General features: G+C 36.4%; 1 protein-coding gene across 4 annotated transcripts; it reads right to left on the bottom strand.

The window, feature by feature from the left end:
* Positions 1 to 27592: 27592 nt before the first annotated feature.
* On the bottom strand, positions 27593 to 59890 carry LOC145061686 (uncharacterized). Of its 4 annotated transcripts, none has more exons than XM_079009223.1 (9): positions 59582 to 59890; positions 58730 to 59117; positions 58047 to 58448; positions 57888 to 57954; positions 57679 to 57795; positions 57500 to 57591; positions 56916 to 57077; positions 56681 to 56832; positions 27593 to 27703 (listed from the first exon to the last, which is right to left on the bottom strand). In XM_079009223.1, exons 1-9 carry the CDS (start codon positions 59707 to 59709, stop codon positions 27634 to 27636), a joined length of 1578 nt encoding a protein of 525 aa, XP_078865349.1. In that variant the 5' UTR covers positions 59710 to 59890; the 3' UTR covers positions 27593 to 27633. The 4 variants fall into 4 exon arrangements, with proteins under 4 accessions (XP_078865349.1, XP_078865350.1, XP_078865348.1 ...); XM_079009224.1 differs by lacking the exon at positions 27593 to 27703 and adding an exon at positions 55408 to 55536 and having other exon boundaries at positions 59582 to 59889; XM_079009222.1 differs by lacking the exon at positions 27593 to 27703 and adding an exon at positions 55949 to 56429 and having other exon boundaries at positions 59582 to 59889.
* Positions 59891 to 72089: the final 12199 nt, after the last annotated feature.

Raw genomic sequence — 72089 nt, 5'->3', positions numbered from 1 at the left:
TGAAGCTCAACTCACCGATCTTTGGCTCTGCCATCTCCGGTGATGTAATTCGCCGGAGAACAGGTCAATGTCCGATGTTGTAGAGAAATTGTTGGATTAGTGTCTTAGTCCATAACTATTTTGGTATGTACTTGACCCGATGGTGCATGGTCCTTTTGGGTTGCCTTCACCAAAGCAACTTGATAGGATGAATTATGGAGAGAAATGATTAATTATGATTTATTAATATATTATGCGAATAATATATTAAAGGAGAAATCATATTGTTTAATTAATATTAGTCAAGAATTAATAAGAATTAAGTTTGTGGCTAAAAGACATTAGTTAAACTAAGGGACTAGAACTGTCAGTTGTATGATAGTTGAATATTGAGCTATTGGACTCCACATTAAAGGGGTGGACGAATTCTATGGGGAAACCCATTAGAAATCGTCCAAAGGCCTTTAAGGAAGGAGCCCATGGGTTGCTTAGGGCTTAAGCATCCAAATTAGGGTTTCCTTGTTAGATAACCCTAATAGCCTCACTATTTAAGGAACCCTTAAGCCCCAAAAACATGGTGAACTAACTAGTTAGGGTTTCCACACGTTTTTGAGAGCCTCCTTCTCTTCTCTTCTTCATCCTCTTGCTCTTGGTGTTTGTGAGTCATTAGAGGAGTGACATTTGTGACTCTAAGTTTTCTAAAGTCATCACAAGAAGGATTTGGGATTGTTATTGCTACATAACAATAAAGGTATGATCTAAACCCTAATTTATATGTTATATTGATTATCATATGCTAGATCTAGGGTTTATAGTCTTGGATAACTTGCATGTACAATAGAGAAACCTAGATCCAAGCATTAGGGTTTGTATGAGCACACAGGATGTTCTTATGGCTAAAACCCATCAGTGGTATCAGAGACTAGATTGGTTTCTATTGTATTGATGCATATTTGATCGAAATCAGCACTGAAAATCGAATTTTTTGGCTTCTGAGTGTTTGACTCGCCGAGTCACTTGGTGCACTCGCCGAGTCAGCTGTACTCGACGAGTCCAGGTCCAGACTCGACGAGTCAAATCGTTTGACAGCTCGTTTTCGCGATTTTCTTCCTATTTTGGCTTTGGATAATTACCATAAATATGTTTTTGTTATAAAATCCGAATTTTATCAATATTTGGTGATTATCCTTACCTAAATAGAAGATAATTGTCAAATTTAGATAATCATTTGTTTTATTAGATAAAGTTTGATTATTTGTAATTTAGATTTGAATTATCTTGTGAAAAAGTTTTAATTCTTCCCCTTTAGGTTTTATAGTTTAAATTTGAACTCAAAAGTTTTTGTTTTGAAATTTAAATAGTTGAAACCCTAATGTTTTGAAAATGTTTCAAAACTTTCCCTCAAGTTTTGGAATTTAAATTTTGATTAAAAGTTTAATTTTGATGTACATTTAAATTCTAAACCCTAATGTTTTGAAATGTTTCAAAACTTGCCCTCAAGTTTTGGAATTTAAAAGTTGATTAAAAGGTTTAATTTAGGAATGTTAAATTCTAAAACACTAGTGATGTTTTGAAAAGTTCATATCACACCCTTATGGTTTTATTAATTAATTAAGGTGTATAATTAAAAGAGGTTTAATAAATCCATAAAAGTTTTGGTTTACAAATTAATTGAATTAAAAGTATAATTGTTAAATTTGACCACCTAGTATTTTAAAAGTGTAAAATACACCCTATACAATATATAACATTAAAAGTCTAACATTATATATATGTATGAGTAAAAGTCAGTCTTACCGTTAGTAGGTCTCATTCACGAAGCTCGTCTATAAGGGGTGTTTAAGGAAATTGCCTATAAAATGGCGATTGAATGGGTATCCACTCTTACCCACCGTACTCTTGACTAGTGGAGGGTCGTTAGCCGAACGGGTAGGATAGAACGAAACCTTCCATTATAAGTGTAATGAAGTATAAAAGTAACTAAATGTTTTACAAATTCCCAATCTTAGTTACTTAGGCAAAAGTGAATTGATGCAATTCCATGAAATTACACTTTGTGCCCTTGCGAACACATTAGTGGAGCGTGTGTGGTTTACCGGCACACTAAATGGTTCTAAGCAAAGGTAGCAAAGGGTGACTCAATGTTTGTCATAGTTCGGTGGAGCGTGTGTGGTTTACCGGCACATCGAATAGGTGACTGTAGCATGTGAGGGCACCATGTAAGTTTTCATGGTTATTCACACCCGCTTTGTGATCCTCGGTATCCCAGTCACAAACTAGAGGGGCATATCGAGATTTAAACATGCCATTGAAAAGTTCAATGAATCTCAAAGGGTCTAGGAGTTTTCATAGATTTTAAAACTTAAATTTCTTTTTCGTTTTTCGTTGGTGGAAATTAGTGAATCGTCATTCACTTACCTTCAAATATTCTGCAACTGGATTACGGCATCCCTTTTCTAGGTTGTAGCGTATTGTGTTGGGTCCTAGCCTTAATATCTCATTTGGGTGATTTATTAATGACTCAATAAATCAACTAACTTGAATTTTTTTTCTCCCGTTTTGTAGATGTCAAAGTACGACAACTATGGTCTTCCCAAATCCCGTGGAACAAGCTTTCCACATGAAGATGATATTCCACGATTCGATCGAGGAACAAGAAATCATACTTCACTTCCTCCTCCTCCCGTTGTTCTCCCTAACCCACAAGATCGAAGAATTGAAAGGTTTAATGTCACTAAAGCCCTATTAGAAATGAAACATGAAGAGGGTAAACCCGTGTGTGCCCACATTCTAGGAATGAAAGCACACATCGATAGGTTGATAATGTTGGGTGCGTCATTCCCTGATAAGTTGGCTGTGAACTGGGTTCTGCAGTCACTTCCTGAATCATATAATGAGTTCAAAAGAAAGTATTATATGATGGATCATGACGATAACCTCATTGACCTAACTTACATACTCATTGTTGCTGAATCAGAAATGATTTGGCAAAGCAATGGAGCGTATTTGTTGGGAAAATCAACCAACCATGCTTCCGAGGACATTCTAGGAGAACCGGTCTGCGTTTGCTTCCAAGAGAAAGGGCGTTGGATACAAGTCTGCCCTAAGAGCCTGAATAGCCCAGAAGATGGGAGAGTCAAAGAGTATGGCTGTGCTTCAGGTAAAATCCACTATCTAACTCCATTAAGTTCCTATTCGTTGATTCTTAATACATGATGTGATAAGATTGCATTTGAATGTTTTGCAGGATCACTGAAAAGAAAGGAAGCTTGATGAAAGAGCAAGATAAGTCTAATCACGAAGAAATGGATCTCGATCGCATGGATTTGAAGATTAGATTTTGAGCTTAGAAAGTTATGATAGAGTTGTTAGGAATTTTTCTTTTTGGCTACATAGTTTTTCAGTTGATTTTGCATTGTAAGGACAAATGTTTTCCGCTGCTTTTATGAATAAAATAAATTTTGATTTGACTCAATTGTTTATTTATTTATTTCCTTGCAATGAAATCGTTATGAAAAATTGATGTTCGTATAATTCTAAAACAAATGGATGTGATTCTTAATTATGGAAATGTCAAGAATTTACCAAATAGGGAAAGTTTCTCATCGCCCAAGTTTCAATTGGACAGAAACTTGGAATCATGCAACTTGATTGCACGATGAATGAGAAATTTCATATTTGGAAATTAGACTAATTCGTTGACAAAGTGTCAAGTGAAGGACTAGGAGATCGAGTACACAAAGTTATGTGTTGATCAAGTCCTCCACAAGAGTAACAAAGATATTCGTCATGATTTACTAAAGGTTTAGTAAATATGATTATACTTATAAGATTAAGTGTAATTCTGAATTGATTGAAAAAGGTTTAAATCAATAGCAGAACGAATAAGAAGAATCAAGTAGGCAGAAAGATAAAAGTTTCTCTATTCTAAGAAGAAGGGAGAGTACCTTTTATTATGTTTTAGGATTAGTCTTAATGATTAAGAACCATATCTCAATTGATCCTCTAAATGAATCTTTGTGCAATTGTATGTCTAAGAAAGAGGAACCGGGAATTGAAGAAATGGTTAAATCAAGAAGTCAATCATACTTCGTTCCAAAACCAAATCTTAGAGTTAAGATTGTGACATTGAGTGACAAGTCTCAAGAAGGTTTATAACATTCATCAAATGTAGAATTTGGAAAAAGGTTTTCTTATTCTTGCACATTTGAAGTTGGAAAGTTATGATGTCTTGGATAAGACAAAGACCAACTTGGACCAATTTATGAAGTGTTTTATCTTGATAAAAACTACACTAACTCTTGAATATTTGTTTGTCAAGAAATGCTTATTGACAAGAGAATCTTATATGTCAAGGATTCAGTGGGAGTCTTAATGGTCTTGAAAGGTTTCAAGAACAAATCAAGAATAAACCTTATCGATCATCACTAGCACACGAGTAGAGGTTTACAACCTATCGTGTTGACATTACCTTGTTTATGTGCCGTTCCAATCGAGTTAATTATGCATGTGAGTTCTATGAGTTCTCATTTGAACGCATAAAAGGCAAGGACCTTGATCAATGGAAAGTACATTGATAGGAAAGGGTGAGCTGCTTAACTACTTGGAAGACATGGTGGGCAGCCGTGTTACCATAAGGCAAGAAATCAAGATTAAGAAAGTTCGGTCCATATGAGTTTGAATTTGTCGTAAACTTTGGTTTTGACAAATTCACATGGATAGGAACACATACACCATTAAAATATAAGTGTCATAAGATTCCCTCCTTCATGAAAATGACTGTGAGGAAATGTTTTCGCTAAGGAAGATTTTAAAGAAGATAGTGATTGTGAAAATTGCATTCTTAAATTCGATTATGGTTACGGTATCCCTTTCCATGATTCGAATTATGAGATTTGGCAATTAGTCTGAATTGTTTAAGACACACATATGAGCTATCTAAGGCAAAGGTGTATAAGTTTAAGAAGCATTGATAAAAGATTATCAAAGCATTGGGTATTAGAAATATGAACTTAAAGAAATTCAATAGGCATTGTTTTTTCTGAAAGTTAAGTTGTTTCTGAATACATGTCAAAGCTAGTAGGAGCATAAGTGTTATGTTTCTAATAATCATCGTGATAGTGGGAGCATAAATGTTATGATTGCATGATTATTAAGGCAAGTATTCCAAGTTAGCAATATTAATTATAGAAAACAAGAGTTATACTTTGCAAAGTCGCAATGGTTGTAAAGTTGTTTTGCTATAATTAAGGGAGAGAATATTATGCTTCATTTCAAATCTAAAGGCTTAGGTTATGGAACGTTAATAAATTAAGTCAATGAAACATAGTGCGTTCTTAAAAAATTCGATTATGATTACGGCATTCCTCTTCATATTTCGAATTGAGAGAAAGTAGCACATAAAATATTATGGCAGAAGATTGATAAAGTATCGAATCTTTATGTAAGACATTATGCATCGTGTCGCATACCCTTCAGGTATAGGATCGATGGCAAATGCTATAATATTTGACCATTTTAAAATTTTCCAAATGACTAGCGCATTAAGAGGGAAAAAGGACAAGAATCGGTTTTGACTAAGATAATTAGACAACTATCAAAGGACAATCCAAAGTTCGCCGAGGATTGGTCGCTTGTGAGTAGTTGGAAGTATAGTATTGGATGGACCATGTCGACATTATTATGAATAGAAAGGATTCTATTAAGAATGAGTTGTCATATGAAAACTATGGAAATGTTTCCATATTGGGAGTTGGATATTGAGAGTCTATGTCTAGATTAGAAATTTTATGCAAAAGGATGTTCAAAGAATGTACTTTGAGTGAGAGACATCACATCTATGGAATTGTCTTGTAACAATCTCCGATAGAGGACTTTGTAATTTCATTGGCAATAGTCATTGCAACTTTAGTGCAGTGACATTACGAAAGGATCATTGCATAAAATGTTAGAATCTAACATATTCTATAAGTGGCAAGAATTTGATATTCTTTCACTTGTGGAAAGGATTAGGAATTGTGAAATGAGTATGATTGGAAATGTATTCATTTGATCTATTTCACAAAGTAAGAACCGTAGGTAAACATTGTGTGCATGCTAAGAGCATGGGACAAGTGCTGTAATTCAAGTAAGAAGTTGATTACCCGAAACAACAAATAATTAGTAATCGATATGGTGATAAATAAAAGGTGTTTTATTTATACTCAAAGGATTGAGGCCATATGGGATTAGTATTATTCTTGTGTTTCACTTGGCATGTTTTGACTTCCTGAATAATTTAATTGGTTGAGAACAGTCAAATTATTCAAACGGGCCACAGTCGTTCATATGTTGGAAGTAGATATGAATGAAGACTGTCGTGAATTGGTGTGTGGATTGTCTAAAGAGTATTAGACATAAGCAAATGTTTGTTGCAACGTTCATGAGTGCTTATAAATATGATTTGAGCATTGGATTAAACCCATGCTCACTTGGATCACTTCATGGATTTTATCACGAGTGATTGGTGAGACGATAATATCTTATATTCTTGAAACTGAGATGTGTGAGTTGTATCTTGCGAGTCAGTTGCACATTGATAATATGTAAACACACCAGTAACTTGGTGTTATAAAACATATTGTTGTGTGTGATTCGGTAAGTAAGTGCAAGTGAGCATTGAGTCAAAGTTTATCCGTTCCTTTTATCCAAAGTAGGATAAAAGCCATATATGTGGGCCCCTCGATGATTTAGTGATGGCACCTAAGCGCTTGGCCAAGCCGAGACTAAATTGATGTGTTCAATTGTAGTCTGTTGTCAGTCATCATAAATCTAAATTCGGGAAACTACACATACACAGAGAGAATGATTTAGATCCGTGTCTCAGTCTATACGATATCCAGAATGGAGGAATATATGATCCCTTATCTAAAGGACACGCGTATCTGATCAGAGTTGACAGCGGCTTTGGAAAGCTACGATTGCAGATCAGGATCTGAAGTCATACGCAGATAAGTTATTAGACTTATCCAAGTGGGAGACTATTGGATTAGTGTCTAAGTCCATAACTATTTTGGTATGTACTTGACCCGATGGTGCATGGTCCTTTTGGGTTGCCTTCACCAAAGCAACTTGATAGGATGAATTATGGAGAGAAAGGATTAATTATGATTTATTAATATATTATGTGAATAATATATTAAAGGAGAAATCATATTGTTTAATTAATATTAGTCAAGAATTAATAAGAATTAAGTTTGTGGCTAAAAGACATTAGTTAAACTAAGGGACTAGAACTGTCAGTTGTATGATAGTTGAATATTGAGCTATTGGACTCCACATTAAAGGGGTGGACGAATTCTATGGGGAAACCTATTAGAAATCGTCCAAAGGCCTTTAAGGAAGGAGCCCATGGGTTGCTTAGGGCTTAAGCATCCAAATTAGGGTTTCCTTGTTAGATAACCCTAATAGCCTCACTATTTAAGGAACCCTTAAGCCCCAAAAACGTGGTGAACTAATTAGTTAGGGTTTCCACACGTTTTTGAGAGCCTCCTTATCTTCTCTTCTTCATCCTCTTGCTCTTGGTGTTTGTGAGCCATTAGAGGAGTGACATTTGTGACTCTAAGTTTTCTAAAGTCATCACAAGAAGGATTTGGGATTGTTATTGCTAGATAACAATCAAGGTATGATCTAAACCCTAATTTATATGTTATATTGATTATCATATGCTAGATCTAGGGTTTATAGTCTTGGATAACTTGCATGTACAATAGAGAAACCTAGATCCAAGCATTAGGGTTTGTATGAGCACATAGGATGTTCTTATGGCTAAAACCCATCAGAAATAACATTATCAAAACCCGATGTTATAGAGAAATACAGATGAAAGTGTGAAGGTGGTTTCAAAACCCAATTTCATAGAGAAGTACAGATCGGAGTGTGAAGGTGGTGTGTGTCTGTATTTCTTCAAACCAGAGAGGGAAAGAGAAAGAGATGAGAATATCTATGGAGGTGAAAGCGATAGTTGGTGGTGTCGTTGGCTTCAATTTGTTGAAACCCTTGCACATGAAGCCATAATAAGCAAAAATTAGAGTCTGAATAAAAAGTGATTCAAAACAAACATTAGACGTATTCCAAGAAGGCAAGAACAAATAGGTATAAGAGAGAAACCTGGATGGGCCGAGATTCTGTGGTTTATAGCTAAGATTTAGATCTGGGGTTTCTTGGGTTTCTTAGAGAGAATGGAGTGGTGTATAGAGTTGACTGGAACAGATAAAGATAAGTGAAAGAAAGAAGGTGAGCAAAAACTAATGTGAAATCTTGTCTGGAGGGTGGCTACCAGAACAGATGGAACTGATGAAGGTGTCGTCTTCATCGGAGTACTGAAAAAACAGTTAAAACACATAGATGAAATCAATGAAATCGATGAGCGTGGTCGTCATGGTGAAGGAGGTGTATGTGGTGATTGTGGTAATGGGGTACCGGTAAGTGAAGAAAGAAGGAGATGAGTGCTTCTGGTTGTGGAGATGGTATTTAGGGTTTCCAGGTCTCCAGAGAGAAAATTTGAGTATTCAAATTTTGAAATGAAAATGGTGAACGAAGGAAAAGGTATTCGAGATGGTCGATCCGTGTGAGTGTCCGGGAAAACCATTTCTCATTGGTTGAAACTGTGACAACCCGAAATTTCCATTCAGAACAAACCATTTGAAGCCAATAGAAGTAGAACAGTTACAGTGAAAACTCAGATTTCGAGTATAAGATTGGCAGTTTTCAAGATTTTACACTTAAGGAGATATTAGGAGAGTGGATGCACTAGGGTTTTGTGCAACACTGTTATTCCAATACTCTAGGATATTAGAGTTCATTCTGAGAATAGAAATATTTTCTGCCAAAAATCCCAGGACTATATATAGAAAACTGAACCAAATAGTTCATTAGTTGAATTCCAATTAGAGAAAAGCCAAAATTCTCTCTCACGGATCTTCGGGTTTTTATCCCAAATTGTGAGTACTTCGATCTAGTTATGTTATATAGCTTAGATTGTGTTTAGAAACACCAATTACATATCAAATCTGTGAGATTCGGGAGTTTACCGCCCAAGAACGTTCTTGGAGAGTAAACTCCGATAAGTGGCTTAAATGCTACCTAGTCCTTTCCCCGCGAATTGTAACTACCTTAGACTTGTATGCTAGTGTGTATATGACTAGAAAACGTCAAAATAGGATTAAAACCCCAAGATTTGGGAGTTTACCGCCCAAGAACACTTGGGGAGTAAACTCCATTTCAAGGTCCTAAAGGGTTCCAATGACCCTCAAAGCTTTAGAACTCGAACTAGAAGCCTCCATTTCATGTTTAGGACACCAAAAGGGATTAAAATCAAGGATGAAAAGTGAGTTCACGGCCAAGGGTGTTCTTGGGCCGTGAACTCCATGTTTAAGTGCCCAAAATGCCCAAAATGCCTTCATTTAGCCAAGAGACTAGCCTAGCACATTACCTTGGTGTGTCTAATACCCAAAACAATCAAAATACCAACACCTAGGGGTGTTCATGGCCGTAAACACATGGCCATTTGGTTCATGGGCCGAAAACTCTAAATAGGGGTGTTTTGATGCCACAAACACTTCCTAAGGCTTAGGCTTAAATTAGGACAAGTACTTTAAAGTGTTTATAGCCTAGAAAACATAAGGAATCACTAGTATTGAGGAGTTTATGGCCAAGACAAGTTCTTGGGCCGTAAACACCTATAAAGGGGTCAAATGACACCCTAACTCCTTCCTTATGCCTAGAAACCAACATAGATCATTACCTTGAAATGTTTGAGACATGAAAACACCATAACCACCCTCCCAAGGGAGTTTACGGCCGTAAACTCCAAGGGAATATGGTCCCAGGGCCGTAAACTCCTCAAAGGAGTTATTAGGAAGCCCAAACACTTGTTTAAGCCTTGAAGCAATTCACCACTTGAGTTGTATTAAATCTAAGCTTCAATTTGAGACCTAGTTGAGAGTTTATGGCCAGGAGTTTACTCCCCTGGGCCGTAAACTCCAAATCATATGGTCATTAGACCTTAAACTCCCATTAAAGGCCTTGCACTCCTTTGTTGCAACCCATTAGCCTCCTAGCACTTGACCAAAAGTGTTTTCCTCGCGTTTAAATGTTTATACTTGTATAATTAGTGTTTTAATCACTAATTATTTATATACATATGTCTTCATATGTAATTAGGATCATTGTGTGTGTCTAAAGTCTTCACTTGACACCGAGCACTTGCCCGATCCTTCGTTACGATAACAGTCTGTTGAATTCCAGTCACTTACTGCAGGTGAGTTCATACCCCTTAACTAATGTTTTAAACTATTTTTAAATGTTTTATGGGAGGGATACAAGTAGAATCATGCTAGTTATTATATCAATCACATGTGATTAATAAGTAGAATTATGCTAGTTATTATGTCAATCACATGTGATTAATATACAACATTCAAATGATTTGGCTACTCATTAGCCGTTTTACCAAACAGTTTCCTTCAAATGATTTTTATAAACATTTTATATGTTTTAAACTCCTTATTACACTGTACATTTTACTCTGTAAATCATATTTCAAACTTATTTACAACTGTGTTTCAAACAAATGTTTCTTTATACTAAACTGTTTTATCAAACCCATGCCTTCAAATTATTTTATAGATTGACATCAAGTCGATCTTTTCTTAAAATAATAATTATGTTTCAAATGTTTTACAAAACTTATTTATGCTTTTATATTATAAATTGCATGCCTCTATATGTATAGTTATATAAGAAATGTTTAAAAGACTTAGGAAGGCTATCCACCATATTTCCTTTTCGCGCTTGAGATGTGGTCTGGTGGGATATCGGGTACTCGTCCGAAGGTCGTTTAAATATTAGTTATATATCATGTGTACATATATAGTCATAAAAGGCCCTTCCAGTTCATCCCATCCCCTTGGGTAGCAAGGGTATACATCCATGTCCATACGTACCAGTTAGATTACTAGTAAACTACCATATGGGTAGTTTAGGGAGATACTAGAACTATTACTAGAACGCAATATCATACAATGAGTCATTTCATTCATGAGTCAACACTTTCTAGAATATTACAGTACATTACTATACTTGCTAGATAGAGAGAACACACATTACAGCTAGCACACGTAGAACATTTCCGTACATTACACTTACATTAATACGTTAATAAAATTGTGATCCACTGTATGGGATCATGCCTTAATTGTCATGACCCGGGTTGTAGCCAGAGTCTCTTGAAGGGAGAGCGTGAGTTTGCGTATAGATCTATACTGGATTGACTATCCTACACCTTGCTGCTAGCTACAGCGGGACCTGCAGGTCTGCGGGTGCCAAACGTCATACCTTATTTTTCGACTATACGTTGTCGATGTTACCATTCTATAGTATGGTGCAACTTATCACATGATGCCTTAATATAAATCCGGTTTAAGGTAATTAGTACAGCAGTAGTTCTTATAGCGCTACGATTTAGTACTACATTAATTTTCCCTGTACACATATTTAGTGATATTTTCACTTAAACTATAAATGTAAAAACTATATTTTGATAATGATAGTTACACTTGGGAAAATTACACACTTTTACAAGAGACGAACATATAGAACAGTTAAGTCTTGGTAGAAGACTACATAGAGATCAGTCAAGTCTTGGTAGAAGACTCCCTGTTATAATAGTAGGAATCATAGGAATTTCTAGGGTTTTTCAAACGTTTACAGTTGCTTTACAAAAATTTTCATACTTACAGTTCATATACATTTTCAATACTTACAAATTCTTACATACAAATTAAGACACTAAAATACTTTATGATCTCACCAGCTTCAAAGATGATACTCGCTTTCAAAATTACTTGTATCCTCAGGTCATCATAGACAGGTACTGATGCAAGGAGAAGGGAAGATGGAGCTTGTTCAAGACTCACCTTTCATTTTGATTTATGCTTTAGTGTTTATCAAAATTTGACAGAACACTTGTATAATAATTATATTATTAATGCAATGGATGATGTTGTTGCTTGTTTACTACTTTTCATTGTTGTGATACTGTACATGACGTCCTCCGCCCCAGAACGTTTCTGCCGTTCTTGGTTTTGGGGTGTGACAGAAACCATTTCACTTGGATTGCCAAAATAACAATCCAAACCGTTCATTTTAGATTCAAAGGTCCAGATTTGCCTTCCTTGTTTTTTTAAGATAACATGCTTAGATGTTTGTACATTAGGCTTTAAAATTTTTACTTAAGACATTATTATGTATGCTTTATAAGATGGTATATATATATATATATATATATATATATATATATATATATATATATATAAAGAGAGAGAGAGAGAGAGAGAGTGTTAGGTTCAAATGTTTTCACTATCTATTGTGTGCATGTATGATTGATTCTGTACCAATCATTTTAGTTATTTTAAGAAAGTAATTAATGCATATTAAATGTTGAAGATGTAATTAATAACAATTATATCTTCTACATATAATATGCATTAATTACTTTATTAAAATAACTAAAATGATTGGTCCAGAATCAATCATACATGTACACAATAAATAGTGAAAACAAAATAACCTAACTATATATATATATATATATATATATATATATATATATATATATATATATATATATATATATATATATAATAAAGGAATAAATTTTAATATTTAATAATAAACAAGGTAAGTTGTTAGTTGTCATGTGAATGTCATATTGATAAAACAAGCAAAATAAGCATTCAAAACGTAAAACCTATTTTAACATATTATAAACGTATATCTTGAACAACAGTAGTAATTTATTACCCTTCCACGCGTTAAACCCTATACTCTAACATCCAAAAGGTCAAAATATAATTGAAGGAATAATATATATTGCCTTATTTTTAAATGTGTCTTAACGGTTTTAATTTCGAACTTATGGGGTTATTCCTCTAACTTCTATATGTTTTCAAAAACCACTTTGATATTTATTCGTTTTTGTGAAAACTGTAATAAAATATTTACATATTGGTCATATAATCGATTTAGTTTTTATATATATTTTTTATTCATTTAAGTCTTAAAAAGCGATAATCATATTCAATTTAACCATTTTACACGTTCAACAGATCATCCAACTTTCAAAAATTATATTTTTGGTCCAGATTTCAAAATTTATTACAAATTTGGTCCAAAATTTACACTTTTGGTCCAGATTTTAAATTTTCTTATAAATTTGGTCCAAAATTTACCATTTTGGCCCAAATTTTAGAATTTTGTGATGAATTCATCCTAACTTTGGTTATTTTTACAACTTTTTTTCTCAAAATTTTGTTTCGAATATGTGTTTTCTTTATAAAATGATATTTATACAAAAAAAAAATATTTTCACATAAAAACTCTTATATTTTCTATATAAAAACTTTTTTTTTGTATACGAACACATATTTTATCGTAAACGTATGTGTATGTGTGTGTGTGTATATATATATATATATATATATATATATATATATACACACACACGTTTACTATAAAATATGTGTTCATATACAAAATATATATATATATATATATATATATATATATATATATATATATATATATATATATATATAGAAAATATAAGAGTTTTTATGTGAAAATATGTTTGTGTGTATGTATTCAAACATATATATCTGGTTTGCATGAATGTGACATGTGGGTGGGGTAAAAATAAAATTGGCATTTTAAAAACATATAACAACTAAGATGTTAGTTTTAACAGCCTAGGAACCAACCATGTCAAAAAATCAAAACTTGGACTAATAGCATGTATCAGGGCAAACCATAGGACCAAAAGTATAATTTACTCTTAAAATTGATTTTGGTATTGTTAGGGAAATGCAATATAGTTTCTTTTGTTGTATATATACTAATAACATTTGTATAGTGATATTAAAATTTATTATATAAAATTTTCAAAAACGCCATGTAGCTTACTGTCAGACAAAGCGAACTTTGTTTGAATTTATACATAAAAAAATCACAGCTTTTTTAAAATGTATAAACAAATAAGATCACTAAACTTTTTTTGATTTTATACATCAAAAAATCGTAGTGTTTTTAAATATTTCGTTGAAAAAAAAAAATTAAAAAACAGAAACTTTTTTTTAGTTTTTGTTTCTAAAAAATTTTCAGTGAAAATTTATAAAAAGTTGCGAATTTTCATAATATAAAATCAAAAAAAAGATTTGTGATGTCTAAGTATTTTTTATGCATTTTTATGATTTTTAGGGTTTTTTTTCCCATAGAACCTAAACCTATATATATATATATATATATATATATATATATATATATATATATATATATATATATATATATATATATATATATATATATATATATATATATTCTTGTTACTACATACCGTCATAGACTAAATAACATTAGTACAAAAATAGTTATATAATTGACATTTTTTATTATCTTTTACAATTTTCAAAAATATAATAAGAAAATGTAACCTTGATAATAAAGAATGATAGTGGTGACATAAAAATCTAGTTATTCAGTTAGGGGTCAATTACTTGTTAACACCAATCAATAGAGTCAATCCCATTTCTTCGCTATATTTCATAGCAATTGATATCATCAAAGCAAATTTTAAGCAACAAAAAAAAAAGCTGAGTAAATTATTATCAAAATAACAAAGGCAAGATGTCATAATTAAACAAATAAGCAAAACTAATTTTTAAAGTTTAAGTATTACCAAATCAAACATAGCTTCCCCTGTATGCTTATTCTTTAGTAAGCTAACAACATATAAAGACTTGAGGATGTACTTTAAAAAGTTTGACAATTTTTAAAGTTTAAGTATATGTACATAGCTTGCTAACAGAATGAAATATTGATTCCTTTTCTTAAACCATAAGCAAATAACAAGGTCATAATGATCTTTAAATAAAACGATTTGAAACCAATAATTAACTCTTCATGCTTCCACATGTGAGAATTTCTCATGTCTTTAGCAAGAGTTAAAGCATTTAGCAACAACCCACAAAGATATTTCTATAAGGGATAATGACTTAAAAGGGTAATATATTTTTCGATTTGTACATATTTGGTCACTGAGTTTTTTTTCCGTCCATATTTACCCCTTCAACTTGTTAAACTGTACACATCCAGTCCTTATGACCGGTTACTTCAGGTTAGCCGGAAAAAATGACTTATTAGGGTAATATATTTCTTATTTTGTACACATTTAGTCATTAATTTTTTTTTTTTTCAAAATAAGTCATTTTTTGTTTTTGTACAAATTCAGTACTTATAAATGATTTATTTAAAGTTTTTCTCACGACATCTAACTTGAGACTATCATTGATGACAAGGACAATTCTATTTGGGTGCCTGCAGTGGCACATACAACCCCTGCTTTTTCTGTACGCAGTGTAAATTTTTCGATATTTTTTGATTTTTTTTCTTTTTTCCACTTACCGGCAACACCTACTACGGACCGGTAACACCTACTACCAAATCCTACGTCCGTCCCTGATTGATGAGGTGTTTGGGGCTGTTGATGTTTATGTTCATCACGGCCTCGACTGCTTGGTTGCATAGGTCTTGTGGTTTGGCTTAGGTTTTGTATTCCGACCGTCGTAACTTCTTCATACGATATCTAATTTTAACGATCTTTATGTCTACGTTAAAATCCGAGATAGTATGAAAAAGTTATGATGTTCAAAACACATGACCTAAACAACCAAGTAGTCAAGATCGCAATGGACATAAGCATCAAAAGTCTAAAACACTTCATTAATCATTGTTCCATGTAAGATGTTGTAAGAAAAACTTAAAGAAAACATTCATAAGTATTGAATGAGTACAAAAACAAAAAAAAATTGCAACATAAAAAAATTAAGGATTAAATGTGTACAAAAATAGTAAGGACTAAATGTGTACAAAATGAGAAATATATTACCCTATTAAGACATTTTTACCGGTTAGCCTGAAATAACCGGTCATAAGGACTGAATGTGTACAGTTTAGCAAGTTGAAGGGGTAAATGTGAACAAAAAATAAACTCAGTGACCAAATGTGTACAAATCGAAGAATATATTACCCGTTTAAGTCATTATCCCTTTCTATAACATAGGGACACTCGTCATAATTTTCATATTTGATTTCTTGAAATGAAGGCAATTACATATATAAACTATTCGGTTTTACCTAGGGTCTAGACCTTTTATGGCAGATTCCAGATCAGATCAAAATTCAACACCACAAATAATCCAACAAATTATACTAACTTGTTGGTAAACATCAGCTTCAACAGCCAAGCTATTAAATTTTAAAAAATGACAAAGCCCAAAATAATGATAATGACATAAGTCATTTTTTATCCTTTTTTTCTGTTTTTTGTCTTTTATATGCAAAAACCATGAATGATAAAGGGACCTTGCATAGGCTCAATAGAAAACTTTGGATCTGAAATGAGAAAACTTTATGATAAATATGCATTATGTTGCAGCCTATCATAAGAACGGAAAAAAGCAGTAGAGAATGGTCCTCAAAGTGTTGTAATTAGCTAAATAATTTCTCATAAGTTACTTATGGCTTGTCGTTCTAGAATTTCATTTGTTTCTGTATATTATGTTTTGTGAATAAAATTTGAAAATAACTAATAAAATAAAAACCACCTTGTTTATGAGAAATGTGACCAGATTTCACAGGTTGAGGGTACAAAGGGATCTTTTAAAACCCAATCTCCATGATTCGGTTCGTGCATATGAAGTTGTTGGTGATTTGTTATCATCAATGTTATTTAAGTGTAATAGGATTACTTTGTTGACTAAAAATGATCTTGATAAATATAAAACAAGTAAGGAAGGTGTGGAGTACACACTTGTTTAAGTTTGATCAAGTATCAAAGTATACTGTCATTTAGGGGCGAAGACCCTGAACGAACGGGGGTCCGGGGGCAGCGCCCATGGCTGGGGTCGATAAAACCAAATTTTTTTGTATTAAAAATGCATCAGAAAATCCAAATTTTGAATATTTGACCCGGTTTTGACTTTGCATTAATCCTTATACAAAACCCGGATTTATAACAGTTTTTACTGTTGAGAAAAATTGTTATATGATAGTTTTGGCAGTTTTTCAGATAAGGAAGGTTTATAACCAATTTTAGTCACTTTTCTGGTACTCACGAAAATTACACCATCTCATTCTCTCTTTCTTTTCTCTCTGATTTTATCTGAGTCTTATCCAATTGAGGATTTGGGAGTACCACCCAAATACTTCGATTTGAAAGTGATTATCACGATTCTCAGATTTCCAAGTGCCACTAAATCATATTTCTAACAAAAATCGAAGTAAACTGTGATCATGGCAAGTGGTGATTCTGTGAAGGAAATGACAAGTAAGTTTGAAAAACTGAACAAGTTTGAAGGGCAAGATTTTCGTAGATGGCAGAAGAAGATGAAGTTTCTCCTTACCACTCTAAAAGTGGTGTATGTTCTGAGTACACCCATGCCAGTCTTAACAGAATCTGTTGAAGATGAACCTTTGGAGGCAACAAGAAGAAGATCAAAGTGGGAAAATGATGATTACATATGTCGTGGTCATATTCTCAATGGTATGTCTAACTCTCTTTTTGATATCTATCAAATTTCGAATCTGCAAAAGAACTGTGGGATTCTCTTGAATCCAAGTACATGGCTGAAGATGCTTCTAGTAAGAAGTTTCTTGTTAGTAACTTTATGAGTTACAAGATGATTGACTCCAGGCCTGTTATGGAACAATTCCATGAAATGTTAAGGATTTTGGGACAGTTTACTCAACACAATCTGAAAATGGATGAAGCCATTTATGGGCTGTGATCATTGACAAACTGCCCCCTTATTGGAAGGAGTTTAAACACAATCTGAAACATAACAAAGAGGAATTGACTTTGACTCAACTTGGAAGCCATTTAAGGATTGAAGAGTCCATAAGGACTCAAGAACTTGATAACAATCCTAAAGGCAAGAACCAAGTTGGTTCCTCTTCTGTGAACATGGTGGAAGGAGAAAGTTCAAAGAATCCCAAGAAGTCTAATGGAAAAATGAAGTTTAAACGAAAGGATGACAAGTCTTCCAACAAGAAGGCTAAGTTGGTTTGTTGGAATTGTAACAAACCAGGTCACTTCAAGAAAGATTGTCGTCTTCGCAAAGTGAATAAGGATGGTGCTGGACCAAGTGGATCCAAGGATCCATAAAAGCAACAAGGTCAGATTTCTATTTCATTGCAGAATTCTAAATATATTCAGAATTATATTTCTGTGATTTCTGAAGCATTTTATGTGCAGGATGATAAAGTTGCATGGTGGGTTGATTCGGGAGCAACAAGTCATGTTTGCAAAGATCTATATTGGTTCAAGGACTTTCAACCAATTGAAGATGGATCTGTTGTGAAGATGGGAAATGTTGCAACTGAACCAATCAAGGGCATAGGATCTGTTTTACTTACTTTTACTTCTGGGAAATGTTTGTGTTTGAACAAGGTTTTATATGTTCCAGGGATTCGTAAGAATCTCGTGTCTGAAATTGTATTAAATAATTGTGGTTACAAACAAGTGTTAGTAAGTGACAAGTATATCTTGTCAAGACATGGTTTTTTTATAGGATTTGGCTATATATGTAATGGAATGATTAGGCCTAATATTAATTATCCTTCTAGTGATAATTCTGTTTGTATGACTTCTAGTAGTACTAGCAATAATTTTCATAAATCTGAATTATGGCATGCTAGACTAGGACACATTCATTACAAGAGATTAAAAGACATGTCTAAAATGAGTTTAATTCCTGCTTTTGATATGCAAAATAATGAAAAATGTAAAACATGCATGCTAACTAAAATCACTAGACAACCTTTCAAAGATGTTGTTAGGGAAAGCAAGGTGTTGGATCTTATACATAGTGATTTATGTGATTTCCATGCAACACCTTCCCTTGGAAACAAGAAGTATGTTATTACTTTTATTGATGATGCATCTAGATATTATTCTATCTGTTTGCTACATTCTAAGGATGAAGCACTTGATAAATTAAAAATTTATAAACAACAAGTTGAGCTTCATAAAAATGAATTAATAAAAGTATTGCGTACTGATAGAGGTGGTGAGTATTATGATCCAGTTTATTTTTAATCAACTGGAATAATACATCAAACCACAGCTCCATATACACCACAACAAAATGGTGTAGCTGAAAGGAAGAATAGGACTTTGGAAGAAATGGTTAATTCCATGTTGTCAGATTCTGGTTTAAGTGAAGGGTTTTGGGGTGAGGCAATGTTAACTGCATGTTACATCTTGAATAGAACTCCAATAAAAGGGGTAAGAATACTCTTTATGAACTTTGGTATAAAAAGGTACCAAATTTGAGTTATCTCAAAGTTTGGGGTTGTAAAGCAGTTGTAAGGCTCACTGAACCCAAAAGGAAAACATTAGGTGAGAGAGGTATAGATTGTATCTTTATTGGATATGTTGAGAATTCTAAAGCATATAGATTCTATGTTTTAGAATCTAATGACTATGTGTCTGTAAACACAGTGATAGAGTCAAGAGATGTTATCTTTGATGAAGAAAGATTTACATCTATACCTAGACCAAGGGACATGATTCATCAATCTTCCAGCAAGAGTACTACTCAAGCTGAAGATGTTTCTGGTGGTGCAAGTTTTGTACCTGAACCTAGGAGAAGCACCAGAGCTAGAAAAGCTAAGTCTTTCGGATCTGATTTTCAACTATATTTAGTTGAAGGAACAAGGAATGAGACTATTTCTCAACATCAATATTGTTTTAATATTGAAGAGGATCCAAAGACTTTCAGTGAAGCTATGGATTCTAGGGATGTTCATTTCTGGAAAGAGGCAATTCATGATGAGATTGGTTCTATCATGCATAACAATACTTGGGTATTGGCTGATTTACCTCCTGGTTGCAAGGCATTAGGATGTAAATGGATCCTCAAAAGAAAAATGAAGGTGGATGGCACAATTGATAAGTATAAAGCCAGATTGGTTATCCAAGGCTTTAGACAAAAGGAAGGCATTGATTTCTTTGATACTTATGCTCATGTTGCCAGAATTTCTACTATTAGATTATTATTAGCTCTTGCAGCTATACATAATCTTGTGATTCACCAAATGGATGTGAAAACTGCATTCTTGAATGGTGACTTGGATGAGGAAATATACATGAAACAACCTGAAGGGTTTGTGATGCCAGGAAATGAACACAAAGTGTGTAAGTTGAAGAAATCATTATATGGTTTGAAACAAGCACCAAAACAATGGCACCAAAAGTTTGATGATGTTGTCTTATCTAATGGTTTTGCATTAAACCAAGCTGACAGGTATGTATATAGCAAATTTGATACTTCTGGTAAAGGAGTCATGATTTGCTTATATGTAGATGATATGTTGATTTTGTTGGAATAGTGTCTAAGGCTGCAACTATATTTGGAAAGTATTTGACCCGGTTGTGCATGGTCCTTTTGGGTTGCCTTCACCATAGCAACTTGACAGGATGATTTATAATGAGAGAATAAATATTATTAATATATTATGACTATAATATAAGGAATAATATTATTGTTATTTGATTAATATAAGTCATAAATTAATTAGGGATTAATTTGGTGACTTAAAGAGATTAATTGAATAAAGGGGCATAAACTGTCAATTGTATGATAGTTGTATTTTGGGCTGTGATTCCTTATGAATAAGGGGTGGAAGATTTTAGGGTTTAGAAGAGCCTAGAAATCGTCCAAAGGCTTATCAATAAGGATATTGGATTGCTTAGGGCCTAAGTTATGCAATTAGGGTTTTAAGGGTGAAACCCTAGGAAGCTCACTAGTATAAAAGGACCCATAGGGTTGAGGAAATCGACACTCTTGCATCTCAAGAAACCCTAGAGCCGATTTTCTCTTCCTCCTCATATCTCTCTCTATTATCATCCTTTTGCTAGTTGGTGTTTGTAAGACATTAGAGGAGTGACAATTGTGACTCTAAGCTATAAGGACAAGAAGATTCAAGCAAGTAACTCAAGGTAATCTTCTAGATCTGTTTTTCATATATGATTTGAATGTTTTCATTAGATCTATCAATCAAAGTCTTGGATACATTGCATGTTCAATTAGAGAAACCTAGATCCAAGCATTAGGGTTTGCATGTGCACATAGGAATGTTCTTATGGCTCAAACCCATCAGTGGTATCAGAGCCTTGATTGGTTTCTATTGAATGGATGCATTGGTTGCTTGATTGTTGATTGAAAATTTCGTTTTTTGTCCATCTGCCTGATGAAATCAGCGAGTACCATAGTGGACTCGGCGAGTAGGCCTCAACTCGGCGAGTCCATGGTGGTACTCGGCGAGTTCGAGCGTCAGATGGAGCTATTTTCGGGTTTTCTTGCTGTTTATCTTATGGAAACTTGCCTTTATCTTTATGGGTCAATATAAATCCGATTTTAACATATATTAGAGTATATCCTTGACCTAGCAAAAGATATTTACCAATTAATTGAATAATAATCTCCATATGTGATATTAATTGATTATTTTAATTGAATTGGTAAATTGTTTTGCAAGAAACATTTAAATAAATCAAATATGGATAATTATGAGATTAAATGGTTAATTTGAATTGTTTGTTATTTGATCCCTCATGTCTTGAAAAGTTTAAAACTTGTCCTCAAGTTTTGAAATTTATGTTTTGTGATTAAAAGTTTAATTTAGACTATTTAAATTTCAAACCCTAGAATTTTAAAAGTTTAAAATTTAACCTATACTAATATAATATTACAAGACTAATATATATATATATATATATATATATATATGTATAATTAAAATGCTAGTCTTACCGTTAGTAGGCCTCATTCACGAAACCGGTCTATAAGGTGGGTATAAGGTTGCGACCTATAAAATGGCGCTTAATGGGTGTACACTCACACCCACTGCTTGCTTGATCGGTGGAGGGTCGTTAGCCAAACGGGTAGGATAGGGCAACTCACTCCTCATTAATAAGTATAATGAACACATAAAGTAACTAAACTATTTTTTAAAATTCTCAATCTTAGTTACTTTAGGAAAAGTGAATTGATGCAATCCCATGAAGTTGCACTTTGCACCCTTGGTAAGAAGTTAGTGGAGCGTGTGTGGTTTACCGGCACACTAATTGGTTCTAAGCAAAGGTGGCAAAGGGTGATTCATTGTTTATCATAGTTCGATGGAGCGTGTGTGGTTTACCGGCACATCGAATAGGTGGTTGTAACAATGAAGGCACCATGTAGATTTGCATGGTTATTCACACCCACTTTGTGATCCTCGACATCCCAGTCACAAACGAGAGGGGCATATCGAGATTTAAACATGCCATTGAAAAGATCAATGAATCTCATCGAAACCTAGGAATTCTCAATACATTTAGAACTTAAGGTTAGGTTTTCATGGTGGAGAATTAGTGAATCGCCATTCACTTACCTTCAAATTGTTTGCATATTGGATTACGGCATCCATTTTCTAATGTGTAAACAATGTTGTCGGATCCTAGCCCTAATTTTTCATATTGGGTGATAATTAGGGATTCAAATTCTAATCAATCTTTGTCCTTTCTATTTGTAGATGTCAAACGCGAACAACGCCGCTGCTAGCTCATTCACACTAATGAGCCTTTGCCAAAAAGTGACGTTCGATGGAACAAACTTTAGCGAATGGATAAGATACATTCGCATGATTGCTCGCTACGAGGACAAGGAGTATGTCCTTGACGAGAAGCTCGAGAAGATCAATCCAGAAATCGCTACTCCGGCTGAAATGACTGCTTTTGAGACTCATGAACATGATGCAACGAAGGTTCATTGCATCATGATAGCCACAATGAACGCCGAATTCCAAAAGTCCTATGAGGACATGTATCCGTACGAGATGCATCAAGACTTATTGGAGAGATACCATCAAAACACGAGGCAGGAACGTTACGAGATTTTCACTAACATGATCTCTGCTAAAATGGGACATGGAGATTCTCTAACCGTACACTTGCAAAAGATGCAAATGTATGTCGATCATCTTCGTAAGTTGAATGTCGACTTTGGGGAAGACTTGGCTATCGACATGGTCCTTCACTCCTTGCCTCCGTGTTACAACCAATTTAGGATGACCTACCACATGAACAAGGAGGAGGTCACCTTAAGCAAACTCCAAGGTGTCCTAAGGGTTGCTGAGAGCAACCTCAAGGACAAGTTTGTTGCACCAACTCCCAATCCACCCGTTGCTCCTGTTTTGGCCATAGGGCAAGGAAGGGGAAAGAAGAGGAAGGCTCCATCAAAGAGCTACCGCAAGGGAAAGTCCCGAGATGGTTCCTCTTCTAGTGGGACCAAGGTTGATCCTGCTAAACCCAACCCTAACCCGAAGGAGGCAGAGTGCCACCATTGCCCCAAAATAGGGCATTGGAAGAGGAATTGCCCAGAATATCTGCAAGCCATCAGGGAAGGAAAGATCAAGCCGTCTTTCGCATGTATTTATACAATTAAATCTAATGATTCACCTCATGCTATTTCTTGGGTTCTTGATACCGGGTGTGGTTACCACATTTGTTCCGAATTGCAGGGACTAAGAAGAAATAGGGATGTGGAGCGTAGAAGAATAAATCTAATCATGGAGAACAGAAGATCGTCGCCTGTCACCAAGATTGGAGTGTATTCTTTAGTGATTAGTAATGGATTATGTTTAGATTTGAATTATTGTTGCTACTCGCCAGATATGGCAAGAAACATCATTTCGTTTCATGGTTTGTTTAGACAAGGATTTAGATTTTCTTTTAATAATGAGAATGGTTCAATTTATGCTTATCTAAATGGTGTCTTACATTTTGAAGCAATGCCATGTAATGGAATTTATGAAACTGTTATGATTGTAGATAACCTAGGAAATGATGTTTTATACATGGATTCTTCCAATAGTATGGATAAAGCATGTTTGTGGCATTGTCGTCTTGGACATGTCAACAAGAAGCGCATAGCCCAACTCCAAAAGGATGGAGTGTTAGAGTCATTCGACCTTAGGGAAGATGACACGTGTGAATCTTGTTTGCTTGGAAAGATGACCAAGTCACCCTTCACTGGTACGTGTGAAAGGGGTGAGGGTTTGTTGGATCTCATACATACCGATGTATGTGGACCCTTTAGATCCGCCACAAAGGATGTGAACCGCTTCTATGTGACTTTTACCAATGATTATAGTAGATATGGGTATATTTACTTAATCAAGCACAGGTCAGAAACGTTTGAAAAGTTCAAAGAATTCAAACATGAAGTGGAGAATCAATTGGGCAGGAAAATCAAGATGCTTCGATCTGATCGAGGAGGAGAGTACCTAAGTCTTGAATTCCACGACTATCTTAAAGAATGTGGAATCGTTTCACAATTGACGCCACCTAGGACACCGCAGTTGAATGGTGTAGCAGAAAGGCGTAATCGAACCTTGTTGGACATGGTTCGTTCTATGATGAGTCGTGATTCACTACCTATCTCATTCTGGGGGTACGCCTTAGAGACTGCTGCCCATATCCTTAACCTAGTACCTACAAAGAAGGTTGCCAAAACACCTCACGAGATGTGGACAGGGAAAGCTCCCTCGTTGGCACATATCAAGGTTTGGGGTTGCAAGGCTTTTGTAAGACGAGATACTCACGACAAGCTCGAACCTCGTAGTGAGCGATGTATTTTCATCGGCTACCCGCAGAAATCCTTCGGAAATATCTTCTATAGACCGAGTGACAATGTTGTCTTCGTTGCGAGGAGAGGGGTTTTTCGAAAGCGAGAACTCATAAGCCAAGGAGACAGTGGGAGGCATATCGAGCTTGAAGATATTCAAGAGTCGATTGATGAAGGAACCTCTACCGCTGGCGCTCAACCCGAGGAGGAAACTCCGGTTGAACCAATTGACAAGTCCTTACCTCTAAGACATTCCGAAAGAGTTAGAGTTCTACCCCATATATATGGTTTTCATATTACTACCGAAGGGTACACGTATATTAGTGATGGTACACTAATAAATCTAGATGAACCTAATAGCTATAAGGAAGCCATGGCAGGCCCGGAGTCTGCGAAATGGAAAGAGGCGATGGACAGCGAGATTCAATCCATGTATGATAACCAAGTTTGGAATTTGGTTGATAATGTGCCCGGACGTAAGACCGTTGGGTGCAAATGGATCTTCAAGAAGAAGACCAACGTGGATGGAAATGTACACACATATAAGGCGCGATTGGTTGCGAAGGGCTTTACTCAAACTCCTGGAGTTGACTATGATGAGACCTTCTCACAAGTTGCGAAAATGAAGTCTATTAGGGTGATGCTAGTCATTGCTGCATTTCATGATTATGAGATATGGCAGATGGATGTCAAGACCGCTTTCCTTAATGGAAAGTTGGCTGAGGATGTTTACATGGCTCAGCCAGAGGGTTTTGTTGATACGAAGCATCCGAATAGAGTGTGTAAGCTTGAGAAGTCCATTTATGGGCTTAAGCAAGCGTCTCGCAGATGGAATCTCTGCTTCGATGAGAAAGTCAAAGAGTTTGGATTTGTACGAAGCGAAGATGAATCATGTGTATATGTCAAAGCCAGTGGGAGTATAGTTAGCTTCCTCGTTTTGTATGTCGATGACATACTACTCATAGGAAACGACGTCCTGACACTGCAGGAGGTTAAGTCCTGTCTCGGGAAGTGCTTTGCTTTAATAATAACTAGGAAACCATAAAGAAACTACAATTCTTAGATGGATACTTAACTAAGCCGAACATAACGTCTCTCACACACAATCACATGATCATATACATAAATAATAAAAGCATGAAGGAAGCGAACACGATACATACATGTGTTAGCATCTGATAGAACTCATGTCTCATTGGCCTACAATTGAAATGCTCGATTCCTTACCACTGGAGCCTCCGCTCTACCCTCGTGGCCATCAGTAATCCTCAAATAGTTGGAGCAGGTTCCCTCACCGCTCCACTTAACAACCTCATACAGTTGGCCTTCTTGTGGCCCACCTGATTGAAGTGAAAACAAATCAAACTCGAACCCATAGGACAATCCTTGGTAAAATGACCAGCCTAGCCGCAACTGAAGCAACACCTTCCATTCTCATAATAGCTCCCCTCATGAGTCCTCCCACACTTGACACAACGTCCACGGACCTGATGGCCTCCCGATCGCGAACCCCTGAGTCTTAGGCCTCTTTGCCTGGCCCATTAGGATATGAACCTACTTTGAGCCGCACCTCGTCCGAAGGTGCATCTCGATTCCCTCTCCAGGGCTCTAGCAGTCATATCATCTAAGGTCTTGCAGCTTGACAAGATCACAACTCCCGAATATCATCCTGTAGCTCCATGATCCCTTCCTTGATGGTAACAGACATCATAGGAGTCGCATCCAAGATACCGCGAGTGATCTCAGAAGAAACGAACTCTTGAATCCTCTCATCAATTAGCTCAACACCAGAGCCTAAACATGAACCAGAACCAAAACCTCTTCCACAAGTGCTCATCACCATACTAAAAAACAACCATACAAATGATCTGAACATGCCCAAAGAATCCTTACTCCCAGGGGCTTCTTAGAATCATCTTGACTTTCCTTGATTCGAGTACGGATCCTATGCTTTTAGTAGTACGGGACAATACTACCTTCCACACATATCCATACTTTCCTTAAGAATCATCCTGAATCCTCTAAGTCACATTCTCATACTGATACACCCCACACCGCTAAACAGCATGCCATTCGCACTAAAGCACTTCCTAGGCTATCCTAGGATCCCTACCCCACCGTGCCATCAGCTGTTGAAAGACTCCTACTAATGTCAGCTAACTATTTCATGAATACAATTACATGCAACAAAGCTTAGATAATCATTCGACTAAAAGACTCAACCCTACAACGGTTAGACTCAGACGAGAGTTGTATAATAGGGACAAATCAATCACTCTGATATTATTTAACCTTTGTAGCATGTAACTTAACATATTCATGAAATAATTAACTCACGTCAATATGAGTCCCACAAAGCACAAAGCATGCAACATTCAGGCATCGAGTAATCTAATCTAGTGCATCACCTAATCAGGTCATTCTATCCAACATCTGAAATCCATACTAGCATGAAGTTCTAAAGGCTCATACAATCCATCATAGAAAGGAATCTCTTCTAGAATCCTACCATGCGATTCTGAGCAAACCCTTATCCCTAATCTAGCATGTTATACACATATTCATACACTAGAACAAATAAATATGTATGTGTATTTTGGGAAATACTTACTTGAGCTCAACTAATTGCATGCGTCGCACCCCTTTTTTATAAAGGATTTAATAAAATTCATTTTCTTTCAAAAAGATTACCAATTCCTCAGTTATAGTTCAGACACACGCGAGAGTGTGCCCGAATCCCTCAATCCAAGACACTAATACCAACTTATAACGTCCCAAATTTTCTAAGTACCAAATTTTGTTTTAAGCCAACCAAAACAACCATTTATTCATTTCAAAATCCCATAAAAGTATAGAAAAGTATCAAATATTTATCAGAGTACAAAATAAGTTATAAAATGTGGAACACCGGTGGATGTGATGCAATCACATCGAGCTCTCCCTTTTGGAACCAAAAGTACCTGAAATACAAACATAAATCGTAAGCACAATGCTTAATGAGTTCCCCAAAATACCAAATACCATAAATAAAATTTCCATGGGCTACCCCCATGGTCTTTTCCATGGAATACCATGCGCTACCCCAGGGTCTTACACCCAAGTGACATGGACTACCCCCATGGTCTTTCCCCGAAATGCTATGGGCTACCCCATGGTCTAACATCTAAGTGCCATGGGCTACCCACATGGTCTATTATGCAATTGCTAGGGGCTACCCCCAAGGTCTTTTATACATATGACACGAGCTACCCCTGGGGTCTTCCAAGCAAGTATCACTAAGACAACTAACATCCCACACAATCTAGTGGGTCGGCATTGGTTCCTTCGACCAACAAGTACAATGAGAAGACTCACCTATCAGTCGATACTCAGCTGCTACTGCTCTTTCTTCCATAAACACTGATGCTACACACTACCTATTATATCATGTAAGCCCTTAGCTCTTATTCTAAAACTAGGAGTTTGACCAAAAGTCAACTAAAGTCAAAATTCAAGGGTCAAAGTCACCAGTCAATGTTAACTTTAGTCAATGGCCATGTCGTGGCCATCCATGAAAACGAAAATGGACCTTATCCTACAAAACAGTCGGCCATTTCCCAGTCGGCATGTCGTGGCGACCTAAAGCCATGTCGTGGGCGTTGGGTTTCTAACTGCTTAATGGGTTAAGTCGTTTTCTTCGATTCAAAGAGTTCCAAAGTTCAGATCTCATCCATTCTTTGATCTAAATGGATAAAGTTTCCAACTTTATCCATTAAGACACCCAAAGAGATCAAGATCTCAAACCCTTGGTCCAAATAAGGCAAAATACAACAAGGACTTAACCATAAAACCCTTAATCCAAAAATTCGTTAACCTAACCATTCCAGAAGAGTTTCCGATACCGGATCTAGCATAAAGGCGGGTGCTTTATAGACATGAATGTCCAATGCATGTCTAGAATCCATTTTAGGTCAAAATGAGTTAAAAGTGACCAAAAACTCATGCAAGGTCAAGAACCCCAACCAAAGTCTAGATCTACAAGATATATTGTTCATAGGACTCAAGAGAGCCATAAAGTTAAAACCTTTATCACTTCAAACCAACCAACCATTTCTTATGGACCAAAATGTGCTAAGAAACTAGATCTACAACCAAAGAATCATCAAGAAAGAAACTCAAGGACTTACAAATGGTCTGGAGAGTGATTCAAAAGATGAAGAGGAGTTGTTGTTTGATCCTTGGGCTAACACCTTCTTCTTCTTACTTCAAAATACAACAAAACACCACTAAGAGATCCACATTCAACAAAGGAGGCTAGGGTTACGGTTTCTGATCCCGAGAGAGGGATGAAGGCTGACAAGGATCCCTAGATTCAAGGTAGTGAGGTTTAAATACGGAAGAAACCCTAAAAAAATTTGGGCTTGGGCCAGAACAGCTGCCACACCGTGGCGATCCAATAAAAAATTCGTTCATTTATTTGATGTCATGTCATGGACATCCTTGCACCACGTCGTGGCACAGACTTTTTCCAAAATTCCATCCCTAGTCCTTGCTAAAAGAGAAAGTTAAACCAATATGGAACACGGGTGTTACATTTAATTTTTTAGCCCTCTTTTTTTACAACTTTGTTATTATATATTTTTATATATATAAATAATTTTTGTTGTCTACACTTTATCTAAAATATTTAAACTATAATACATAATTCAATATTTTCATTTTCTATTTTTTATCTAAAAACATTTGAATCATAACAACATTATTTTATTACTTTAAATTTGTGCATGATGTAATTTTTAAGATTTATCTTCATTTATCTTATACAAATATATTTACTTTTATGAAAAAAAAATATGATGTGTTATTATAAAAAAAATATGTTATTATAGAAATAATAATATTTTGCTATTATATTTTAAAAATATAAGTATGTAGTTTTGAGTTAAAGATAAAAATATGTTTCGGTTTTGATTTAATAAAATAAGTACAATAAATTTTATATTGTTTCGATATAAAATTTTGATACTTAATTTTATAACATTATGTAGTTTATCAAATTTTAAATATATTCTTTAATAAGACATAAACTTTTCGAGTAGTGGCCAGGGTAGGCAAGGTGACCGGCCGATTAGATCTGACTGAGGAGCTTAGTCAGTTTCATAGCCCCTTTCATGATTCTCAGCTTTGGAAGTGCATGGTTTATGATTTGGCGGTGGTTTCGTTAGATAACATCCAAGTCAATGAGTGTTTGAATTATGTGGAGAGGTAAGTGGCTATTCTATATTGGAAGATGAAGGCCTTGCGCAACAAGGTTGTGCCCTTAGTCAAGGTTCAGTGGCAGCATCGAAAGGGTTTTGAGTGGACCTGGGAGCCCGATGCGGAGATGCATGAGCACTATCCAGATCTATTTACAGTCGAGTATTTCGAGGACGAAATCTAGTTCAAGTATGGGAGAATTGTAACACACGATCTTAAAAGGTCTCATTATTTTATATAAAGTTTAATTTCAAGAATTCTTACCCTACGTTGAGCGTAGCTGTAACATCCCCAAAATTCATAACCGGATTTTTTTTTATTTTTATATTAAATAAAATATCAACCAAACATGTTTATCAAATACATAAGGAAATCATAAGGTATCCATAATTATCCAAATACATCAGAGTCAATAAAGCGGAAAGTCATGGTGTGTGCGATGTGATCATCATGAGCTCTTCCCCTTCGGTCCGGAAGTACCTAAAATGTAAACTAAAAACCATAAGCATGACACTTAGTGAGTTCCCTAAAATACCACATACCATACAAACATACATCCATCGGGCCCCACCCGACATTGGGCCTCACCCGTTATTCATCGGGCCTTTCTCGACCTCCATCGGGCCCCGCCCAGTACAAATATGTCAGTAACATGCGATGAGCCCCGCACAACACACTCATCAGGCCCCGCCTGGCATCGGGCCTCCCTCGACATACATACAAACACATTAAATACATGCAAGAGTCACACAGACAGCTAGCAGTCTTGTAAAAATAATCTATGGGCCGACATTGGTGCCTTCGACCCGCCAAACACAATGAGGAGACTCACCTCAAACTGCTGAAAAATCAGATAAATGCTCGGCCTACTGATCTGGGAAATCTCTGCACTAAATACGATCAAATAATACCCTAATCAATAATTACGTCATAAACCATAACCGAGAGTCTAAGTCCTTAATCTCGAGTCCTAGGATAAAAGTGTTGGATTAGGTGTCTAAGCCCATAACTATAATTGGTATGTACTTAAATTGATAGCAGCACAGTCCTTTTGGGTTGCCCTCAAACCTAGCAACCGGACAAGGAAATTAAGAAAGGAGAGATATTAATTTATTATAATATTAATAAATTAATATAAATGAATTTAGTAATATGTTAAAAGATTAATATATTAATAAGAAATCATTTTGTTTAATTAATTGTTAGCCAGAAATTAATCAGAATTAATTTTGGGGTTAAAAGAATTAATTATAAAGTGCAGGGACTAGTTTGCAATTATCTAATAGTTGAGTGGAAGGCTCCAGAACCTCCTTGGAAGGAGGTGGACGAAATCTATAGGGGAAACCCTAAGGATTTCGTCCAAGGGGGCTTGGATAAGGCCTTTGGCTTTGCTTAGGCCCTAAGCAAGGAGCATTAGGGTTTTTCCTAAACCCTAGATCCCTCAACTATATAAGGAGCCTCCTGGTTCACATTTTGGTGACTCTTTCTTTGGAAGAAACCCTTAGGGCCGAAAATTGCATACTCCCTCTCTCTTCTTCTAATTTCCTTCTTGCTAGTTTGGGTGTGATTCCATTAGAGGCATTACACTTGTGGTGCTAAGCTTCCAAGAAGATCAAGATCAAGATCAAAGGAATTATCAATTGTTTACTATAACAATTGAAAGGTATGTAATTTCTAAACCCTAGGTTGTAAATTTCGATTATAGCCTCTCTCCTCTAGGGTTCTTATTTTGCAATTCAAAGTTGTATGTTCAATAGCTAAAACATAGGTTCAAAGCAGGTTGCATGTGAACTTAGGAATTGTATTCTAGTTTATTTATTTTACCTAAAACCCATCAGTGGTATTAGAGTCATTGTTGTTTTAAATTGAATTGTTATAATAGTTGAATTGCAAATTAGGGTTTATAGCCATTAAACCCTAAAGGTCAAAATTTTCGATTTTAGGGTTTTGGTGCAAAGGGCTTTCGAAAACCCTAGCCTCCATGAACCCTAGTCGAAATTAGGGTTAGGGTTTCCAAAACCCTAGCCTCCTCCCCTTGTAATTTCGAAATATGCTCCCTCTTTTAGGGTTTCTTTGTTTTGGATAATAGTTGCCTTATTGGATAATTGAGATAAATAAGGAAATTATCCTATCCCCATATTTTCGAAATCTAGAAGGGATATGGATTAGGATTACATTAATTGTTTAATTTAATTAGATAATCCTTCCAAGATTTAATAAATTAATTAAAAGTTAATTAATAGATAAATATTAAATCTAATTAATTGGTTTACTTAAATTTAAAATTTAATAGTTTAAATTTCGAAAAATTTATATAAACCCTTGGAGTTTTAAAATGTTTTAAAACACACCTTATATGTATATTATAATTAAAAGTTAAATATTATATATGTATAAGAATATGGTCAGTCTTACCGTTAGTAGGCCTCATTCACGAAGCTGGTCTATAAGCGGTGTTTAAGGAAATTGCCTATAAAATGGCGATTGAATGGGTATCCACTCTTACCCACCGCACTCTTGACTAGTGGAGGGTCGTTAGCCGAACGGGTAGGATAGGACAGAAACCTTCCATTATAAGTATAATGAAGTACAAAGTAACTAAATGCTTTTTCAAATTCCCAAATCATAGTTACTTTAGGAAAAATGTGAAATTGTATGCTAATCCATAGAATTACACTTCGTACCCCTGTCAAACGTTAGTGGAGCGTGTGTGGTTAACCGGCACACTAATTTGGGGATGACATTGGTAGCTAAGGGTGACTCCATGTTTGTCATAGATCAATGGAGCGTGTGTGGCTAACCGGCACATTTATTAGGTGATTGTAGCATTGGGTGCACCACGTGATTCGTATGGTTATTCACACCTTATTTGTGATCCTCGGCATCCCAGTCACAAATAGTAGGGCATAATCGAGATTAAACATGCCATTGAAAAGTTCAATGAATCTCAAAAGATCTAGGAGTTTCAATTCCTTTAAAACTTAATCTTCCTTTTTTTTGTTTTTCATGGTGGAAATTGGTAAATCGTCATTTACCTACCTTCAAATATTCTGCAACTAGATTACGGCATCCCTCTTCTAGGTTGTAGAGTATTGTGTTGGATCCTAGCTTGATGTTTCATTTGGGTGTTGCATCAAGAGTTCTAATCAACTTAACTTGAATTTCTCCCGTTTTGTAGATGTCTGACTCTAACCGTGGTATTCCCGAATCCCAAGGAAAAAGTGTTCCTAATGAAAGTGAAGCTTGATTCAAAGTGAGAGATCAATGTGGACTAGCTTGATTTCACTTCCTCCTCTTCCTCCCGTTGTTCTGCCTAACCCAGATGATCGAAGATTTGAAAAGTTCAAGATCGCCGAATCCCTATTGGCAATGGAACATCAAGATGGTAAACCCGGGTGTGCTCACATCCTAGGGATGAAATCGCACATTGATAGGTTGATTATGTTGGGTGCGTCTATCTCAAATAAGTTGGCTGTGGACTAGATTCTTCAGTCACTCCCTGAATCATATGATGAGTTCGTAAGAGAGTATCATATGATGAAGCATGACGCAACCCTCATTGACTTGACTTACATGCTTATTGCTGCTGAATCAGAAATGATTTGGCGAAGTAATGGAGCATATTTGTCTGATAATTCAACCAACCATGCTTCCGTGGACAATCTAGGAGAATCCACATGTTCCTGCTGCCAAGAAAAGGGGAAATGGATACGAAGCTGCCCGAAGGACCTGAAGAGTCTAAGAGATGGGAGAGTCGATAAGTATGGCTCTACTTCAGGTATAAAATCCACTATCTAACCCCATTTAAATTCCTATTCTTTATTCATAGTGTGATAAGATTACATTTGCATGTTTTGCAGGATTAGAGAAAAGAGAGGAAGTTTGATGGTAGAGCAAGATGAGTCTGATCACGAAGAAATGGATTTTGGTCGCATGAATTCGAAGATCAAACTTTGAGCTTAGGAAGTTATGATAGATTTGTTAGGAGCATATGATTGCATAGTTTTTCATTTGAATTTTGCATTGTAAGGACATTTTTCCGCTGCTTTTATGAATAAAATAAAGTTTTTTTGGTTTGAATAATTTTATATATCCTTGCAATGAAGTTGTTATGAAAAATTGATGTATTGTTATCAATAATGGATTTGATTCTTAATTATGTCATTTGTGGAAATGTCGAGAATTTGCCAAATGAGGAAAGATTCTCATCGCCCAAGCTTCAATTGGACAGAAACTTGGAGTCATGCAACTTGATTGCGTGATGAATGAGAAACTTCATATTTGGAAATTAGACTAATTCTTTGACAAAGTGTCAAGAGAAGGACTAGGAGATCAAGTACACTAGGTTGTACATTGATCAAGTTCACCACGAGAGTGATAAAGATATTCGTCATGATTTACTAAAGTTTAGTGAATATGGTTATGCTTATAAGATTAAATATAATTCTGAGTTGATTGAAAGAATTTCAATCAATGGCAGAACGAATAAGAAGAATCAAGTAGACAGAAAGATAAAAGTATCTCTATTCTAAGAAGAAGGGAGAGTAACTTTTATTGTGTTTTATGATAAGTCTTAATGATTAGGAACCATATCTCAATTGATCCTCTAAGTAAGTCTTAGTACATTTGCATGTCTAAGAAGAGGAATCGAGAATTGTGGAAATGGTTGAAATCAAGAAGTCAATCATACTTCGTTCCAACATCAAGTCTTAGAGTTATACTCCAAGATTGTGAATTGAGTGACAAGTCTCAAGAAGGTTTATAACACTCATCAAATGTGGAATTTGGAAAAGTTTTCTTATTCTTGCACATTTAAAATTTGTGAGTTGTGATGTCTTGGATAAGACAAAGACCAACTAGGACAAATATTGTGATGTGTTTTGTCTTGATAAGAACCACACTAACTCTTGAATATTTGTTTTGTCAAGGAAAGTTTCCTGACAAGAAAATCGTATATGTCAAGAGGTCAGTGGGAGTTTTAATGATCTTGAAAAAGGTTTCAAGAACTAATCAAGAATAAACCTTATCGATCATCACTAGCACACGACTTGAGGTTTATAGCCTATCGTGGATGACATACTCCTTTTCTATGCCATTCCAATTGAATTAATTATGCAAGTGAGTTCTATGAGTTCTCATGTGAATGCATAAAGACATAGCACCTTGATCAATGGAAAGTACATTGATAAGTAAGGATGAGTTGATAAACCACTTGGAAGACATGGTGGGCACTCGTGTTACCATGAGGCAAGAAATCGAGATTGAGAAAGTTTAGTCCATATGAGTTTGGATTTGTCACAAACTTTGGTTTTGACAAACTCACATGGATAGGAACTTATACACCACAAAATCTAAGTGTCATAAGATTACCTCCTTCATGAAAAATGACTGTGAGGAAATGCTTTCACTAAGAGAGATTTTAAGAAGATAGCAATTGTGGAAATTGTATTCTCCAATTCGATTATTGTTACGGCATCCCTTTCCATAGTTCGAATTATGAGATTTGACAATTAGTCTGAACATTTGGGACTTAGTGACATAAGTTCTGAATTTGTCTAGACACACATATGAGCTTTCTAAGGAAAAGGTGTATGATTTTAAGAAGCTTTGATAAAGGCTTATCAAAGCATTAGGTATTAGAAATATGAACTTAAGGAATTCAATAAGCATTGTTCTCTGGAGGTTTAATTGTTTTCTAAATACATGTCAAAGCTAGTGGGAGCATAAGTGTTATGCTGGTAAGAAAATAATCATCATGTTAGTGGGAGCATGATTATTATGGGAAAGTATTGCGAGTTAGCAATATTAATTATAGAAAACAAAGATTCACTTTGCAAAGTTGTAATGTTTGAAAAGTTGTTTTGCTATAATTAAGGGAGAGAATATTATACTTCATTTCAAAATTCTAAAGCTTAGATCGAGAAAAGTTAATAAATTTAGTCAAGGATATATAGTGCATTCTCAAATTCGATTATGATCACGGCATCCCTCTTCATAGATCGAATTGTGGGAATAGGACACAGAAAATATTATGGCAGAAGGATGATAAAGTATCACTTCTTTATGTGAGACATTATGCATCATGTCCAATACGCTTCGGGTATAGGATCGATTGCATATGCTGTAATATTTTACCATTCTAAAAAATTTTCCAAATGCATAGGGCATTAAGAGGGAAAAAGGAACTAGAATCGTTTTTGACTAAAATAATTAAACAACTATCAAAGGGCCATGTCGACATTATTATGAATAGATAAGATTCTATTAAGAATAAGTCGTCATATGGAAAATATGGAAATGTCTCCATATTGGGAGTTGGATGTTGAGAGTCTGTGTCTAAATTAGAAACTTTTATGCAAGAAGGATATTCAAAGGAATGTACTTTGAATGTGAGACATCACGTCTGTGGAATTATCTTGTAACAATTTCCGATAGAGTACTTTGTAATTTCATTGTCCAAAGTCTTGGTGACATTTGTGCTATGACTTTGCGAAAGGATTGTTGCATAAAATGTTAGAATCTAGCATATTCTCGTAATTGCAAGAACCTTGTGTTCTAACACTAATAATAGGGATTGGGAATTGTGAAATGAGCATCATTGGAAAGGTTTTTCAATTGATTTATTTCACAAAGTATGGACCATAGGAAACCAAAGTGTGCATGCTTGGAGCATAGGACAATTATGGTTATAATTCAAGTAATAAGTTGATTTTCTGAAACTATAAGCAATGAATAATGAGTAATCAATATGGTGTTTAAATAAAAGTGTTTTTTGTTTACGCTCAAAAGCTTTAGGGCCATATAGGATTAATATTATTGCGTTTCACTTTGCATGTTTTGACTTCCCGAATAATAATATTATTCAAACTCCACAGTCGCTCGTACTTTTGGAAGTAAGTAGTGAATCAAGACTGTCATGAACTGGATTGTAGATTGTTTAAGGATAGACATGGCAATAGATTTGCTGCAACGTTCATGAGTACTCAGAAATTGAGATTTGAGTATTGGATAAACCCACGCTCAGAGTATTACTTCATGGAATTCATCACGAGTAATACTGAGACGATAATATCTATGATCTTGAAACAGAGATATATGAGTTGTAATTTGCAAGTCGGCTATACATTGGTGATACGAAAACGCATTAGTAACTTGGTGTTATAAAACGTATTGTCATGTATGGTTTGATGAGTAAAAGATACAAGCATATGATTCAATGTTTATTCGTTCCTTTTGCCTTAACCGGAAAAGCGATATCTGTGGGCCCCTCGATGATTTGGTGTTGACTTATGTGCTGGGCCCAGCCAGGACTAATTGATGTGTTCGATTAGAAGTCCTATATCATCACAAATCTGAAATCGAGAAACATAGATTCTGGACAAAGAGATTGATTGTATTCCATGTCTTATGTCTGGGGATATCTTGCAGAACGAAGGATTATATGATCACTTATCTTAGGACTCGTAACTGACTGGGTCAGAGTTCGGCAGCAGCTTTTTGGAAGCTACAATTTGCTGGTCAAATTTAGAAGGCATGATAGCAATTATAGTTACAGACTTATCCAAGTGGGAGACTGTTGGATTAGGTGTCTAAGCCCATAACTATAATTGGTATGTACTTAAATTGATAGCAACACAGTCCTTTTGGGTTGCCCTCAAACCTAGCAACCGGACAAGGAAATTAAGAAAGGAGAGATATTAATTTATTATAAGATTAATAAATTAATATAAATGAATTTATTAATATGTTAAAAGATTAATATATTAATAAGAAATCATTTTGTTTAATTAATTGTTAGCCAGAAATTAATCAGAATTAATTTTGGGGTTAAAAGAATTAATTATAAAGTGCAGGGACTAGTTTGCAATTATCTAATAGTTGAGTGGAAGGCTCCAGAACCTCCTTGGAAGGAGGTGGACGAAATCTATAGGGGAAACCCTAAGGATTTCGTCCAAGGGGGCTTGGATAAGGCCTTTGGCTTTGCTTAGGCCCTAAGCAAGGAGCATTAGGGTTTTTCCTAAACCCTAGATCCCTCAACTATATAAGGAGCCTCCTGGTTCACATTTTGGTGACTCTTTCTTTGGAAGAAACCCTTAGGGCCGAAAATTGCATACTCCCTCTCTCTTCTTCTAATTTCCTTCTTGCTAGTTTGGGTGTGATTCCATTAGAGGCATTACACTTGTGGTGCTAAGCTTCCAAGAAGATCAAGATCAAGATCAAAGGAATTATCAATTGTTTACTATAACAATTGAAAGGTATGTAATTTCTAAACCCTAGGTTGTAAATTTCGATTATAGCCTCTCTCCTCTAGGGTTCTTATTTTGCAATTCAAAGTTGTATGTTCAATAGCTAAAACATAGGTCCAAAGCAGGTTGCATGTGAACTTAGGAATTGTATTCTAGTTTATTTGTTTTACCTAAAACCCATCAAAAAGACCATTTTACCCTTCCCTTATTGGGCCTAAATAATGATAGCCCAAAACCCCAAAATGGCCCAAACTAGTCCAAAGGCCCAAAAGACCAGCTGGCAGGTACGCCATGTGTACCACCAGATTACGCCCTTCGTACTCTTCACGACCAACTTACGGGACTCAAACCCAGTACGCGCAATGTACTCAAACGTACACCCAGTGTACTGGCCAGAGGTCTTTGTCTCAATCAAATGGCTTAATCCCTTAAGACTTTGTTTTCCAAACCTTAGATCTACTTCCAAATAACGTTTTAATATATATAGTTGGCAACTTTACTAACTTGCATGGCTTAAAAGGACCCAATACCAAACCCTAGGTCCAAAACTCCTTAAAAAGGCCAACAACTCATGCATGGTTGAATTAAAACCACCAAGATTCGATTTTTATACTTCAAGGACCTCAAATCTAAAAGGAAATGCCACCCTAAGGTTCTGGAGTAGCCGATACTCCCAAGAACCAAGGTCATGGGACCAAAAGCTCCTAAATCTATCCACAATGAGATCTCAACAAAGGAATCATCAAGGTAAGAACTTTTTACATCCAAAAGCTTGAAATGAAGAAGATATCCCTGGATCTTGAGGCTCCAAATCCAACAATGCACTAACACCAAAATTCTCCTTCTTCTAATGCACCAAAAGAACACCAAAACTCAACCAATAGCTCAAGAATACACCAACGATGGCTAGGGCTTCGTGAGGTATCTTTGGAGGAAATGAGGTTGACGAGGGGAAAGGTCTTGAGTCCATAATGATGCTTAAATATGGTCCAAAACCTAAAAATTAGGGTTTATCCCTGGACAATGTACGCCCCGAATACTAGAAGTACGCCCAACGTATGCTCTCCTCCCTAAAAGTTTCACTTTTCACCCCTTGGGACCAAATTTGAAAACTAATTTAATATCACGGGTCAAAATAAGAAATACCTTGGAACCAAGTATTACAATTCTCCCCCACTTGAATTAAACTTCGTCCTCGAAGTCTGCTGCCGTAAATAACTTTAGGTAATGCTCCATTGTCTCATCCTTAGGCTCCCACATCCATTTTGAACCCTTTTGGTGCTGCCACTACACCTTCTCAAGATCCACAACCTTGTTAAGCAGATTCTTCGTCCTCCTAACAAGGATCACCACTGGTCTCTCTATACAATTCAGGCAATCATCCACCTGAATGTCCTCCAATGGGACCATTGTGGAATCATCAACCAAACATTTCCACAGCCGAAAGACATGGAAATCGCTATAGATCTGGCTGAGCTCCTTTTGTAGATCCAATCGATACGATACCCATCCCACTCGGGCTATCACCCTGAAAGGACTAATATACTTGGGGCCTAACTTAAATCGCTCCTGAATAGGATGACACCATTTTAAGGTGAAACCTTTACGAGTACCATATAACCAACCTAAAACTCTAAGTCTAACCGGAGTCTATATGCGTAGCTCTTCTGTCGGCTTTGTGATGTCTGAAGTCTGTCGCGGACCTGTTGAATTAATTCTATCATTTGGAGTACCACTTCCATACTCCTCATGACCCGTTGACCAACCTCACCCCAACATATCGGGGTTCTACACTTCCTCTTGTAGAGCATCTAAAAAGGAGGTTGATAAATGATGGCGTGATAACTGTTGTTGTACGAAAATTCCGCCAAAGGAAGATACGTAACCCAACCGCCAAAATCCGGCACACATGCCCGCAACATTTCCTCCAATGTCTGAATAGTCTACTCACTCTGACCATCAGTCTGCGGGTGGAAAACCATGTTGAGTTGCAAATGAGTACCTAACTCCTCGTTAAATCTCTTCTAGAACCTGGAAGTAAACCGAACATCCCTATCAGAGACCACAGAAACCGGCACCCCATGTCGTGCCACAACCTCCCGAATGTAGATATCGGCCAGCTTCTCTGCCGAAATACTCTCCACGATCGGAATAAAATGCGCACTCTTAGTCAATCGATCCACGATGATCCATATCGAATCCACTATGTGCGTCGTTCTAGGCAATTTGGTGATAAAATCCATTGTAATCTCTTCCCATTTCCAAACGGGGACTTCCAACGGCTCCATCTTGTCATGAGGTCGCTGATAGTCAGGATGTAGATCTTAATACATCTTTGTCGCTATGAGATGAATAGAGAATCTTGACTTGTGCGCTTCCTCCATTAGAACCTGACACGCACCACCCTAATAGAGAACCCACATCCCCCGATGAAGGGTCAATAATCCCCAAGTATCATAATCAAAGGAAGCCACCTGACCTACTATGTGCACATTCTTTCGGTTCTCTTCCTTTATAGTCTCAACCTAAGCCTCTCGAATCTGCTCTAAAATTTGGTTAATCAATGTCAACCTTAGAAACAAATCCTTGATCGAGGCAGCAACTGCCTCGCGGCTAAGAGCATCGGCCACCACTTTGGCCCTCCCCAGGTGATAAAGGATCTCACAATCATAATTTTTCACCACATCCAACCATCTACGCTACCTCATGTTCAGATTCAGTTGATCCATCAGATACCTTAGACTCTTATGGTCCATGCAAATAGTACAACAAACCCCATAAAGGTAATGTCGCTAAATCTTGAGGACGAAAACCACAGCCCCCAACTACAAATTACACATAGGATAATTCTCCTTATGAGGCTTTAGTTTCCTCAAAGCTTAAGCGATCACATCACCCCATAGCCTCAAAATTGCACCCAACCCCGTGATTGATTCATCACAATATACCAGAAAGTCCTCAACACCCTCCGGCAGGGTCAGAATCAGCGTCTCACACAATCTCTACCTCAGAGTCTCAAAAGTTGTCTGTTGCTCAGGCCCCCAATGAAATGTGACACTCCTTACATCAATCAGGCCAACGAACTGCTATCTTGGATAAATCCTAAATGAATATACGATCGTAACCTGCTAATCTTAGGAAACTCTGAATCTCATGTGGAGACCTCAGAACTTCCCACCTCATAACTGCTTGACGAGGTGTCCCAGACTGCACCTTGCGCAACCAAAACTCGCACTTGGAGAACTTCACATACAACCTTTCCCTCCTCAGATTCTCCAATACCTTTCTTAGATGTTCCTCGTACTGCTCATGGGTCTTGGAATAGACTAGGATGTGGTCAATAAACACAATCACAGACCCATCCAACGTAGGCATGCATACGAGATTCATGAGATCCTTGAATGCGGCTGGAGCATTTGTGAGCCCGGAGAGCATCACCACGAACACGTAATGACCATAATGAGTCTGGAAGGCCATCTTATACATATCCTCATCTCTGACCCTCATCTGATGATAACCTAAACGCATATCAATCTTTGAGAACCAATATGCACCCTAAAGCTAGTCAAATAAATCGTCAATCCTCGGGAGTGGATAACAGTTCTTCATTGTTAGCTTATTCAGCTCCCAGTTGTCGATACACATCCGATGCGACCTGTCCTTCTTCTTCACAAACAAGATCGGAACTCCCCATGGTGAAATGCTTGGCTGAATAAATCCCTTGTCTAATAGCTCTTGTAGTTGGGTAGAAAATTCATGCATCCCTGGGGTGCTAACCGATAAGGTGCTTTGGCTATCCGGGCCGCACCAGGAACCAAGTCAATCCGAAACTCCACATGCCTCTCTGGAGGCACACCCGACAACTCCTCAAGGAACACATCCAAGTATTCCTGGACAATCGATACATCGTCCATAGTCATCTTACCCTTCTCACTGGTATCCATCACATAAACAACAAATCTAGAACAACCTTGTTAAAGGTAACACATGGCCCTAACTGTTGAACAGAGAGTCGACCCATGTTGAACACCCTCTCCTTGAGTCACTAAATCTCCCCCGCTTAAGGTCCGAATATGGACTAACTAATGCTCGCAATCAATCATTTCCTTATTGGGGCTCAACCAATCCATCCCTACAATAACCTTGCTCTCACGCAGGGTAATGGGAACCAAGTTAATCGAATACCGCTCACTAAACAAGTCCAGCATACATCCCCAATGAACCCTCGATACTCGCACAGGACGATCATCATCAATCTTGAACTCAAATGGATACTCCAGCTCCCCCAGAGCATCAACAAATATTTTGTTGAGCGCAAGAGATACAATGGATCGGGTAGCCCCCAAATCAATCAAAACCAAAGCCGAGATATCGTTCATAAGGAACGACCCTATAAACAAATCACAGATATAAGTAGGAAAAATCAAAATAAATGAATAAAGAGACAAAGACAAGATACATACCCATCACCACATCTGGTGTTGCACGAGCCTCCCCGGCTGTCAGTTGGAATGCCCTGCTCCTCACAACAGGCACCTCTGCCTTGCCCTGACGGCCATCTGTAATCCGCAAGGTCACCAGAGCGGGTCCTCCCACTGGTCCTCCCACTGCTAAACTCAAGCAGTTGGCCTTCTAATGTCCCCTTTGATTGCAATGAAAGGTCTCACACTACAATGGTTGGACTCAGACAATAGTTGCGCAATAGGGTTAAACCTAGCCTTTTAAAATTATCTTATCTCAGTAATATGTAACTTAGAGTAATCGATTACTAGTTAGTTAATGTTAATGGGAACTCCTAAAAGCACAAACCAAGAAGCATTCGAGTATTAAGTAATCGGAAGAAAGGCATAACCTAAACAAGCCATCCTATCATTGACTGCTCAGTATTAGCATGCAAGTCTACAAGCTCATACAGTAGACATATAAATGAATCTCTCCTAGCATTATATGATGCAATCCTGAGCAGATCCATAGCCCTAATCTACCATGCGATTCACAGATTCACAATTCAAAGCATATCACGAATCATGTATGGGTACCTTAGGAAAACTTACTTGAGCTGGTCGATTGCATGCACCACACCCCTTTCTTCTATTAGAAAAATCTTTTTATAAAACATTTCTTTTTATGAAAAATCTACCAAACCCTCAGTTTGAGTTCAGACACACCTGAGAGTATGATCAAATCCCTCAAACCAAGGCTCTGCTACCCACTTGTAACATCCCCAAAATTCAGAACCGATTTTTTTTGTTTTTAAATTAAATAAAATATCAACCAAACGTGTTTATCAAAACCATAAGAAAATCATAAGGTATCCATAATTATACAAATACGTCAAAGTCGGTAAAGCAGAAAGTCATGGTGTGTGCGATGCGATCATCTCGAGCTCTTCCCCTTCGATCTGAAAGTAGTTGATATGTAAAGTGAAAATTGTAAGCACGAATCTTAGTGAGTTCCCTAAAATAACACATACCATACAAACATACATCCATTGGGGCCCCGCCCGGCATTGGGCCTCGCCCGTTATTCATCGGGCCCAGCCCGACCTCCATCGGCCCCCGCCCAGTACAGATCTGTCGGTAACATGCGATGAGCCCCGCCCAACACACTCATTAGGCTCCACCTGGCATCGGGCCTCCCCCGACATACATAGAAACACATTAAATACATGCAAGAGTCACACAAACAGCTAACATTCTTGTAAAAATAATCTATGGGCCGACGTTGATTCCTTCGATCCGCCAAACAGAATGAGCAGACTCATCCCAAACTAGTCCAAAGGCCCAAAAGCCCAACTAGCGGGTACACCCTGCGTACCACCAAAGTACGCCCCACATACACTTCACAACCAACTTACGGGACGCAAACCCATTACGTGCAACGTACTGAAAAGTACGCCCAGCGTTGTAATGTCCCAAAAATAATGACATAAAATTTCGTTTCTAAATTAATAAATCGTTAATACATATCAATTTCATAAACCATAATTATCAAAGCTTTAGTAAAACATCAATGAATCAAAGTAAATCACAGATCGCCCGGCCTCGAGTCTCACTCGGCCTCGTGCCTCCCCCGACATCGAGCTTGGCTCGGCATTGAGCCCTGCTCAGATTATAGATATGTTATTCTCAGGCCTCGCCTGTCACTTGGCCTCGCCCCCCAGACACATACAAAATATCACATAATCATGCTAACACATAAAATGATCATAAACAATAGCATATGTTCCAGTCATCGGGCCTCGCCTGTCATCAAGCCTCACCCGATACACACATTACCATATAACCATATAATCACATAGACATATAACCATACTAGCACATGCAATAATCACAAAGACTATAGCACACCATACAGTCATCGTGCCCCACCCGGCATCTGGCTTGCTTGATAAGCATAAAATCAGATATTAATAGTTAGCATACAATCTACTCATCAAGCCCCGCCTAGTATCGGGACTCGCCCGATAAGCATACCATCCTAGAACACATGAAAGAGTCACACATACATCTAGCATCCTAACATATTAATCATGGGCCAGCTTTGGTGCCTTCGACCCACTAAACCCAGTGAGGAGACTCACCTCGCACTGCTGAAGTCCCACGGATAAAACTCTAGCTGCTGGCTGACAGATCCCCGAACTGTCAACATCAAAACAACACCTAATTAATAATTGAGTTCCAATGCATAACCATAAATCCAAAATTGGGTTACATATACCACTTTACCCCTAACCTAGCTTGGCCTAATACCAAGGCCCAAACCCACACTCTGAAGGCCTAAAAGTCAAATAAACAACCAAAGCCCAACTATGGCCCAATTTTCTAAATTGGACCCAAACCCATTACATGGACCTTACCCTAACGCCCATTCAAATATCCTAGTCCATATACATGTTCCCAGATGGCCCATCAAGAACCCAAACACCTGAGCCCAAAAAAAAATGCTCAACTCAAGCCCAAACACAATTAGGGTTTTCACATAAAATGACAATTAGGGTTAAGTAAAAACACTTAACCCATTGAGGATTTAATCCATCAACTCCATCACTCTACTAGGTCAATCATACAATATAGTCGGGTATAATTCATAACTCAAATCCAACGGTCCAAAACGTGGGTGGCAAGTCCCAACTAAAGTCTCTAAATCTAGGGTTTCCAACCCAAACACATGCCAACTAGGTCCAAGGTTAAGTTTTTAGGTTAATTAGAGTTTTAATAGGTCGGGCACCACCCACTGCCACCTCGGGCGGTGGTGGTCGACGACGGTCCATGACGGCAGGAGGCGGCAGCCACCACTTTTTAATGGTGGTAGATTATAATTTTTAACCCAAACTTTATCAAAGCAACCCGGAACACTCAAAACATCCATACAACACATATACGCACATATCCACCCAATGTGGCGGCTGGTGGTGGTAGAACGGTAGTAGGCGGTGGCAACCACCATGGTGGTTCCCTTTCAATTTCTGGCTAACGAACACACACACTAAAACTCCCACCATGAAACTGTGCTTCATACCTGGAGAAGGACGACGGCCGGAAGAGTGACGAACGGGCAGTGACACAAAACAGTGGCAACAGCGGTGCTAACGGTCGGCTTTAGCGGCGATGACGTTTTCCCTTGGCAGTATTGGTGGCGTGACCGACGGCGAAACAGAAGAAGGTAGGGTGTGCATCCGAGAACGGCAGCAACACAGCCACGACATCGGCCTTCAGCAGTCCTTGGCTTCGTCGGTAGCAACCGCGGTGGCAATGGTTGGTGGTTCGCGACTTCAACAGAGGGGGTGGCGGCGCCAGCTGGAGGTGAGGGGAGATAAGGGTGGCGGTTGGAAACTTTCCTAGGGTTAGGGTTTAAATGTAGAGTGGGAAGAAAGAAAGGAAGGGGATGGGTTTAAGCCCCGTCTCCAAATCAAACTCAAGTGCCAAAAATATGCTTAGGGTCCCTCCTCTCCGAATTATTTTCAACTTAAATCCATAAATTACCATTCAGCCCCCAGCTTCCAAAATCTTTTCAGTTTAAGCACAAAAGCTACAAAACAAGTCCAAATGATTTTTCTTTAGCCATTGCTCAATTATTCTTTACACCACAAACCCTGAAAGCACCCTTTAGACCTCCAAAACAATTTATAATGCCAATTACACCCTTCTTCACTAAAACTCTTTTATTTATATTTTATTTATCGGAATAAAATAATACTTAAAATACATTCTCGGATTTTTGGGTTTATTTTCGAAACGATGTGTTACAACTCTCCCCCACTTAAATTAGATTTTTTTCCTCGAAATCGTTCCTTACCATCCCCGACACGCCAAACAGCCTGAGTAACACAACCACAGTCCCGAGCATACCATACCACAAGCTTCTCAAGGCAACCGAAACCAACTCTCACAGGGCTCTCCAACCCGTAGATGAACGAATTCCCTTCACCATCCGACAATAATCCCTTGTTAATAAACCACAACTGCTCAATCCTTATATATAAAATTCCGAGAAGGTCTGACTCCATTACAGACCGCCCATATTGAACCAATGTTGAAACCATCCCATTAATTTCCCAACTGACTACTCAACTCCTGATATTTGATATTCCCATTAGAAATAGAATCACCGACCAATTATCCCTGCAGAACACTTATACTGGACCAAGGCTTAGATAATCCTTCGAGTATGAGACTCATCCCTACAACGGGTAGACTCGGATGAGAGTTGCGCAATAGGATCAAGTCATTTACTCTGAGATTATCTAAACCATCTGTAGTGACCTAACATCCCTCAGAATAACAAGCTACTCCACACTCGAGTTCCAAATCAAAAATACCGCCTCGACTTATCTTGATGCCCTTCACAAATAGAACCAATCCAAAGCACAAACACCAAAGCTGACCTATCATCAAGACTGAATTCCTTCGTTACCCTTGTACCCTTCGATTGTTGCCTTCGGAATATAGATACCCTGATCTTTGACCCACGGAAATAGATATTCTACACAAAACATTCGTGGTACCCGACTCAAAATCTTACCCAGAAACCAACCCGCTACTCGTCTCATAACCCAAGATCCACAGATTTACACTTGCATTACACCCAAGACCTTCTGATAACGCCAACCCTTGCTAGACTGGGGTATAAAGGTTCCCAAACCAACGTTGAGACTATCAGTCTCGCACCTGGTCCAACCATAAGGTTCCCAAGAGTCCAAATAACAAGGTTATCCAACCTATAAACCTCTCTATGTCACATACTAACCACCCATCTGATCATGTGACTCAAGATCCAAATCCTTGACCCAAGGGTCTCAACCAGGTCCAACCTGTATTGCCAAAATCATACAAGCCTCGCCCACGGGTCCCACCCAACTATACCACGGAGCTGCCTCGCTCACGGATCCCACCCGCCAAGAGCTATACAGGCCCGACTCCGCTATAGGCCCCAATGGTCCTCAACCCAAAACAAAGAAATACCCCTTGTCAAACCTGGACGATGTGCCCAAGGCACGAATTGATTCCTCCTTTATGCTCATGACCACCTCTAATGAGGGTCTACCTCGACTGATGAATGCTACGATCCTATCGCAGTCTTACAACACTTCAAATCAACCATGGTTACCACCCCATGGCCTTACCACACTATAACCATCACAACCCCATGCACCTGAGTTGACATCCCATATCCAACTAGGTGTTCGGGTTATACTTTGAATTTTGAAACCCTCATCATAAAATAACAGGCAGCGAGGTTCTAACACGTCCCTCGATCTGAATCCATCCACAAACTTGTTATGCATAACAAGAAGATGTCGACTGGCTACTAGGAGTTCCCTGAACTCCCACTTACATAAATTCAGTCTAAACGACCACTTGGGTTGTCTCTATTCTTGACCTGGATGCGAAACTTGTTGGATTAGGTGTCTAAGCCCATAACTATAATTGGTATATACTTGACCCGATAGTAGCATGGTCCTTTTGGGTTTCATTCACCATAGCAACTTGACAGGATGAATTATAAGAAAGAGGTTGATAAATGATTTATTAATATATTATAAGAATAATATATCAATTGAGACTTTTAAATGTATGGGGACTGATATTGCAATTTACTGTTAGTTGTAAGTTGGGTTGTGGACTCCTAATAGAAGGGGTGGACGAATTCTATGGGAATACCATAGAAGAATTCGTCCAAAGGGCCTTCTAGATGGTTTCCATAGATTGCTTAAGGCCTAAGCAGAGAATTAGGGTTTCAGTCTTAAACCTTAGCAGCACAACTATATAAAGGCCCCTTGGCATAGGGTTCTCGACCACTTGATCTCTAGAAGAAACCCTAGCTGAAAATACTAAGCCTCCATCATCTCTCTTGTGTTCATCCAATTGCTAGTGGTGTTTGTGATTTCATTAGAGGTGCAACAATTGAGGCACTAAGCTCTTGAAGGTCAAGATAAACAAGCTACAAGAAAAGGTATTCTTCTAACTATGTTTAAGTTATCAAGTTCGAAAATTGTATGCTAGATTAGGGTTTATGCTTTGCATGTATAACATGAGAAAAACCTAGATCCAAAGCATTAAGGTTGCATGTACACCATAAGAATGTTGTAGTGCTCAAAACCCATCAAAACTTGCCCTAGTTCCACACCCGATCCAACTACCGGAAATTCTTATTGATTCTCCCGCACTTGGATTCAACGAAACTCTTTCATCCCATAAGTCTGATGGATTCCCAACCCCTTGAACTTCATATAGCATGAACCGCCTATGACCTGCGCTTACCAAAACTAGCGTTCCATTACTAGCCAATCTCAATGATTGCCCAACTCCTAGAGTCCGGAAGAATATTCTTGAGGCCTTAACTAGTCTAATGATCCAAATCACCTCCCATGATACTATACCAATTCCTTGAGTTCTTATGTCAGCGACTAAGAACCATAACCCTTTCCATGCACTGACGAACCTCCATTCTAATTTCCATCCTTAAGGAATCATTGAACTCTAACCAACTTCATTCCATGCGAAAATACAAGTCCCTTGACACATCCAATGATCAAACAATTCATGCAACTGACACCACCATCTTCCTACTACCGTTCCTTTCCTAGCAACGGTAGTGCCTTGGACTCCAAAGTTCTTCCATAGGCAACTGCCGATCATACCCGAACAGATGATAGAACCACTGAACCCTGACTTCGCTGAAGAATTATCACGCTAACCCTAACCAAAGATCCTCCAAGCAATACTCCTGAACTAATCCCGACAAATACCCAGAACAACAATGGAACATGCAGAACCTACTCCACGAAATACAACCATCTGAAGACTCATCGAAGACTTCTTAGTATGCAGAATGGCATATAACAATCCTTGATGACCCAGACAATAGCAGAGAACCGACCCGAAATATAACTTATTCAAACCCAATCAAAACTCCAAAGTAATACAAATTCTCGATATCCACTTTAAAGAAGCAGATATTACATACCCGCAAAACATCTGAAGGAATCCTGACCTCCTCCTCCTGAGTTACCCCGACCATCCAAGAACTCCAATGTAACACCCCGACTCCCATGTATAAATTTTAAAGCTTTATATTCATAATCATAGACCTACTCGACGATTTGGCTGCGCCAACTCATCATGTAGAAACTGATCCGGCTGCGTGGTTTATGGAACCTACTCAACGAGTTGGAGGACCCCAACTCGGCGAGTAGAGGTTGTGCATGAAAACCCTGATTTTTAGGGTTTGCACCCTATTTAAAGGACCTTAAGTCCTTTCCCTTAGCCACCCTTGCCACTTTTCGTGGCCAGAAGCAAACCCTAATCGATCTAACCCTATTTTGAATGTGTGTGAGGCTAGAAGTGTGTGTTTGGTGCATTTCTTGAAGAGGCTTGAAGATTTAGAGGCTTGGAACGAGAAGAAGCTTGTAGATCCAGTATCTACATCGTGTTGGCATCCAGTTAAAGGTAAAAAGTCTTTACCTTGGCTTTCCATTTCTTAGATCTCTTTTTATGTTAGTATATGGGCATTTTTGGTGCAAAAGGGGGTCATTCTAGGGTTTGAACTTGTCATGAGAACGTGGTCTCAGATCTAGACTCCTTTAGGCCCTCGTGAACATAAAGTTCTCGACTTTATCTAGCCCTAGCCCTAGCCCTTTTCCATGACCTAAACCTCTTCCTAAGGCTATTTTTGAGTGTTTTAGCTTCTTGAAGCCTTGCATGCACGTAAAGTTAGCAACTTTACATGATAACTACTCCCTAGGAGCCTAGATCTACAGTTTGGAGCCTTGGTTTCGCTTAAAAGCGTCTAAATGAGAAAAGGGCAGAAGGAACTCGACGAGTTGCATAGCCAACTCGACGAGTTGGATAAGGGTTTCCCGCTTTCTGGATTCTACATGAACTCAGCGAGTTAATGAGATGACTCGACAAGTTGGTTAGGGTTTTTCCTGATATTCTGGATAATGCATGGACTCGACGAGTTACTTGGTAACTCAGCGAGTTGACTAGAGTTTTTGCGACATTCTGAGTTCTGAAGGAACTCGACGAGTCTGTAAGCTGCACTCGATGAGTTGAGTCAACATTAACTGTTGACCTTGACTGTTGACTTTGAATTTGACCAAGGGTTGACCAGTTTGACTTTTAAGGGTATTTTGGTAATTTGGGAATTTATGGAATTGGATCAATGGTGGTTATAGGTGTCGGTGTTTGGATCCGTGTTTCGGGAGTTTGATATTTCAGTTCCGATCGACATTATGAGGTGAGTTTTCCTCACTATACTGACAGGGTCGAAGGCACCAATGTCGGCCCTTCTTTTTGGATTGTTATCATGGTTATTGCATGATGATATGCTTAGTGACCTGTTAGGTCGGTATCCCGGTATATCGGATTATGTTATGATTAGTGATCTGTTAAATCGGTTTGACTGTTTGTACATGCTAGCATTGTTATCTATGTGTTGATTGTATGCTTGGGGGTGGATTGAGGCGGACCTGCTTTGTGTTGTAGGCTAACATACCCAGGTCGGCCCGGATAGACCGCAGGACAAATGGGGCATATCAGTCAGGCCGAAGGCCCAGAGAACGGTCTAGACAGGCTGAAGGCCCGGTAGGGTGGACCAGACATGCTGAAGGTTCTGAGAGTGGGCCAAATAGACTGAAGGCCCGTTGAGGGCGGTCCAGTCATACTGCATACTCTATATGCATGAGGTTTGCTATGATATGGTTATGGTTTGTATGGCATTGGTATTTTGGGGGAACTCACTAAGCTTCGGCCTTACACTTTTGGATTTTGTTTTAGGTACTTCGAATGATCGCGTGAAGGCGAAGGCGTGATCGTGCACCTCCTTGCATTTTTATGATTTGATTTATGGGATCCTCTTATATGAAACTATTTTGAAAACATTTTGTAATAAATAATGGTTTTTGGATGTTCGAAAAAGTTTTAAATTTTTATGAATTTTATGGATGTTACATCCAAATTCCCTATCTTGATCGAACCAAAGACCACCGGGGTCCATTCCAAAATACCGCGGGTAACCTCCGATGAGATAAACTCCCACATTCGCGCATCAATCGACTCAGTATCTACTCCTGAACCGAAATCAGAATCTGAATCCCCATTTCTGAGTGCTCAACACTAAAAAGAAAACAACATGCAAAAGATCTGAATATTCCCAAGAATCTTTATCCCACAGGATTCCTAGATACTCCAAGACTCTCCCCGATTCAAGTATGGATCCTGTGCTTTTAGTAGTACAGGCCCAACACTACCTTCCACACCTATCCATACTTTCCTCAAGAATCCTCTCGGATCCTCTAAGTCACCTTCTCAAATCTATACACCAACACTCGCTAAACGGCACAACAAATCCCATTGAAGCAATCCCTAAGCTTTTCTAGGTTCCCGACCTCACCCTGCCATCATTTGTTGAAGAACTCCTCATAATGCCAATCACCAACCTCATGAATATAATCACATTCAACAAAGCTTAGATAATACTTTGTGTAACAGACTCATCCTTACAACGGTTGGACTCAGACAAGAGCTGGACAATAGGGTCAAATCCATCACTCTGAGATTATTCAACCTTTGTCACATGTGACTTGACATATTCACTTAGTAGTTAACTCCCATCACTTAAGAGTTCCAAAAAGCACAAAGCAAACAACATTCGTGCAGTACACTCCAATCCCACATACTACAACTCATATAAGGAGCTCCCACTCCCGCTACTGACTGTCCACGCATCCAAATCGAACCCAATCTAGCATCCCATACTTCCTAGGCTACCAGACATCACATAACAAGCAAACCTATCACTGGCATGCAAGTCTACAAGCTCATAAAATAGGCAAACAAGGCATCTCTCCAAGTATTCTATCATGCAGAAACTAAGTAGATCCTTAGCCCTAACTAGCATGCGATTCAAAGATTCATAAATCAAATCATAACAGATAACATATATGGGTATTTTGGGAAAACTTACTTGAGCTCGGTTGATTACATGCACCACACCATTTCTTCTTTTAAAAAAATCTCATTCAAAATATATTCCTTTTTTGAAAAACTTTACCAAATCCTCAGTTTGAGTTTAGACACACCCGAGAGTGTGCCCGAATCCCTCAAACCAAGGCTCTGATACCAACCTGTAACGTCCCAAAAATAATGACATAAAATTTTGTTTCTAAATTAATAAATCGTTAATACATATCAATTTCATAAACCATGATTATCAAAGCTTTAGTAAAACATCAACGATTCAGAGTAAATCACAAATTGATGAAACATGTGGTGTGTGCCCTGCAACCATCTCGAGCTCTTCCATTTGGAAATCGGAGTACCTGAACATAAACTAAAACCGTAACAACAAAGCTTAGTGAGTTCCCCAAGATATCACATACCACGCATACATAAATCACATATTGGGCCCCTGCCCTCCATCATGCCTTGCCCGATCTCGAGTCTCACTCGATCTCGGGCCTCCCCCGACATCGAGTTTGGCTCGGCATCGTGCTGCGCTCAGATTACAGATTGTTATTCTCAGGCCTCGCCTATCACTGAGCCTCGCCCTCCAGACATATACAAAATATCACATAATCATGCTAACACATAAAATGATCATAAACACTAGCATATGTTCAAGTTATCGGGCCTCGACTGTCATCGAGCCTCACCCGATACACACATTACCATATAACCATATAATCATATAGACATATAACCATACTAGCACATGCAATAATCACAAAGACTATAGCACATCATACAGTCATCGGGCCCCGCCCGACATCAAGCCTCGCCTAGTAAGCATAAAATCAGATACTAATAACTAGCATACAATCTACTTATCAAGCCCCGCCTGGTATCGGGCCTCGCCCGATAAGCATACCATCCTACAACACATGCAAGAGTCACACAGACATCTAGCATCCTAACATATAAATCATGGGCCAAATTTGGTGTCTACGACCCACTAAACCCAGTGAAGAGACTCGCCTCGCACTGCTGAAGTCCCGTGGATAAAACTTTGGCTGTTAGCTGACAGATCCCCGAACTGTCAACATCAAAACGACACCCAATTAATAATTGGGTTCCAATGCATAACCATAAATCCACACTTGGGGTACACAAACCATTTTACCCCTTACCTAGATTGGCCCAAGACCAAGGCCCAAACCCACGCCTAAAAGCCAAATAATAAACCAAGGCCCAACTATGGCCCAATTTTCCAAATTGGTCCCAAACCCCTTACATGGGCTTTACCCTAAAGCCCATTCAAATATCCTAGTCCATACACTTACTCCCAGATGGCCCATCAAGAACCCAAACACCTGAGCCTAAAAGAAAAGGCCCAACTCGAGCCCAAACACAATTAGGGTTTTCACATAAAATAACGATTAGGGTTAAGTAAAACACTTAACCCATTAAAGACTTAATCCATCAAGTCCATCACTCTACTAGGTCAATCATATAATGTGGTCATGCATAATTCATAACTCAAATCCAACGGTCCAAAAGACGGGTCTCGACAAGTCCCAACTAAAGTCTCCAAATCTAGGGTTTTCTAAACCCTAACTAGGGTTTCCAACCCAAACACATACCAACTAGGTCCAAGGTTAATTTTTTAGGTTAATTAGAGTTTTAATAGGTCGGACATGACCCACTGCCACCTCGGGCGATGGTGATCGACGGCGGTCTATGACGGCAGGAGGCAGAAACCACCATTTTTTAATGGTGGTAGCTTATAATTTTTAACCCAAACTTTATGAAAGCAACCCGGAACACACAAAACATCCATACAACACATAGATGCACATAACCACCTAATGTGGCGGCTGGTGGTGGTAGAACGGTGGTAGGAGGTGACAACCACCATGGTCGGCCGCCATGGTGGTTCCCTTTCAGTTTCTGGCCAACAAACACACACACGCACACTAAAACTCCCACCATGAAGCTGCGCTTCGCACCTGGAGAAGGACGACGGCCAGAAGAGTGACGAACGGGCAGTGACACAAAATAGTGGCAGCAGTGCCGCTAACGGTCGGCTTTAACGGCAACGACGTAACCCCTTGGCGGTACCTATGGCGAGATCGACGACGAAACAGAAGAAGGTAGGATGCGCGTCCGAGAACGACAGCAACATAGCCACGACGTCGGCCTTCAGCAGTCCTTGGCTTCGTTGGCAGCAACTGCGGTGACATTGGTTGGCGGTTCGCGACTTCAACAGCAGGGGTGGCGGCGCCGGCTGGAAGGGAAGGGAGATAAGGGTGGCGGCTGGAAACTTTCCTAGGGTTAGGGTTTACATGTAGAATGGGAAGAAAGAAAGGAAGGGGACGGGTTTAAGCCCCGTCTCCAAATCAAACTCTAATGTCAAAAATACACTTATGGTCCCTCCTTTCCGAATTATTTTCAACATAAATCTATAAATTACCATTCAACCCCCAGCTTCCAAAATCTTTTCAATTTAAGTCCAAAAGCTACAAAAACAAGTCCAAATGATTTTTCTTTAGCCACGTATGCTCAATTATTCTTTACACCACAAACCCCGAAAGCGCACTTTAGACCTCTAAAAACAATTTATAATGTCGATTACACCCTTCTTCACTAAAACTCTTTTATTTAAATTTTATTTTTCGGAATAAAATAATACTTCAATTGGATTTTAGGATTTAGGTGAACAATAACTACATTAGGTGCATTGGAATAAAGTGATGACTAGCAAGAAAGTGGGTGGCCATGGGGCGGGTAGTTTATTCGTTTTCAATCGGGCAGGGACGAGAAGAAACATAACGCCCTTCAAAGACCCCAATTTAGTAGCCATTCAATAATCTGAAAAATATATATTTTTTTTTAGCATTTTTAGATGCAAAGTCAATGCTAACAGTATAAAAATATGTAGTAAGTAATAAGGAATTAAAAAAAAAAAAAAAAAAAAAAAAAAAAAAAAAAAAAAACCTTATGACTAGAATAGTATGAGTTGTTCATTTCCCCATTTTTTCATTTTAAATTTCAAAAATCAACGATAACAACAAATAAAAAAAAATAAATAATAGCACCATATTAAAACCCAAATAAAAATATATGCAAATGAAAAAATACACACCCAATTTATCATTCACTTATGGATAGATTATGAAACGAGAGAAAAGGTAAGGGACTAGAGCAGGTAACATTAAGCGACTTTGGTAATTGCATGCTTAAATAATATATGTTTTTATGTTGGTTTAGAGATTAAAAAAAATAAAAAACAAAGTTTTCCAATTATTAATAGCCTTCTAGTTTCTGCGGTTGCCACCTTGTATTGTACATATAAGAATGATGATGCTATGAGCAAAATGAACAATACCCCCCAACATTTGGAAATTGGCATTTAAATTCCTATACACCCAAACTCTTCAAAATATTGATGTAAAAAAAAAAAGACTAGAAATCCACAAGGGTTAGACACAAAGAACATCACTATAAAGTATAAAAGTTTGGTAATTTTTCTACACATCGGGTGGTTTAGGTTGAAGAGGTTCGGGAAGGTTGAACATGGGTGCTACACCGAAAATATCGGCTATTTTATGAACTGCTTCTTTGTATGTGCCGTGTGTTGGGGACACGGAGTTTGGTAGGGCGGGTGAGCAGTCGGGCAGATATTCCTTTTTGTTGGATGTGGGAGTGTATAGCGATAGCACTGCCCGACAAAATATGAACCTGACACACCAAACCAAAACATCCTTTTTTTTTTTTTTACAAAAATATAACCACAAATACTCTTTTTTATTATTTTTATCATATGAGCGCCTAAATCCATAAAATGGTGAAAGTATGTTGTGCTTTTCTAAATAGTCAAAAAAGTACCAAGTATACCGGTTTAGTCACAACACAAAATAGTTAAGTGGTGAAATTGATAAAATAATGAAAGTAGACGTGCTTTAAAATATTTTGCCTTGTATATCTCATTAATTGGTAAGGACTAAGGAGTTACCTTAAAAGCAACCTTCTGAGAAACGGATCATTTAAAATTTGGGCCCACACGGGATGAAGCGAGTCTGGAGATACCGCAAGGTTTAAAGCCAAAGTATCTCCCCAGTGATTTAAAGCCAAAGAAAGAACCCTTTCAGCCTCATTGAGTTTATCCTGAGAATAAAATTTCTATTTTAGCAGCCAACAAGGGCAGATTGGTAATTATGTATTTTGTAGCGAGATAGAGAGGGGCATACTGTCTGGATGTCGGGACCCGAAAAGCCAATTAAGATAAGAAAAGCCTGCAGTGGAGCTGTGAGAAAGGTTGTGAATTGACGACTTCCATTTGGGTCACCAATTGAAGAGGCTGGAGATAGGAGCATTGCAACTGCCTCTCCGTTTACTTCTCTTTCCAAACTCTGTCAAAATATGCAAAAACTGAAAGTAATCATTTTGATACAGAACATACATGACTCTGGACATAAGGGTAACATCGTCATTTACTCTTGTTCAGACAATTCATTCTGTCTATATGCGAGATATAGCAATGTACTTTTAGTGATTTGTTTATTATAGCATCCTATTTTCATTTCTTCCTTATTACAGCGTATTATTTTGAAAAATCTACCAATTATATTCATAGCATTATCATTCTAATACAAAACAGGTTTCACTGCTATGATTTGGTAGATTTTTCTAATCGTAATGTCCTAATAACAAAAAAAAAAATTTGAAAGCACAATGATCTCATTGGGTAGATATTGACAAGTGACTAGGTGAGACTTCATCCATCCAATTAGAACATTTATCTTCTTAAAGTCTTAAAAGAATATAAACTTACCTTAAAAGCGTTACTTTTCTCACTATCAATAACAAGGAAAAGTGGTCTTCTTGTAAATGGAATCAGGTCACAAGGATATATCACATTTAAACCTGAAATCAACATCATTCTTAATCAAAAAAATGTCTTAAATATTTAATTGCCACGTGATAATCTTCCAATAATTTACATTACAGTACCTCCATTTCCTTTAGAACCAAGATTCACCCCTCTAGAATGGTCTCCAGAGCCATTCATAATCTTTTTCACTGAAGAACTGTTTGTGTTATCAGAGGGTGGTGAAGTACATGCAGCATCTGAATGCATAACAAACAGGGACTTAATGCTTACAGACATGAACTAATTTACAAAATTTACATAACAAAAAAAGGCAGACTATATGAGATACCTGGAGCAGATATATAGAGTAAGAGAACTCCATCAGGAGGAAGCTCCTCACACACAGTAGCCAAAACCTGTCACCAAGAACACACACAAAACAAATTCACATTTTTAACTTACAATTATTACAACTAATAAATTAATAGTAAAAAGTGAGTTTACTTACTGCTAAAAAATGAGTGATGGATGGACGATACAAGACAGCTTTGCGTGGATTTGGTGGCAATGTAGGATCAGAAATCTCCTGATTGACTGCATGTTGACCACTGGTCAAACTTCCACTTGATTGGTAGAATGAGCCACTTGGTTCCCACTCCAAACATTGAAGCATTCTAAAGTTGTCAAGGGTGAGCTCTGAGAATTTCACCTCGTTTGGATGATAGCTGCAAAGTATCGCGTCTCTCAGTTTTAGGTTTCTTATCACATTTGGGACAGGTGGCAGGCTATTAGGCTCTACATCTAATGTGAGGCTGTATCTCAGAGGCCTTGTATTCATCAAAGCTGTGTCCACTTTGAGAAACTTTGTTATTTCTTGTATCACTAGCTTCCATTCTATAAAGTCGGTGTCCTGAAACAAGATCATATAAAAGTGATATATAAGATGCATGAACATTCCCATGTGAATGCCAAAGTAAGTGCCACATGTATGTAATATGATAAAGATGCCTATGTGGATACCATGTAGGCATGAAAAATGGTTTTACTTGTTATAACAGGTTACAATGAGCAAATGCATACAGATCATCAAATTCAGTGACAAACTCGCCCCTTTTGATACCTAAATGGGCAAAAGGGTAAATTGGTACAACTTTAATGGTAATATATGAAATAAACCCTAAGATTAAATACCTGGAAAGTCCTCTTGCAGTCAGCAACTAGCACTTTCAGCTGACTTACCAACCGATAAACCATCTCTCGTTTGTTCAACATTAAACACACAGTCAAGAATCTTGCAATGAACCTCAACTGTTTGTTGGCAAGATTCACATCCTGTAAGAGTCCATCTTTGAAATACTCCCTAGTCAAGATTGCTTCATAAAAGATATATGACTCTGACAGATAACTGGCTACACTTGTTCTCATATATTGTCCAAAATAAAGTTGCCCTATTCGCGATGCAATATCACCTATTTCCCATCTCTTCAGTCCTGCTTCCACAAGCTTTTGTCGATTGTCTTGTTGAAATTTCCATAACTGTGTATAAACTTTGAATACCTTGTAGAAGTAGGTATCATACCTATTGCAAAACAACTTTATAGTTAAGGAGTATCAAATGTATTGGTGCAAGGTTAACTAACTAGAATATCATATAGCTGTATTAAACAACAGGAATTTGCCATAAGCATACACAACACCTAAATTACATACAAAACCACATTGTGTACCCTAATTGTTCATTTTCATAACTAGAGTTTTATATGTATTACTTCGACTATCATGAAGGTTAGTTGATCGATACCATGGACAGGAGCAAGCGATTAAATCATTCCCTAAGATACATTTTACTAGAATCTGACGTTAAACAAATTAACAGCAACAAGCTCAAATGCAGTAATTGTATAAGTTCTTAACAGTAACATGCTCAAATGCATTTGTATAAGTTTCCAGACATACGATTCACGAAACTAGATTCTGGACATATCGCTAGCTTTATTATAACACTAATACAAACTAAATTACAACAAAGAGAAAGAAATTGACCTGTTGCGTTCGTAATACGGCAAATCCCTAATTTTGGAGAACTTTTTATCGGCTTTAGCTACAAGAGACCAGTAGACTTCACTCACGGGTACATTCAAGTTACTAGTAGTAATATTGCTCTGCGACATTTCTTTTCTTCTAATTCCTACTACTTGTCAACAATTTTGCATCAACATATAGCGCATTGATGCCAATTAGTTGCACGAAAATTGGTTGACGTTCATCATCTGCTCATTTTAGGTATGAGAGAGAGAGAGAGAGAGAGAGAGAGAGAGAGAGAGAGAGTGGGCTTATGAAAATGCTGATGAATGGGCTTAACCCCTAGTAACTTCTATTCTTCACAAGTAATTAAATCTGTTTAAACCCTTGTAACTCTTACAATATTAAAGTCCACGTCAGCTTTAATTGATTAGTTTGTTAATATTTTGGGATAATCAGTTTTAGTTAGTTACTCTGTTAATATTTTGGGAAAATCATAAAAATGATTATTATAATTATTATAGGAGATATAGGTCAATGACTTAACTTCATATACCAAAACTATTATCAATCCCAAATTAGTATTTCGGGTATAGATTATGTGTAGATATCGCCAATAAAACTTCTGGGTTTTTGAGATTTTATTTTTGTTTCATCTCATAATTTTTATTCAAGTTTCTAGTTTACTTTTTATAATCTTTCTTTACATCGATTTTATCTATTTTCTAATTCAAACAAGAACTATCAAAGAGGTAATATATGCATTTTACTAGTTAAACAAACAATATTTTTGTATATAAAGTTACGGTAGTTATATTTTTGTAGCTAACACCCAGGGTAAGACGCGTGTTTTACAATCAAAATAGTACGTATACTTATGTTTACTTTTTTAACTCCTATAAATAGAAAATGCGATTTAATCTTTTACTACAAATTTATAAATTGGTTTCAAGTAGAAATCCATAAAAACGATTTGAACTGATATCAATTAGAACTAATGTTTTGAAAACCGGTGTGAACCAGCCGGTCCAATCAGTTGGACCGGAAACCGGGGAGGAATGGTTCAAATATCACCGGTTTTATATTGATTTTTGAACCGGCCGGTTTTTAGAGAAAACCGGTTGAACCGGTTAAACCGAATAAAAAAATATGAAAAAAAAAACCATTTACATAATAAACTTTGATGTTTTTTTTTTCATATCTATTTAATTTTCTATAAATAAAAACATATTATAAATGTTATAAAGTTTTTTGATGTATTTATATTCATCTAAAATTATATTTCGTTACGGTATTATAATTTATTTTCTTTTTGATATATATGGATTGATGTAAAACAATAGAACTTATGGTTATATGTTATTTTAATGTATTTGGATTCATCAAAAACTTATATTTATATATATTTTTAATGTTTGAATTTGTAAACATCAAATTCATGATTTATACATGTATGTATAGGAAAATATAGAAAAAAAACATGAAAATATAGAAACCGGTTAACCCGGCCGTGAAACCGGTTAAACCAAAAATCGGTCACCATACCGGTTCAACTAAAAAAACGGTTTTTAAAACATTGATTAGAACAATGTGATACCTATGGTGATTCTTACTATAGAAATAAATAATAAAAATAAAAATTAAGTATATAATAAAAATAAAAATTAATATGATCTTATAGGCCCTTTTTCAGTATTCTATTATGATTTTTATCAAACCCGTTTTAAGAAATTAGCAAACGGAGAAACCAAAAAAAAAAATACATTGTTTTTACTAATATACCTATTGTGATTCCTAATACGTTAGTGAAAGGATTAGTGAAAGGGAGAAAAAAAAAAAGCATTGTTAAAAGTGGTATATATGAATCACAATTGAATACTTTCATATGAATGTTTATTCATATTTTTACTCTTGTATTATAAATCAGAACATGTATTACTTTGTTCTAATTGATCACAGTATAAATATTTTGTATGGATTTCAAGAAACAATATATAAATTTATAGTAAACAGTTGAATATTAATTCATATGTTCAAGAGTTTTTTTTTTTTTTTTTTAAAAAGGCAAGAAGTTGAGAGAAACAATGATTGTGATGATAAAAGCCATAGAAAAAAAAATAATAGGAATTAATAAGCTTGTGGGATCGGAGTAAAGCCAATTGGAGTCAAACTGAGTTTACAAAACAAAGGTTAAGGAAAGAGCAAATGTGCAAAAGTTAAAGTAAAGTTGGTAGTATTCTCAATCAGACGGCGTAAATTATACGAAATTGTTTGTACCCGTGGCAAGACTTGTTTTTGAATGGCAAAATTTTATTTAAAAAAAAATAAAAAATAAAAATAAAAATAAAAATAAAAAATAAAAAAATAATAAAAAAATAAAAAGAAAATAAAAAAAAAAACCCTAGTGAGAAGCTAGGAATATTTTAGCTTCATGTGAAAAGTGTTTTCATTCATGGAGATCTCAACTCAGAAGTGGTCGTTCATCAACCGGAATGTTTTGGGATTGAAAAGTGTTTTCCTTCATGGAGATTTCATATAGCACATATGATGCGATTTAGTAAGATACATATCTGACATTTGCAAAAGAAAATTTGAAAATTGAATATAAGAGATGTTTGAGTTTCAAAATTGCTTAGGCAATTTAGAGGGAGCGAGAAGGAGAGTTTTACAATGTAGCCACCTTTCACATCATCGTTATGTCAACGGTAACGCCTGTAGATTCGGGTTAGTCAACTTAGAGGTAATAAGTGTTAAAATGATTTTTTTATATAAGATTATTTCGGATAAATAATTATAACCAAAGTTATGGAGTAGTACATATCACAAGGATTCTGTACATATAAAGAATGCTGAAATACGACTTATAACGAAGATGTTATAACTCGTTGAAGTTTTGCGATTTTACTGGCATGACTCTACGTAACGTAAAAAGTTAATTTTTGATAAAATACTTTTTAGCCATAGTCATCTAAGCGAAAGTCGTAGTAGTCATCAAACCGAGAGTATTCATATAAAGAACGTTTTAATCTGACTTCGTTAAAGGAAGTTATGATTTTTCTAAGATTCACCATAGCGGTATGCAACTCAAAAATCGAATTTTAGATCGGTCAAATTTTTAGCCAAAACAATCTAAACGATAATTGAAGACCTTATTAATAGGAGTTGAACGATAAAAAACAGTCGAAAACGAATGTCGGATGACAAAATTATGAATTTTTAACGGACATTAACAGTCTAAGTCTGTTAAAATATAATTTAAAATTAAAGTCGAAATTAGTCGACGGAGTCTAAACGAAAGTTGTAGATGTCGTCGATAGCTACACATGGATATAAAGAACGTTAGAAACGAAGTTCATATGAACAAGTTATAATTTATAATAACATATTTACATATTAAAATAAAGTGTGTGTGTGTGTGTGTATATATATATATATATATATATATATATCATTAGAAATGTATCGACGATGCAGTCATTATAAGACTAATATTGAATACTTTCGATATTAGTTTAATACAAATATCATTAAATATATTTAAAACAGTATTATAAAGGGCGTTTAGTCGTTTAAATAACAATAAGGTCGTTTAAGTAACTATAAAATGTAGTTATTGAAAATTCAATTACTATAAATATGAGACTTTATGCTCTCATATTTCTTGCACCATTCTCTTAATTTAAGAGTCTTTATCTTCTTATCCCCGAGCATTCGGTCCCTCGTGATTCGACTTCTCTTTATGTAGTTTTAGTATAGTAAGGTGGGCGTTGAAGCGCTATAAGAATCTTTTTAGAAAAAAAGATTTAGCTACAAAGTTCTGACGACGGAGTTCTAAGTTTTCGCTAGAAACCCTGTAAGTTAAGCTACACCTATTACGCTTTAAGTGTAACTTATGTTTAAATTAATTATCGTTATTATGAACCTATAAACAAGATTTATCAGTGATTTAAAGTCGTTATATTAATTGATCTACTTACAGGGATGATGACAATGCTAGATTTAGTGAGGTGTTTAAATTGGGTTTTCCAAAACAGTATAGTTTGTATACCAAACAGACCTTACCTCCGATATGATCTTACGTGGTTGTCACTTATCAGCTATAGATTAGTAAACTTTGAATTAATGATTAATCTAGACTAATAATTAGTCGCAATAAATATTAGACTAAGACTCATTGATAATAATTAGGTATGAGCAATTTTTCCCAAATCCCGATCTCGTACCGGTACCGAACCGTACCGAATTTTAAAATATGGGACGGTACTTGGTACTTAAAATACATGAAATTCGGGAATCGGTATCGCCGGTACCAGTACTAGTACCGAAAACCGGTACCGGTACCGGTGATTTTAATTCGGTTCGGTACTCGGGATTGATTTTTGACCAAATTCGGTTTTCGGGAAATCGGGAACGGTACGGGTCGGTACCGGTTCCGTCCCACGTTCATCCCTAATAATAATACCATGTTACATCGAAGGAAAAGACAGTTACTAGAAGCAAAACGTTGTCTGAGTTTCGAGTCATCACTTTAACAAGTGAAGTATTTAATATAAATACATACTATATGTACCTATTATATGTGTTCCTGATATCTATGCTAGATGAACGATTTATACATGTTTTACTTGATTTAAACTGAATATGCATTTTTATACCTATAAATATATTGGGTAAAGATGGATAGATGAAATATGATATAGATGATGAAAGATGAAAGATGATATAGATGATAAGAGATGAAATATGAGAAAGATGATGAGAGGCCTTAACTTTAAAGAAGACATCATCTAGCTGAGTATAGATGACAACCACGGACTATTCTAGACATTCCAGTGAAACGCTAGCAGACTCGCAGCCTGTAGGTGTTTGTGAACCATGTGTTCATTAGATGTACTCTAAAAACTCATTGACATGTATTGTGGGTGGACTCCCTAAAGTAATGTTGTCAATAAAGAAAATAAACTCTGGTATCTATGGACTTAGTGCCTAACAAATAAACACTGGCAGCTATGGACTTAGTGATATTAGATAAACCCTGATAGCGATGGACTTCATGTCTATTCCTTAGGAAAAATCCTTAGGATTAAATATACAAGAATACCTACTGACAAGTATCATAGAGGAATCCTTGAAATAGTTTTGGCAGCATAGATGATCCTTAGGGAAGATCCTTAAGAATAAAGAAGATAATGAGGGGGAGAAATTGGGTTAATTGTTTGATGATTAAACATATTAATTATATTATTGTGGGTTGAAAACCCTATGTACTCACCAGGTTTCCAAAACTGACCCACTTAGTTTATTGTATCACAAATAGCGATATTAATGATACATTCTGCTGAGATATTTAATGAGTATTAGGTCACTAGTTTAATTACTGTAAGACTTATAATATTTCGTTATGCTTATGTTGCCGTATTGACGATGACATCCAAACGTTTTAATATAAATAAATTACATTTCCTCGGAAATGCTTTGATAATATAATTATCATGTTTTTGGAACAAATTCCGCAATATTATTCTTCAAAAATATACTCTAATTTTTAAATAAGCATAAACAAATCGGTCTTTTCTGGCTGTAAAATTGGGAATGCCACAACCACGCCCCTACACCACCACCATTGGGGTGGTCTTGGTGAGAGAGAGTGAGAGAGAGAGAGAGAGAGAGAGATGGATAAGTCTTCAAGCGTGGTTCCGATTACGCGGCATCACCATGACGCCGACCAGTCGGGATGGTGTTCACACCTACGACGCGCATGACGTTCGGACGACGCCCCCAATAGCCTTATCAATTTATTAGTTTTTCAAAAAGCTAAGTTAAAAAAGTGTTTGTCAAGTTAATTAATAAGCATTTTTAAAAAGTTTTTTTTGTTATCCTTGAAAAAATCATTTTAAATAAGCTATAAATTATGAGTTTTTAAAAAATGTTTGTAACTTATTCACCAAAAATAACTAAAATTAACCCAAGCATTTTTTTTAAAGGTTTGTAACTTATAACTTTTTGACATTATATAACCTAATCCGAATATTTTTTTAGAAATCCATTTTTGTCACCACAAACTAATAAACAATCTTAACAAAAATAAATAAATAATAAATAAAAATAAAATAAACAATTCGACATGCCTACTAAGATTGGAGAAATAAATAAGAAAATATCAAGACAACCCCACTACATTAAAAACCTTATTAGTCACAGGTATGAGATAAGCACTTAGAACAATCTACAATAAGTTAATAACGCAATGTCAATTCGTTTCCTGATTATGTCATAGAAGTATTTATAGTTAACTTATTATATATCAATATTCTTTTAAAAAAAACATTCATTTGTACATCATCAACTATTTTATATATACCCGTATTTTTATTCATTTAAAAATTAAAATTACTCATTCAAATATGCTATCTTTTTAATATATATATATATATATATATATATATATATATATATATATATATATATATATATATATATATTAAGGCCGGACGGTATAGGAAACAGGGAGGGTCACGGGAAGTGTCCCGCACGGAGGAACACCGCACCGGCGGTGCGGGAAGGGAGGTGCGGGAAAGAGGTGGGGGGAGGGGGTGTCGCACTTTCTCTCCTCATTCTATTGGCCAATTTTTTTTTCTTTTATCTTTTTTAATATTTATAAAATTATATACATACTAAAAAAATATAAAAAATATATCAAAGTTCATGGTTTTTAATTCCCTAAAAAATGAGTATAATATATGTATGAAATATATTTTTTTAAAAAAATAAAAAAATAGTGAGGGGAGCTTTCCACCCATTCCTTTGGTTTTAGGCGAAGGAAAGGAAAGTGAGGGAAATTGTGGTGTGGCCCACAAAAAGTGGGGGAAACTCCCACCCATACCCTCCGATCTAAAAAGATAGCATATTAGTGTGAATCCGGTGAACACTCAAAAAATTGTGAGTACTGCGAGGAAAATTCTCCACCACTCACTTCGTCAATGGCACGACATGACGATGTCCTGCATGTCATCAATTTTGACTTGTCATGCCCACGATGTGGCCAAGAGGACTCCACGTCATGGTGATTGTTGACGTGGTTGACTGTTGACTTTCATTGGTTGCTGACTTGTTGACTTTTGACATTTAGAAATTGATGAATCGGCTTTAATATCCAAAATGAGCAACTTTGCGAACGAATCCTCAAGCGTGATAAATGTAGAAATAAGCATCAAATCTTCAAGTCTTCAATAATTTTCCAATCCGAGTTCTAGAATGTGAGATATTACAATCTGATCATCAAAAGGTAATTTGGAGAATCAAACCTCCACGAATCAATTACCTAACTTTGAGCATAAAAACACACCCCAAAAATCTTCATTATGTCCAAACCCTTCATGAGGCTGGGAATACCCGAACCACTTCATAATTTCCAATTCGAATAACTTCATGATTTACTCCCCCTCAAGGTCACATTAGTCTTCAAATTCGCCTAATATGAAAAATCCAAAACTTTCGACTTCGAATTCTCATATTACTAATCTCTCCCCCCTTTTTATAATCGAAATATGATTATAAAACCCAAATATGAATGAGAAAGTGCTCAATGTGGAATATGCAATTCAATCCTCCTCCTTGACACATGGCATAAACGTTTCACTTCAAATCCGAAGAATCGATAAATTTTTCACTTCTAGTCGAAAAGGGATCTTCTCGGATTGCCTTGGACCAAAAATGAACAGAATATGTTCATGTTGCTGAAAAACATCTTGCAAAAATAACACTCTTGAAATCCCTACAAAAATCTCCAAAATTTGAAACAATTTTAGTTTATGGGTAAAAAAGTACAATTTTTTTGAAACTTTAGGGACTAAATGTGAAAAATCAGTGATTTTCTTCCCCAATCTCTAATTATTATTAAAAGAGAACCCTTAATTCACCAATGAAGCAATCATGACCTTTGATTGTATCTCAATCATATGATTTCCACCCTTAGATCAAACTGATGACATCATCTTCTCCAAATAGAATTCAAACATTTAATTATAGAATCTTTAAATTTAGCAATTATATTTCAAACACAATTACATTTAATTATAGAATATTTAATTATAGAATCTATTCATACTTTCTAAAATATATTTCAAAATTCGAGCATAATTACATTTAGATATAGAATCTTTAAAATCAGCAATTATGTTATCAATTGAAGCATATTATTCTATTTATATATGAAGTATCCGTTTCTCCATAAATCTGGCCAGAAACATGAATAGCCGCCCATTTTTCCCATTTTTCTCCTCTATTTTTTTTCTCTTAAACCATAATTCTCTAATCCTCTTCGTCCTCATGTTAATGGTTGTGCTTCAATTGATGTTTTGTGTGTTCATAATAGAATGTAGCACCATAAGGTGATTCCTTTTTGGTCATGTATTCTTAGAATTTGCGTGTTGCCTTTTCCTTGCATCTCCAATTATCACACCTCTGTTTTGGCTTCACACAAATCTCTACAAAATGAAGCAAGCATCTCCTTCAAGACATCTTTTGAAAATATGTGTCATCATTAACCCTAATTAATATTGTTCATAATTTAACTCCCTTATTTATAGTTTTTGGCTTCAAAATTCAAACTTGTTTAGTTTTTTTCTTTTTAAAAAGATCATTAAATAAGCATATCAATAATTATGTTATCTTTAATATATATTAAAACAAAAATCTTATGACATCATCTTAAACAATTTGGGCCATTGATTGTATTTCAATCCTATGTTTTCCACCCTTAGATCAAATTATTGACATCATCTTCCCAAATGGAATGTATTTAATTCCAATAAAAGCTTTCCAATTGTTAAACAAAATTAACTTAAATCCATTGAAATGGAATGTATCTAATTCTAATAAAAACTTCTTATATTTTAAATTTTGAATTTCCAGTTATAAAGATTTTAAAATTGTCAACTTTAAAAACATATTACTAAAAATCATTTCAATTAAGGCATTAAATATCAACCATTAATATAAATCCATTTATATTAGCAAATCATTAATATAATATCCATTTTTGTTAGGAAACCATTCATACCAAAAAATCAGATTCAAATTATCACACACATATACGATTCATCCTTGAATCCGCGGTTCACACTTATTTTCCATCATTGTTTTTCTTCAAACATTCTCTTACAACATCATTCATATTGCTTATAACTTTGATCATTATTCTCTGCTTCAAACCTTCGTTGTCGTGCAATAGATGGTCGATACCTTCTTTAGCTTTTTTTTTATTTTTTTTCGATTATTGTTTTGTTCTTGTATCAAATATATGTATTCATATATTTCGATTTTTTTTGTCACAACTTACATGAAATCGATTAAAAACTTTTCTGAAACTTTTCAAATAAATAGGAAAAACTATTACGTACCTTTAATCCAAATAATAATAATAATAATAATAATAATAATAATAATAATAATAATAATAATAATAATAATAATAATGTACTTTGATGGAAACCAATTAAAACATAATATATCAAAGTACTTCGATAGAATGACAAATGTGTTGTATTAGTGTCTAAGTCCATAACTATTTTGGTATGTACTTGACCCGATGGTGCATGGTACTTTTGGGTTACCTTCACCAAAGCAACTTGATAGGATGAATTATGGAGAGAAAGGATTAAATATGATTTATTAATATATTATGAGAATAATATATTAAAGGAGAAATCATATTTTTTAATTAATATTAGTCAATAATTGGTAATTAGTTTTGTGACTAAAAGAGATTAATTAAACTTAAGGGACTGGAATTGTAATTATAAGATAATTTCAATTTGGGCCATGGATTGCCTTTTATTATAAGGTGGACGAATTCTATGGGGGAAGCCCATATGAAATCGTCTAAGGCCTTATGGAAAGGGCTCCATGGGTTGCTTAGGGCTTAAGCATCCAAATTAGGGTTTCCTTGTTAGATAACCCTAATTGCCTCACTATATATAGATCCCTTAAGGACCAAAACGTGGACAAGCTTCATGCTAGGGTTTCACACGAGTTTTGGTAACCTCCATCCTCTCTCCTCTTCATCCTCTTGCTTATGGTGTTTGTGAACCATTAGAGGAGTGACACTTGTGACTCTAAGCCTTCCAAAGTCAATTCAAGGAGGAATTGGGATTGTTATTGCTACATAACAATCAAGGTAATATCATAAACCTAATTATATGTTAATATCGATTTCCATATGCTAGAATTAGGGTTTATAGTCTTGATTCAAAGTATGTACAATAGAGAAACCTAGATCCAAGCATTAGGGTTTGTATGAGCACATAAGATGTCTTATGACCAAAACCCATCAGTGGTATCAGAGCCTAGACTGGTTTCAATTGTATTGATGCATTACATGTTCAAAAAAATTTGATTTTTGATGTTCTGGAGGCTGGACTCGCCGAGTCCATGCAGACTCGACGAGTCAACTCGTCAAATGGGGATATCTTCGCGATTTCTTGTTGTTTTTGCTTATGGATAGTTACCTTATCGTATTAGATCAATATAAATCCGATTTTATGATATATTTGACTATATTCTTGATCTAATTGAAGATATTTATCAATTAATAAGATAATTGTTTCCTTATGTGATAATTGATTAATTATTTTGACTAAATTGATAAATTGTTTTGCAAGAAATCATTAAATAAATCAAATATGGATAATTATGTGATTAAATGTTAATTTATATTATTTGTTATTTGATTCTTGTTGTTATGAAAAGTATCATATTTTCCCCTTTTAGGTTTTATAGTTTAAATTTGAACCCAAAAGTTTTGTTGTTTTGAAATTTAAATAGTTAAAACCCTAATGTTTTGAAAAAGGTTTCAAAACTTGCCCTCAAGTTTTGGAATTTAAATTTTGATTAAATGTTTAATTTTGATGTATTTTTAATTTCTAAACCCTAATGTGTTGAAATGTTTCAAAACTTACCCTCAAGTTTTGGAATTTAAAAGTTGATTAAAAGTTTAATTAGGAATGCTAAATTCTAAAACTCTAGTATAGTTTTGAAAAAGTTCAAATCACACCCTTATGGTTTTATTAATTAATTAAGGTGTATAATTAAAAGAAGTTTAATAAATCCATAAAAAGTTTAGGTTTACAATTTAATTGAATTAAAAGTATAATTGTTAAATTAGATCACCTATATAGTATTTTGAAAGTATAAAATACACCCTATACTATATATATAACATTAAAAGTCTAACATTATATATATGTATGAGTAAAAGTCAGTCTTACCGTTAGTAGGCCTCATTCACGAAGCTGGTCTATAAGGGGTGTTTAAGGAAATTGCCTATAAAATGGCGATTGAATGGGTATCCACTCTTACCCACCGCACTCTTGACTAGTGGAGGGTCGTTAGCCGAACGGGTAGGATAGGACGAAACCTTTCATTATAAGTATAATAAAGTACAAAAGTAACTAAATGTTTTAAAAATTCCCAATCATAGTTACTTAGGCAAAAGTGAATTGATGTAATTCCATGAAATTACACTTTGTGCCCTTGCGAAGACGTTAGTGGAGCGTGTGTGGTTTACCGGCACACTAAATGGTTCTAAGCAAAGGTAGCAAAGGATGACTCAATGTTTCTCATAGTTTGGTGGAGCGTGTGTGGTTTACCGGCACATCGAATAGGTGACTATAACATGTGAGGGCACCATGTAGTTTGCATGATTATTCACACCCGCTTTGTGATCCTCGGCATCCCAGTCACAAACTAGAGGGGCATATCGAGATTTTAACATGTCATTGAAAGTTCAATGAATCTCAAAGGATCTAGGAGTTTTCATAGATTTAAAACTTAAATTTCTTTTTCGTTTTTTCATGGTGGAAATTAGTGAATCGTCATTCACTTACCTTCAAATGTTTTGCAATTTGGGTTACGGCATCCCTCTCCCGAGTTGTAGAATATTGTGTTGGGTCCTAGCCTTAGTATCTCATTTGGGTGATTTACTAAGGACTCAATCTATCAACTAACTTGAATTCGTTTTTCTCCCGTATTGTAGATGTCAAAGTTTGACAACTATGGTCTTCTCAAATCCCGTGGAACAAACATTCCACATGAAGATGGTATTCCACGATTCGATCGAGGAACAAGAAATCATGCTTCACTTCCTCCACCTCCTCCAATTGTTCTCCCTAACCCACAAGTTCAAAGGCTTGAAAAGTTCAGGATCATTCAAGCCCTTTTGGCAAGTAAACATAAAGAAGGAAAGTCGGTGTGTGCACACGTCCTAGGGATGAAGTCACACATTGATAGGTTAAGAATGTTGGGATCTGTTGTCTGTGAGGAAATGGCTGTTGATTGGGTTCTTCAATCACTTCCTAACTCATATAGTGAGTTTGTAATAGAGTACTATATGATGAACCGCGACGTGACCCTTATAGATCTCACCTATATGCTTATTGCTGCTGAATCAGCAATGGTTTGACGCAATAGAAAAGCAAAGTTGATTGGTGAATCTGCCTTCAAGACCTCTATGGATATAGACAATGGCAAC

The sequence above is a fragment of the Lactuca serriola genome, chromosome 7 (genome assembly GCF_051521515.1).
Source record: "Lactuca serriola cultivar US96UC23 chromosome 7, Lser_US96UC23_V15, whole genome shotgun sequence".
In the NCBI taxonomy this organism is placed as follows: Eukaryota; Viridiplantae; Streptophyta; class Magnoliopsida; order Asterales; family Asteraceae; genus Lactuca; species Lactuca serriola.
This window is presented reverse-complemented; position numbering and strand designations above follow the sequence as displayed.

What these genes read in the sequence shown, in the direction of transcription:
- LOC145061686 (XM_079009221.1), bottom strand. Translation starts at nt 59,709, where the DNA reads ATGTCGCAGAGCAATATTACTACTAGTAACTTGAATGTACCCGTGAGT. An exon ending in ACTGCAAGAGGACTTTCCAG is followed by an intron (nt 58,449 to 58,729) that starts GTATTTAATCTT and finishes ATCTTGTTTCAG; the next exon opens with GACACCGACTTTATAGAATG. An exon ending in AGAAAAGTAACGCTTTTAAG is followed by an intron (nt 57,078 to 57,499) that starts GTAAGTTTATAT and finishes ATATTTTGACAG; the next exon opens with AGTTTGGAAAGAGAAGTAAA.